The sequence below is a fragment of the Amblyomma maculatum genome, chromosome 5, assembly GCF_055883805.1.
Source record: "Amblyomma maculatum isolate TAMU_Amacu chromosome 5, ASM5588380v1, whole genome shotgun sequence".
Classification (NCBI taxonomy): Eukaryota; Metazoa; Arthropoda; class Arachnida; order Ixodida; family Ixodidae; genus Amblyomma; species Amblyomma maculatum.
This window is the reverse complement of record NC_139348.1, coordinates 54,563,726-54,635,814: the sequence shown is the minus strand read 5'-3', so window position 1 is coordinate 54,635,814 and position 72,089 is coordinate 54,563,726. Positions and strand designations below refer to the sequence as shown.

Here is a 72,089-nt window from a genome sequence, read left to right as displayed (position 1 = left end):
TCTTTTGGTGTTTAATTGAATCACTAGTCATGTATAAAAGACGTATCTCCGCTTGAAACAGGTGAGCCGAATGGAGTACACAGCCGTGCGAGGTGACGCGCTCAGCTACCGAACAAGCGAGGGCATTGAGACACGCTATAGCGCACCGAGTGCCAGTGCGCCCCCAGAGACGCATCTACTAGGAGTAAATTGAAAATGCTATGACCTTTTGTATCCGGTAGAGCACAGAGTGCAAACAGGAGCGGTCAATATTGGCATGCATACCGCGTACCGTTCCCATGTGCTCGTTCTGGATAAGGTGGTAATTATGCTTTGCTTCCGCTGTAGACGGTTACTCAAAAGCGTTTGAGAGGAGGGAGCATGACACAGCACACGTGTATTCATAAAAATACTTAGTCTGAATTCACATAACGATTAAAAACGAAAGGTTTGAGCAACATGCGGAAGTGAAAAATGAACTTGTACGCATACGTCCGGTGAACGTTATCGGGTACTGGAACGCCTATTAGTACGTGCTGAAAAGCCCGACCCGACACACGGTAGAGAGAAATATTGAAGTAAATAAACGAAACACAAACGTGCGTGTTTCGTGGTGCGCACCCACAGGACAAGCATTCTTGTATTTTTTTTCACTGCCTGCATGCCATGTCAATTGTAGAACGGTTTATTGTAGCCTAAGTTTTCAAAAACATTATTCGCTGAACTGAAAGCGCAACATCAATTTCTTCAATCGCTGTTTTTTTTTTTTTTTTTTTTTTTGGGGGGGGGGGGGGCACTGCTTTTGCATATGGTTATGAACGGTATAAAATCCGTTCTCAGCAGATCATCAGAAGTGCCGGAATTCGCTTTTCTTATTTTTATTTTGATCACTTACAACGCTCAGCTTCTATGGTCAACTTTGCAGAAATGCTGCCGTGGACCGTACTGCACTGCGTGGAAATAACAGTTTCGAATGCAGACAACATAACATAAGCAAAGCGACGCCGCTGAGAGAACAGCTGGGAGCATTTCAGTGCGATAATAAAAAGACAGCATAGCAGAGAAGCGCTTGCCTAGAAGTAAACAGAATTACCGGATTCCTTCGGCCCACATGCAGTGGCAGTGATGGGGCTGTGTGTGTGTGTGTGTGTGTGTGTGTGTGTATGTGTGTTTGGGAAGGGGGGAGGGGGGGTTGATGTATGCAAGGAAATCGAGCAGCAAAGTACGTAGCGAGTACAGCTTCTCGGACTTCAGTTGCAAGACTTTTGAGTCACTTCGATTCTTTTTGTGAAATAGCTGCTGTCATATTGACCATTTCCTATCACGCGCATGCTCAAGAAATTTTCAGCTCCCATACTTGCTCACCATTCGAGACGAGAGTGGAGAAGTTCGCTTCAAGAGCTTTTTACGAAATGTTTCCTTGATCATCGCGCTGACAAGTTGCTGGAGAATAATTAGGTGCACCGAAAGCCCATTCCAGGCTTTCAGAAATGTACATCGGATCTCTCCGCCTGTACTTCTCAAGACTGAATGCCTGGTCAGGTTTGCCAGTGTCCTTTTGTGCCAGAATAACATATAGCGCGAAAGTGCTCTAAGGTGGGCCCGCAGATATCTCACATGCCTGTGCGCACTCTAAATACTGGCTGGCAGGTTTTCGTGCCTCTGCAGCTGAAGGTAGGCAGGCGAAGGGAGACATGCCTTTGTCACACTGCCATGGGATGCATTGTTTGGAGTAGGGGTCGGGTGGAGTGAAAGGGGGACTTGAATGAGGAGAACCAGTCTGAAAAGGACGAAGAGAAGAGATGTACACCAGGATGACTGAGGTAGCCCATTGTCCACGGGCAAGGACTGAGGCCAATGACCTTCGCCAAGCCCACCGCCCCTTTGTAAATGAATTTTCGCCAAGGTGAGCTTGGGCAATACAGCCGGGCAAGCGGAATTTGTAGTGTGTTTTATTGACTAGTCTATCCACCTCAGGAGCAAAGTGATGCTCCGAAGCAAAATCTTCCCGAGGCAGTATAAGCAGATCAACAAAATTACTCATCATCATCATGACTATAAACAATACACAGTAAAAGTCTCTGATATCCTTCAGACATAATAATTTGCCATCTGCATCAAAACGAGGGTGCATAGCCCTCAGGACGGAGCGGCAGTTTGAGCCAGTTGGTAATACAAATGAAAACAGGACGTAATAGAAACACAGTGCTTGTCTTGTGTGCCTTTCATACCCTTGTTCCTTTTGAGCTAAAACTCTCTCTAAACATAATTCATCAAGCAGGCATGTTTAGCCGCATTCGTGCTACAAAATGTGTCAAAACGCGCTCTAAGAAATGTCATTGTTTTTGTGAGTTGACAAACTTCTAATAATTACGAGCTGATCTGCTTGTGTACGCGACTGCTCCCTCCAAAATCTGCCACCTGTGGCAGGCTGAGATAAAACTTATGTATATGCATGTAATGTTTCGTTTTTTCTTTCTTATTTTTTGCAGTTCGAAGGCAAAACATTCATAATTCAACCTTACAGAACCGCGCACCATGTACACGTACCGCGCAGTGGTCGCCGATAGCCTACATAATGTCCTTGTTTTCGGTAAAAGGAGCCCCGCAAACTGTAAATTTCTTGCTTGTTTTGGTACGGTATGTCCACACCACTAACCAGGCCTGCTTACTCTTTTTCAACTCTGTCCAGGAGACGGTCACAGGCGCTAAGGCTAACGCAGGCACGCCTCGGGGCGTTTTTCCGTGCTTTTGTTGTGCAAGGTTTTACTGAGTTCTATCAGAAAATCCTTTTCCGTTGTTTGAAAGAGTACTGAACAAGGGTAGAGGGTTAGCCTCAGTTCGCAAGAGCAGCCAATGTTTCCACAGGTAGACTCGTGCAAAAAATCATTGGTACTTTACACATTTTTTTTTTCATAAGGATAGGAGCAGTGCCTTTCCCAATGGTGCAAATCTTTTGTTAGTATAAGTATAGTATACAAGGGCCACATAAATATTTTCCATCATATCGCACCTTTCCATTTTTGGTATCCACTTGAGCTATCATGAATGTATGTCGACGACCTATCATCAACTCGCTCAAGCTTCCACTCTATCAAGAACAGTGAACAACAATAAAACGAGGTGACGATCAAGGTACTTTTCATTGATGTTACGCACATGCGGTCATGGCCGAATCGAGCGGCGGCGGTCCGCGTCGCTGCTCAAGGTCATCCCTGGTAAGGGAAGCTAGCACCCCGCAATCCTGCTATCTGCTGTAGTCAAGCTAAGAACAGGTGAACCCTTCCCCCTGCGCACGCGGGGAGAAGAATGGGGCTTTGAAAACCCACCCTCCAACAAAAGAAAGTTTCTCTACAAAGCAAAGGTTTGGTCGCTCGGCCAACTGGGGGCAAGGCCGGTAGGCACATTCTCAGTCCTGAAGCAGTGGCATAGCCTGGTGATGGGATTTGAACAAATACCACGATGGCCGCCGTGGGACCCCCGCCTTAACCCACGGCCGGTCACGAGAAAGAGCGCGCTCTCTCCCTCGAGACCGGCCGTGCTTAAGGCGGGGGTCCCACGGTGGCCATCTTGGAATTAGTTCAAATTCTGCCACCAGGCTACGCCACTGATTCAGGACTGAGAAAGTGCCTATCGGCCTTGCCCCCAGTTGGCCGAGGGCCCAACCATTGCTTTGTAGAGAAGCTTTCTTTTGTTGGAGGGTGGGTTTTCAAAGCCCCATTCTTCTCCCCGCCGTGCGCAGGGGGAAGCGTTCACCTGTTCTTAGCTTGACTACTGCGGATAGCAGGACTGCGGGGTGCTAGCTTGCCTTACCACGGCTGAACTTGAGCGGCGACGCAGACCGCCGCCGCTCGATTCGGCCATGACCGAATGTGCGTAACGTAAATGAAAAGTACCACCTCGTTTTGTTGTTCACTGTTCTGGATAGAGTGGAAGCTTGAGCGAGTTGATGATACATCGTCGATATATGTTCAGGATAGCTCAAGTGTATACCAAAAATGGAAAAGTGCGATATGATGGAAGATATTTATGTGGCCTTTGTATACTATACTTTGACTCACAAGAGATTTGCACCACTGCTAAAGGCAGGGGCTCCCTGGCCCATTCAAATGCGCACTGTAATAGGTAATTGTGCTCCGACGCACCCCTCGAATCGGCAAGGGCGACAGTGGGAGCACAATTGCCTATTGTAGGTGGTGTGGATAGTGGTTATTCAAACAAAAGGAAGGAAAAGAGTGCTGCGGGCCCCTTCAACTGCTATCTAAAATCTGAAGCGCCCAAGCTGCAGCCGGCGGGAAAGCAAAATGATGGGGAGAGGAAAGCGAGGGGAAGTGCAGAGGGGAGCTATAACAAGAAATTACAGGGGGAGCTTTGTACATTAGTTACAAAGTACAAAAAAAAAGGGAAACGCGTTTGGCTCGCTCGCGCGCAAGTGTCCAAGTGCTCTTGGTCCATGGCGCCCCGGCCTTTCCCAGTACTAAAAACATTTTGTGAGACGAAGTATACATCTTTGGTGGTTTCCTCATGAACTCTGGCTGAAATCGACACCTGTATTGTCTTTCCTTTGATACCCATCTTTTGAGCTGTTATCACTTTTGAAGTTATAGCATTTCTAGTAGGATATTCTTGCGAGCTCTCTGGTGCAGAACTACTTTTATCAAACGTTATTGCACATAATAAAATTGCAATAAAGTCGGTTTCAATCAACAGTGATCATTGTCTTTTTTCTTTTTTTTTAATTCGGGCTTTTCTAACCATAGAAACTGACGTTGGTAACCTAATGAGCTGAGAAAAGGGCGATGGCCAATTTCATTAATACCTTAGAGTGGAGAGTCGGCATTGTGAAATAGGTGTCAAATACCTACCAAAAGGGTAAGCACCACGCAGCTGCCGCAATGCATTCAGGCTAAATTTTTGGGGAAATGAATTGGAGAGGGGAAGGTAGCAGACAGTTATGAGGCAACGTCGCCAGTAGAAGTGGATTAGTTTCGCAAGCGCGATAGACCGCTCCTTCTCCACCCTTCCCTTTGAATCTCCTCTGTACTCTTCTTCGATGGTTAGATGTACGTCTTTGCTGCATTGTGAATCCAGTGTACTTTCTATATATTTATTTACTTATTTATTTATTCACTACCAGCATCACCTGCTTTCATAACAAGCATAGAACGGCAATCACTCGTGCTAACCACGGTAAAATGCATAACTGGCTGCCACTGAGGCATTCTTTGGAGTGAAAGGATTTGTTTCTGTCCTTGTATGTGCAACAAAAGAATAATGCAAGACGCCCTTCGGTTACTTACTGCCCCTAGAATTTGTCCGGACATGTACTTCCTCGCGCTGCCCTGATGTGGCCATTTGGCGTGCTGAACAGCTTTCTTTTGTATTTTTTTTTTTAGAGCCCAGCTCTTTGGCGCCCGTTCCTGCGTTTCGCGTCGCCGTTTGCGTTGTCCCTCGTAACCAGCTCCGCAGCCAGGGCAGCGCACGCTCCTGCCACCATTCGTCGCTGCGTGTCCCCCCCCCCCCCCCACCTTTTTCCTTTGTGGCGGCGACGGTGTTTTCCGGTGTAAGTGGATCGCGGTGCATACATCCTAAGCCGAAACGCAGAGCCACGTTGACTTGACTCGCTAGCGGCGTCAGCGGCATCAGTCAGTCGGTGCTATCTCTTCTCTGCGCAACGCTCCTACAGGTCCATACGCTGCATTACGCGAACTCCTGATCCACAAAGCTTCCTTCATGACAGTCAAGAACTGTTAGTGGAGTGTTTCTTGAAGAAATACGTGTGAAAAATAAAATAAAAAAGTTGTCTTTGCCTCAATCTATCGAAAAGCTGGAACAGCCAATGAGATATGCTCAAATTTCGCATTAGGAAGTAACGTAATCGTCGGTAATTTTTCTGTTGTAATAAAAGTAGAGAAAAAAAAAACGCGCGCGCTGATATATGTGGGTGTGCGTACTTTCCTTTTCATAACGCGCTGACCGCTTTCTTTTTTCCCTGGTGGGGGTGGGGGGGGGGAGGCATTTCCATTGAAACACACGAGGCTATATAGTGTTGACGGTAAGCTAACCGCTCCTCCCCCTCCCCCATTTTTGTTTTTATTTAGAATAGCAGCTTGGGCGTGTTGCTTATGCATCTTGAGGTGACAGCGCGGAACGTGGACGGGAGCACAAGGTCAGAAGACGACACAACGAATAGATTGATGTTTTAGATTGAGCTCCTTGTGCTATATACAGCAACATGAGCAGGTGGGCTGAAGGCGAATGCACCAGCGCTGGTAGTAAGCGTACATTGGTAATGGTACTCCAGCTACAATAACTACCGCGAGCTCTAGTTTCAAGTCAGTCTGCGCTCTTGTTGCGACATTTTTAGCTATAAGGTGCATTGAGAAAGCGGACTGCCATACTAGCAGCACTCGAGAGCGTGAGTGCAACATATTTCTGAAATATATTCAAAATATATGTAATGCCTCCCTGAAGGGTAATGTAAATAAAATAAATAAATAAACATATTCTGAGCAATAAGACGACCAGAAAAGTGCGACATCACGAGCAGTTATCTAAATATGCGCCGCTTTGCAACTAGCACATGTGTTTCTTGACAATGATTTGATAATTTGAAATTTGCCAGCCCCGGAATTCTTTTGACATGTCTGGGGATCGTACAATAAGATACCCTTTTTGGTTCATCTGCGGTTCCAATGAAGAAGAGGGGGGGGGGGGGGGGGGGGATCGCCCCATTTAGACAAGTACTGGCGAAGCTACACCGTTTGCAAACATTGTCCCCACGAATGTGTGAAGGGTTTGTTTCATCATTGATGGAAAAAAGAAAAACAGCCCGAGGAAACAGTACGGAAAATCGAAGAACTGACAAACATGGCTGTCAATCCTCACATTCCTTCTGTAGGTAAACCCTCGTAACTGCCATAAATAAAGCGGGTACTCCAAAGCACTTTCCATGCGCCGCGACGTCAACGCCGCCGTCACGGCAGGCGTCGCAAAAGGGGAATGCACCTGCATGTTCGTGGTGCTGGCTCGCTCACCCTCTCGCGCGGACTGAGAAAATTTGAAAACCGTGAAGAAAACTATTCTGTGAAGAAAAGAAGCAGGGGAGCTAAGTGGACTTCAGGACGAGAAAAACGGAGTAGGGGACAGCCGCGCGGTCCCAACCCCTCGCTAGTTTTCGACGCGTGTAGCACGCGCCAGATATCTGGCAAGGACAGATCACAGCATCAGAGCTCGCGATGCACGCAGGCGCTGCGCGCATGCGCAGACCGGCTTTGGCTGACGCGTGCGGCGACGTTAGCGCGGCAGTGCATGACGCATGTGTGTTTGGAGTCGGGGCTTATGTATTCCAGTAGTTCCCTTCACCCCACGCCACTTCTACCCCCAACATGACGCAATTTTGGATGTACTTTGGGGAAGTGGTATGCCTTTATACTTTCTTCAATAGCCACACTGAGAGAAAAAACTTGACGAATGCTAAGCAGCAGAGGCATCGGAATGTATTCATTTTCATGTTAGGCAAAACATTTTCCCAGTGCATGCCCAGATTATTTTGGTCAATTTTGGTCAATCTAGTCTGAATTTACTAGCTTTTGTAGGCTTACAAAAAGCGGCTATGAGCTTTAGGCGCACTGTCTCTCTGCAATGCTGTTTCTTGGGCTAGTTGGTGGAGTTTGCTCATTTTGACAAAGCGCAAAAAAGAGGCAGGGGTGGTCGAGAGACATGGGACAAAGCGCTTTGCCTGTCCCTCGTGCCTGTATATTTTTAGCCCTTGCCCAAAATGACCAGTCCCTGTCCTTCTCTCTTCCTCTATCATGAGATCAATCATGGTGGCAATTCGTTGACCTCACCCCAATGTTTTGTTGTTTCACTATGCCATGCAGCGTTTCAGCAGGATTAGAGTTGAACAATGGCAGAGCTGGTTCAGGGCCACTTGTTGCACCTAACCCTTATCCTCCTGCTTTTTTTGTCCACACAAGAACTCCTTAGAATGACTTTCCAATCAGTCGGCTGAAGTATGCTCGCGAACGCTCAAGATGCAAGTTGATAGACCCTTGAAGCAATTTCTCTAAACCAAGAAAATGGCAGATGCTGCGAATATTTATGCAGTTTCTTCTGCGGCGATGCTGTTTCAAGTCATTTTGTTTTTTGAACATTATGTTTCCATTCCCCCCCATTTATTTCCGATTTTATCATTGCAAAGGAGTGGAAATTTGTTTTCCTATCACTAAAAAAAAAAAAAAGTAGTCTGCAAGGCGTGGTCGCCATTTGTTATCTGTGCACAGCAAAAATGGGTGATGTTCGCTACACATGGGAACGAAGCTATAGCGATAACTCGACGCGGTCAACTGTGGGTTTCACCGCAAGGTCTCGACATATAGCTGTCTACATCGAATTGACGTGGTATTGTTATCAAAAATCATTTCGAAACGGATTGAACAGGTTCAGCCCAGTTCGTGAATGCACCTTCGTGCAAGACTCAGGCTCCTATCTCCTGAGGGAAGCAGCAACTGCTGCCTTGGTAGATATTGCCGCGTGTCTTCTGCGTGTTTGCTTGGAATTGCTTTCGCACTGCTAGCTGTGCTACTATGCTTATATTTCTGAATCTTTTTGAGTAAGACCACGTGGCTCCTTGATGCTAAGCAGTAAGGATTACAACTAGCGTTAGTCTTTCGTTTTATTTTCTTTTACTGCTTTGCATGTTTGTTATCGGAAATGCTTTCAGTAAAAAAAGAAAAATGCCGCTGGTGACCTCGACGTCAAAACTGCGCGCCGAATCAGACTGTCATGTGATTTCCGCTCCACACATCGTCGCATATTTCATTTCGGTGGTGTCAATCGATATTCAGCCATTCGGAGGCAAAAATTCTGAGCCTCCTCTACTTACTTTACTAAAACTAACTGACGTGTTCGAAGGTATGAAGAAAACGATGTCCATGTCAAAACCAAACGCGACGTTTATTTACTTTTTTTTTTCGGTACAAAACCGAAATGAGGTGCAAGAAACACCCAAAAAGCTTGGAATTTCACCGCGATGACTAATCGGGGATGACCATGTGCGCTCGTAAAGGGAGGCTGTCATTGTGCTAATAAATACGTTCGATTTTTTTCATTGCGGCAGTCTAAAAACAGTGGCGATGTGCGTGTGCCGCTGTGGATAACAGTACTCTCTTCTGCACGACCGCTGGATACAGACACGCGCTTCATTCCGTCAACCCACCACATGCACTAAATGTCCGCGAAAGCGTTTACGGTGCATTGCATAATAATAATAATAATAATAATAATAATAATAATAATAATAATAATAATAATAATAATAATAATAATAATAATAATAATAATAATAAGTAATAATAATAATATTGTTATTATTATTATCATCATCATCATCATCATCATCATCATTATTATTATATTATTATTATTATTATTATTATTATTATTATTATTATTATTATTATTATTATTATTATTATTATTATTATTATTATTATTATTATTATTATTATTATTATTATTATTATTATTATTATTATTATTATTATTATTATTATTAAAACAGACCCCTGGCCTTGAAACATGAATCCACGGCTTCGAGGCTTACTATTTTGAGCATAGCGTAGACGCACAGAGAAGTAGAGAGTGCCGGCTGCGCGCGCGCATTAGCCCTACTTGGCCCCACTAATGCCACTGCGTGTGCGCCGAAGGAATCCGGTAATTCGGTTTACATGTAGGCAAGCACTTTTCTCTTGTCACAGTGAAATGCGCCCAGCTGCCCTCTCGGTGTCACTTTGTTTATGTTACGCTGTCTGCAGTTGAAACTTCTCTCTTTCCACGCAGCGTCCCACCTTTGCGAAGATGTCCATACACGCTTCGTAAGTGACCAAATACAATTAGACAGACGTACAACGGCTGTTACGTTTCATTATCGTTTCATTACGGTGATTATCGGTGATGACGTCTGGTTTTTGATTATCTATGAGTACATGTTTGTAATGTTTATAAGCATGAAAAGCACTGAACCAAAACAGTGTACATTCTCACTTCAGCTAACGCTCGACATTCGGTTCAGCAGCGTCGAATTCCTTCGTTTCTTTTTTTTTTTTTTTCATCTGTACTCCGTATGCGACGTAGTCCTTTTGCAGTTGTATTTCTTGTAGCGGCTGCGAAGCTACATTCAAAACGGTGCTTTCCGAGAGGACAGCTGCACCTAAGCACACGTGTGCCACTGAAAGCTCTAGGGAACAGAGCACGCACCAACGGAGATGTGAAGGAGACAACCACTCGATACCGCCGGCCGAAACTATTTATTTTGGTCTACTGTCCTATTCCTTTTTCGACCAATATTTGGGAGTCGCATGACGCACATAGCATCTAAACGGTGGATCATACGCGTGGTATGCCAGCTGGCGTATCGTGATGTCACGTGCGAGCATTTTGCCAGCACACCATGCAGCATAACGTGGCGATATCCGTAGCACTCGCTGTCAAACACATAATGTCTACATTTTGCGAGAAATACCACTGGACCAACTGCGCGCACGGATGAAGAACCTCGTCCAAGCAACCTGCAATCTGTCAAGGCATGTCTTAATTTTGATAAATTTGCACTTTTGTCGCCAGCCGAAAAGCAAGCCCGATACATGTAAATTTACCGGAAGATTCTGCGCATTCTGTTTGGATTTTGCTAGCCGTGTCACTTGCTATCCGAGCCTGAAGCGCCTGGCGAAATACGAATGCGTGAGGGAAAAAGTACAGGGCCAGAAGCATATTCAGAAAAGCACAAAATAGCGCAAAGCCCCTCAGCGATTGGGCGTGAAGGTTAGCGGCTTAGCACTGCAGGCGAGCGTCCACTGTTCGCACACAATGCAGGGGTGCAAAGGGTGATGTGGTGACCATGTGCAGGTTCTTCGTGCGAGCGAATAGCCCCCGCATAAACCACAGTGTATGCGCGCAAAACATGTGCACGCACGTAGTGTGCGTGTCATGTCTTGTCACCTAAAAAAAACTTTCACTCCGCGGTCCTTCCCTAATGAACTGTTTGTGTTTCCACTTTGAGTAGATGCGTCTCCTTGTGCTAAGAACCAGCGGTGTCTCGCACCACGTTCTCAATCGAGTGGTGCCTCCAGGTATCCATTCATTCCTTTCACTCCACTGACACTCCCTGCTTTCCTCTATATCATGAATTGTAGCCTCTGCATCAGGTGAGAGAGTTGTCGAAATTCTTCCTCTATGGGATGTTTGAAACCGGATCTGCTGCAGAAAGAAGTTGTTTCGACAGGCAATGAATTTTTGAAAAGTGTGACACTCACCTCACAAACAGCAATGCAAATAGCAACAAGCAAAACACTTCACAGCACAAAAGTAGTATAGGTGGGTTGCTGAAACCTAGAAGTCAGCAGAGCAAAACCCCTTCACCATGGCAGCCAAACCTGTTTTGAGGGCAGAAGTTGGGTGCAGCGCAGAATACATCTATGTCCAGCCTGATGTCATGCGCGAGCGTGTTGAGCAGAATTCCTTCACTATTGAGAGCCTGGAGGAGGTAGGGGCAGGGGAGGTGTTATGAATGGCACTCACAAACGGAGGGGTTCTTAATCCCATAATTGCGACAAGAAGAGGGGTGCAGGAAATGTACGTGGCCATTATTACCACAATAGACGTCTCCTGCACTGCACCTGTTTTGTGCCCCCAAAACAGGTTTGGCCGCCATGGTGAAGGGGTTTTTGCACTGCAGAGAAGCTGACTTCTAGGTTTCTTTTCTAGCTTCAGTACTTTGAAGGATTGTAGTGTTCCTGTATATGCTCCCTGCGGGAGCATATACAGGAACACTAAAGGATTGTAGTCACGCGCCCTTCTCCTGGCAATTGAATGAACTCACACTTTTGCTGCTTTTACCTAGATGGCGCTAGCAGTAAAAAACCTTTAATGACCGAATACAGGTGCAAATACTAATTATCACCTTGGTTTGTGCTTCTTATTTTAACTTTATTTTACAGTAATACAATATTAAAAAAAAGCCAACTCAAACAAGGCTCACGTTGTTGAGTATGACGGCCTTCTCGATTGAATGTCGTGTACGAAAAATTGATTATATTTGAAGGCTCAGTATAATCGTGCTAATTGTATAAACCGCAATTTGCGATCATGGTTCACAAATAACGACTATTCTAGTTTCGCCATGCATGATTCCTAGGCTGTAGAATGAGCGGTTTTTCTGGTCAAGCTATGCGATGTGAGGCAGTATTACGGAAATCTTCAAATTGGAAAGGTAATTAGAAACGAACTAGCGAATAAATTTCGATGAAACTTCGTACACTCAACTATTATAATGTGCGCCCGAAGTGGTAAAAATTTTACTGCTGTGCACGTTGATAAAACGCAGATATTCGTGCCCAAAATAGCCATGCTTTACCATGTTTAAAAGGCTGCCGATCAAATACTGATTAAATTAAAACTAATTACGCTTCACGTTTCATAATATAAGTACCCATTCTATGTGTAGGCCAAAGGAAACTGTTCTAAGTGCAGCAGTTTCTTCAGCAAACTAATCCGAAGTAGGGTATATCAATGACGCTAGCGAATTTGTCATCTGCAACACCACCTCTCATGCAGTTGATAACGTTGACACACTAAAGCAGCGCACATCATTTGACAGAGAGTATATTAAGCTTTCGAATGATGCCTACATTGTGATGTTCGAAAAAGAACAACGCGCAGAATGCTCACGCAAACATTGCCTAAAATGGCACATTCGCGCTGCCGGAGTGGGACCCCCGCCTTAACCATGCTACTTGACAAGCTGTGTTCCGCCGAGGACCTTCTTTACGCTCTGCTTCCCTCCGTCTTCCGCACTCCTCCGTCCCCTCCCAACCCCTCAGCAGCAGAAGTAGAGGGGATGCGGCACGCCGGAAGTTCCGCTCGGACGAATGGACAGAAGCCGATGGGTGGATTTCGCGCAGTCTGCGCAAGGATCTGAGAGTGCTGGGATGCCTGTGCAGTGCGATGCTCGTCGAATTGGTGCCATTTGTTGCTCGACGTGCGCCGTGGACTCCGTCGCCGATACACGTGCGTTCGCTGTCGGAGCCGTAAAGTGATGACCTGGCGCAGCAGCTAATGCCTCCTACGGAACACAGAGGATTTCGCCGTGCTCCCGTGACTCTGCGGCATCTTCCTACGCTCTCCTCACGTGAGTGACGACACTTTTGGGCAGACTCATTTGTCCGTGCCAAGCGGTAATATCATTTCGAATGTTTTATTTTATAGCCCGAGAATTATTTTTCGCTCGTGCTATGCGAGCGCCCTTTCCATGTTGTTCTTTTTTCGTTTGTTTAGTACGTGTGCGGATTTGGCTTCTCGCAACAAGATCATAGGGCGAAAATCCAAATGGAGCCGTATATATGATCCTGAAAACAGCGTCAGCCAGAGATAAGCAGGTTGGAATTCACCCAAACCTTCTCCGCTTCGCTATAAGACGCAGCATGATATTTTTCTGAGGACACTCCTGAATTAATGATTGCTTACGCACGACGTATAAAACTGAGAGCTTGTCCACGCACTACGTTGTTGGCAGCACTGGCGTGCACTCGCGCGTTTACGGGATACAGTTTTCAGACATTGTTCCGCCAAAACAAGATTCCAGTGACGTTAGAAGACATCTAACATAGGAGGTCCTAACCTTTACGTCCCCTTTTTCATATTTTTTTGTCTTATCATCTTCGGAAGAGGCACGTTCACTTTGGGCCAGTGTGGCGATTTATTCGTACTCTGGCACGTGTTCCCTTTTTGCAAGGGTGTCTGTCGGGTCGTCTTAACCCTCATCCTCGCGACGTTCATCATGTTTTCCGTATATGATGTCCGTGCTTTCATTACAAGCACAGAAGAAGCGCCTATTAAGAATGGCTGCCGTAACACTGCTGACGGCGTGTTCACCTTCGCGTCATCTTTTTATTATTTTCGAGCGCTTACCTTGCGACAATGCGGGACAGTGTACTCCTAGCATTTTCTTGGCTATAGTAGCATTCCTAGATTCGAAAAAAACTGTCCACGTGGTGATTTTCTACATGCCTGTGCGAAAGCTTGCGTCAGGTATGTTTCCAGGGGCCGTATTACGGGCCGTTCTACAACTGAGAGCGCTATAAAACGCCCGCTCCTGTTGGTCGCAGTCGTCATCTTGAAAAGTTGCGTCACGGGATGCTGCGATTGCGTCGCGAAGGCGAAAGAACAGATGACGTTGCGCATCTAATTATGCCGTGGTTTTAGACTAGAGTGCGCGTGGTATAGAGCGCGATGAGGCGGCGATAAACGCTTTAGAGCGAAAATGGCGGCGTCGTCCGCAATGTAGTGGTGTGAGTGGTGGCTGCGGCGCTGAAGCGGCAACGAAGGTGCGAACAACGACGAAGGGCGGCGTGTGAGAATGTGTTCTACTTGTTCGGCGAGTTGTTTCGACGCCTATTTCGACTTGAAAATGCGAAAGCAGAATGGTGGTGCGACGAATGCACCGGTGAACTGTGATGAAGCTCGCAGTCGACCCCTCTGTCGGTGGGTCTGCCATGCGTGCTCCGATCTTTTTTTTTTTTGCCTCCGGAGGATTTCAAGTGTCTGAAGGTAATCGGCCTCTGATAACTGACGGTGATCAAGTGCGTTTATGAAATGGCTGAACTCAACTGCTGTAAAGTTGGCGCTGAAGGGTGGTTGGTCTCCGCAGTGCACCAAAAGCAAGAGGTGGGAGCGAAGGCGACATACAGTACACAACGAATGAAAACGAGCGAGGTTGGTAGTGTACGCTCAACCGCGTTGCTTTTCCCCGTGTTCGTTCTGACTGAACCATTTGTGTGTGAGACGTTCGTGTGGACAAGAAAGCTTATCTTGCCTGTGCTCCGCGGTCGATCTTTCTTTTGTTTCTGTTTCTTAAAGAAAAATAAACAAAGCCACGATTACACTGCCTTCGATATGATTTCTCCATGCATTTAGGACCATCACACAGTACCTTGACTTCAGACGATGTGCAAAAGTCGGCACTAGCCGTGGAATCAGCTGTTTTACTGAAAAGAGCCATATGCACGGTTTGTTTACCTCTGCCAGCGCGCCCTCGCTGCAACAAAAGCTACCCGCGAGAGCGTTTAAATGCAAAACTGTAGCTGCTTCTTGATTTTTTTGAATGGCGTTGAACTTAAAATGCGGCTTCTTGAAAAAATAAAGCTTTAGTTCATTTATTCACACGCTATATGCATATAAAGTTAGCAAACGGCTCCTTGACATGCGAATAAACCTCTTGCCGTGAAAATAAGCGGACCGGGGCGGCACCCTGGCGATCATTGGTTGACTCCAATTCTCGTCACGGCGTTGTCATTTTGACGTCACGCTCTAAAACTTTAAAGCGAGTCCCGTAATTCGGCCCCAGGTCACTTTTGTTCATGCTCATCTGACGCCCTTCATTTTATTCATTGGGCACGAAAGTCTTGTCTGTGCACCAAGCTAGAGTAAACTCTACACCAACCATTCCAACCGGTCACAACGCTACATTGTCGTCGCGAAGAGAGCTTTCGAATTTTTTCATTAACTGTAAACTAACATTCCTGAAGAAAGAGGAATGCGGATATGCGCTTGCACCTATGCTGCGTTCCACCCCTGACCATGGGGGTCATACTGAGGAAAGTATTGTTCGCACCTGGCGCTTAGGTACAACAGGAAAATGATTTGAGACAAGAGAAAGTGGAGATAAGGACGATGCTCCGCCAAGGGGAAAGGAGACGGAAGAGCGTTCTCGAGGGGGGAGGGGGTTGCTGTCAGCCGCCCAACCGGTGCGGTAGGCAGCCGCCTGCAGTCCAAGCTCAGAAATGCTGCTTACTTTCCCGGGGGTCGATTGTGGCGGCGTCTTCAAAAGACGAAGTCTGTCTATAGGGACCGGGCGCCCGTTGTATGGCGCCACCGTCAATGATGATGATGCTGATGATGCGTTGTGGCTGCACCCTTTGTATCGGGTGGGCTCAGTAATGTGCCCTAGCCGGGTGAAATAGAAAAACTGAGAAAGAGAGAGAGAAATGAGAAGGGATAGGGTAGAGCTGCTATGAACACCATCAGCGTCTAGCTATTGTCCACCACATACGAAGCCGGGCTTTCGTCGTCCGGATGGCGCCACTGTGCTGTCCGCGTTCGGCAGATTCAAAACCCAGAGCGCGCGGTAGCGTGGTGTCCTCTGCCGGTTGGGGCCATAGTTTCGCGCAACGGAGAATGATGTGCTCCGCCGTCTCGTCAGCGCTCCCACATGCTCTGCAAATCGCCGCCTGCGCTTCTGGGGAGGTGTCAAAGTGCGGAGTGTAAAGTGCCCATGCTTCGAACAGGAGCGTGCTACCGACGTTGTTGTCGTAGAGCGGCTCCATCGATATTGTTTCTTTGTGCTCTAGGTACAGCGTTAGTGTCGTCTTCTTCTGTGCTGAGGCATTCCACATGGTGTTCTCCGCTTGGCGTACTTGCGTCCGAACGGCAGTTTTGTACTCAGTGGCCTCCGCTGTACCGTTCGACCAGAAGCCGTATTTCCGGCGCAGGGACTGTACACGGGTACACCATCGCGTGCGGATGCCCTTTAGGTGTACATAGCGGAACACCTTCCGTGCCCAGCGGATGTCCTTCGTGGTGCGTAGGCGCGCCTCATAATGAGAATTTGCTGTGCGCTTCGCGGGCTTCAAAGGTCGACCATCCCATGTCGCCCTGGATCGCCTCAAAAGCAACTCGACCGTGACAGCCAAGCGCTATCCGGCCCACTTCGCGCTGTCCGCGCTCGAGCCAATCTCTTGTGGGGGCGGAGAGGCACACGATGGCGTTAGCAAAGGTCAGGCCTAGCACATGCACCCCCTTCCACAGGTCACGCACCAACACATATCGGTTGCAGCCCCACAGGCATTGTCGGCGTAGGATGCTAGTTACACGGGTGGATTTCAGCTTTAGGTGTTTTTCATGCGCTACGTATATGTCACCTTCCATGCACAGCTGTACTCCCAGGTACCAATATTGGGTTGCTTGCGGTATGTTGTCTCCGTCTCCGTTGGGCAGTAATTGCAACAATAGTCCTACACTTTACAGGCATCTTTAGCAAGTGCCAACAGGAAGGTACAGTCGTGAGCAAAAGTGGTATACAACACTCGGCCGGTGGCAGAGCTCGAGAAAACTGCATCCCAACTTTATCTAGCAACAACTATCTAAGATCGAGACAACAGTGGCGGTGCCTCATCTTATCCACATGCATGTGCCGATGTAGCTGTCCCTGCAACTGTCGCTAGATGACATTTCGATGCAGCTTTCCCGGGCTCTGTCACTGACTGAGTGTTGTATACCACTTGTGCTCATGACTACGTGCATAGTATGCATTCGAAATTTAAGTTAAAATTGCCTTATATTTCCTTAACAAGTTGAGCCATTTCTTTCTGCATTGTTCAGGTGTGGTTCCCCACAACTACGGTTCCTCGATGATTAGACTAAGAAACAGTAAAAATTTGCTGGTAGATGATGCAGGAAAGTACTGAAACTTCGTGCTTAGACTTTTCTGTTCAGTGGAAGCAGTAAAACTTCGCAGGTAGATGATGGCAACATGCAAACAAAGTGATTCTGAAAAAAACAACTTTCAGTATAGGCTGTGCTGCTTCATGGAATACATAACAAAAATGGATTTGCTGTCAACTACCTTTCATTGGGCCAAGTTTCTCACACCATGATTGCTGTGCATGCAGGCGGGAAATTTGCGATATACGGAAAGGCAAGAATACATGGACAACAGCAAAAGGCAAGGCAAAGGTTCAATGTATACAAAAAACATGCACATATCAAATTCATTCTTAGGCTACGCTACTTAACTAACAGGGCTGCAGTCATGCTACGCACACACGCGATTGCTTTCTTGAAGAACACTTAGAGCCGGGCTTGTTTGGAAGAATTTCTTTTCTCGGTAAATGCCGCCTCTATTTCAAAGCGCTTCACAATAAAACGCCTTCTTTGTTCCATTTAGACTACGGCAAGGGCAAAAACATGAATCCGATAAAGAACAGCTTCCGCTTTCGACATTAGGAGAAAGGTAAACCCAATAAAATAGTTTTAATGTTATACAGAACAAAAGCCCGCATGTTCAATCGCCACCTCTTGGCCAAGACAAACCCGTACGATTACTTCCCGCATTATTCACGTCCGACTAGTCGCTAGTACGTATAAAAATTAACCTAAAGGAATGACTTGCATTTGAAAGCTGACGATTCTCCGTGTTCCGGCGCGCGTGGTGAGCCGACGACATTACCCTGTGGGCGGCAGGCGGCACCGACGCCAGCATTGAGCAGCAGCTCTAGGAGGCTGTTACTGCCATCGAGCAACACCTTGACGGCACAGGCCTAGAGTCCTCACCCGAAAAATCCGAGCTGTTCGTCCTCACACCATTACAACCGGGACGGAAACGCGCTCCCCCTCGAGAGTGCGATCGTGACTGCATCGGGGCAGCGCATCCCCGAAGTTCCCAAGATCAGGGTCTTGGACCTGCTACTAAACAAGAACGGCGGCAACGACGAGACCACCAACAAGATTAACACCTAGGCAATGGACGCTGTCCGGCTCAAACACCGAGTCTCGACACGACGGGCAGGCATGCGTGAAGACAGCCTTCTGCGCCTCGTCCAGTCGTTCGTGATCAGTCACATCGCCTACGTTGCGGCCTACCTCAACTGGCAGGTCACTGACAGGACAAAGATAAACACGCTGATCAGACGGGTTTACAAGACGGCGCTGGGATTAATAGGGACCACGAGTACGGCTCGGCTCGTGCAGCTCGGCGTCCACAACAACTCAGAAGAAATAGTCGAGGCGCAGCTCACTGCTCAAATGGAGCGCCTCTCTACCACCAAGACAGGCCGCAGTATACTAACGTCCCTGGGTTACAATTCCCAAACTCCCAGTCGGCCATCGTGCGAGATCAGCGATGAGGCGTTGGCCCACATGCACGTGGACCCCATCCCGAAAAACATGCACCCCGAGTACAACCAAGAACGGCGGCAGGCGCTGCCAAAGTCTTCGTCGAGCAACACTCCCAGAACCCGCACACCCGGTTCGTGGACGCAGAGGAAAGCAAGCGAGAAGGATTAGTGGCAGTGGCCGTTGAGGCGGCTACCGGCATCAAGACAACAGCAGTGAGCGTGCGGTTCACGGACGCCCCAGACGCCGAGTAGGTTGCCATTGCTCTGGCGATCTCGGAGGCCGAGTGTCGCACCGTGCTCAGCGACTCGAGGAACGCTGTGCGCAACTTTGCCTAAAGGGCGAGTGTGCGCGCCGGCGGCCGCCATCAACAGTAAGCTCCAGCTCCAAGACCTCGGCAACACTATCCCCATCAAGTGGTTCCCGGCGCACGCGGGAGATTGTGCATCCTCACCGAATCACAACGAGACGGCCCATTCGGCGGCGCGAGCGCTTACCTTCCGTGCCTCCGAAGGGGACCGTTCCGAGTGGTGGTTCGAAACAAAAGACCGATGGACCAGTTACGAGGAAGTGACTAAATTTTACCGTCTAGCTCGACGGACAATGCCGTCGCCTCACACGGGACTTAGTCGGGAGGAGGCGGTCATCCTAAGGCAAATGCAAATCGGGTCACTTCTTGCCCCGGCAGTGCTTCTACACGAGTGATATGTGCTCTGTATGTTAATTGGGTCCGGCGGACCAATGGCACATCATGTGGGATTGTGCCATATTCCCGACCGAAGCTGCATCCAGGACATACCCGCCGGAATTTCAAAGTGCTGTGCAAAATACAGACAAGGACATTCAACTATGGGCCGTCCAGCAGGCCCGGGGTGCGCTCGAAAAGCACAAGCCTCACAACCCACCACAAACGGGCAAAATGAGGTAGTGCAGAGTAGGACATAACACCGGGTCGAAGCTTCGCCAGCGTCACGACGCTTTAACCTGTCGTTTGCCGGCTCCTTAATAAAGTTATACATACATACATACATACGTAGAACGAATGATAGCGGAAATGTTTTCGACTCACCAGTGCACCCGAGGGACGCTGCAACGCGGCGCCAAACGGCAGTCGTGCGTGGTGTGGACTTGTAGTACGTGTAACTCAAGTCCCACAGCACCCTTTCTTTTATTTCATCAGTGAGTCGTTCAGTGAATTTCTGAGAAGGCGCCATCGCTGCCATTGTCAGCTGCGCGTCGGCTGCTGCTCCGATGAAAGCGCGCCAAAAAAAAAAAAGGTTCTCGTGCCCAAAACGGATCGGAAGTTACGTGCCCCCAACGCCACCGCCCATTGGCTAGTCTCGCAAAGCACTTCCGGGCGACGCGCGAAATCTTCTACAAACTAGAACCTAAGCGACAGCGGCGGGCGGCAAAGCGGTTAGTGCTTAATGGTGCCTGTGTATACACCTGTGTTGAAGATGGGGTATATTTTAGAGTACCTGTGCTAAACGAGTTAGAGCGATGTTAAAGAGGATGGTGAGAGGACAGCCATGCGGTGTCGCAGTTGGTTATGTTGATGGTCGGGGATGTGCAGGAGTCGAGTGGGATGCCGGCCGCGCGTTCGGACAGGAAAGCGATCACTTAGTGCAAGAGGCATATTCTACATTTAAGAGTAGACAGAATGTGGTCGTGAGTTATGTTGTAAAGTGCCCTATTGTATAATAATACCAAGTATGGCTGGTGCGGCCTGCACGGCGAAGTCGTTGTTGAGGACAGTCTTTCTCAGGGGTAGAGATACGGGTGGAAGCCGAATTGAGTGTGAGGATAAAAGCCGGTAGATTCGTGTTAAGGTTTACATGTTCGTAGGGTTTGTCGAAACAGCTTGTCAGACAGATGGGTCGTCGTAAAGAGGCTTTCCGGGCGTTAGAATGAATTTGATCGTGGCGTGCTTCCACGATGCCGGTGAGGTTCCTTCCCTCCAATGTTGGTGTAGTATGCTCGTAGTATTTGCGAGAGTGACGTATCGTTGCGGTTTCGAAGGAGTTTACATGTAGTTATGTAATTTAGTCAGTCCCGGGTGCGGTGCTACGAGTGATGTGGGTGAGGGTGGCCCATACTTCTGCACTGGTTACGTCTTCATCTAGTCTCGGGTTAGTTGAGGTTGTTTCTTGTTGTGCCGTTCGGTACAAAACTAGCATTTGGACCACAGAATAAACAACTGAAGTCCCGTGCGCAAAAAGGAGCGAAGATGCAAATATCCTTACGATTTTATCCCAAAAGACATGGAGTGCCGATAGAGTATGTTTACTCCGACTATAGCGGTCGATAACCTTTAAAAGAACGGTTAACTACCTAGGGTTCGCGGCGCCGTTCAGGCGCTGGTCCCGCGAGGCCACTCGATGCCATGTATCCGGTTCTCCGTGGAGCGGGTAGAAACACGACTGCTCCCGGCGAGCGAAGAAAGAAGACTCCCCCTGTTTATTCGTTCCTCTCGGGTACATGATACGAACAGTAAACACGCCTGAATCCTGCTGGCTGCGGCACGCAGCACACATAGAGGGGTCCCAGCACAGAATGGATCTAATGTGTATAGTTAAGCCCGAAAATCCACTTTAACAGCTCTGGACCATGTATATCATTCCGGCTTAAGAATTTCTTTGGGCGCATGCAGAACATCGGTAATAGAGGGCGCATACGGGGAATGCTATGAACCATTTTTGAAATCACGAAAACGTTACTCAACATTGACATACGCATAAAAGGTATTTTCGCTCTCGGATCACGCATGCAAACCTATCTTTCAACACAAACGTATGATCCCTCCCTTCCGGAACAAGCCAAACCGTATACCGACGATAAGAACTAGGCTAAACCAGATAGGAAGATAACATGAAATTGATGTTCCTCTAAACCCGTGTTTTTGTACGAAAAGGACGTTGCTGCACGGATGAAAACATCTCTTCAATGTAATTTTACACTTGCGAAATACAATAACAGCTTCGCGTCGTCAGCAATAATCCAAAGCGAATGAATGGAAGTAAAAAATAATACACTCATTTCACAAATTTCTACGTAGATCACTCCAAAACACATCACCGCGGTATAGCAGCAGCCCTACGGAAAGATTCAGCCGGCTATGTCATCACCATTAACCCAAAAGGAAGTGTGTACCAGGCCAAGCTGTACGGTATGTTAAAGACGCTAGAAAAGATGAGTAATGAATACAATAAAAATACCGTAATTTATAAATTGTTGAAGTGCTATGACATCAATTAAATCAATGTTAAGAAACAAAACCCTTTCAGTGTATGTAATTCAAACAATTCATCAGCTTGCGATACGCGGTTCTACTGTGCACTTTTGCTGGGTTCCATGTCCTGTAGGGGGTGTAGCACGCTTCCCCGTGTGGCGGTTTCCGCGTGTCGGAGGCAATGGGTCATCTTCCCGCAGTACCGAAATCCCGTGAAGTAAGTGCCACGCGTGTGTTTCCCCGTGTGTCGGCTCCCCCTGCTCCAATCCCCTCTCACCCCACCCTTCTTGTCGGCAGTCGAAAAAGCCGGAAAGCAGGGGCGCCTTACCGCCCCCCACAGAAGTTAATGGTTTTTAGCGGGCGTCTTGGCGACGAGCTTGTGGGCGTTTCCTTCTTCTTCTTTCTTTTTGTGAAGGGCGCAACTGGGTTTTGCGGAAAGGAGGAAAATGGCCTTTTCTTCCCCATTCTTTCTTCGAGCGTTGCACAAATAATTTCTATGCTGAAGAAACAGCAAAGCCCTTGATTTTGACATTTTTTTCTATGTAGGAAACAGCAGCTGGTGATTGTTAACCGACAAAGTGCATTAAGTAGTGGCGGTCCATGGCGTGTGAACACTGTAACAGAAGATACGTGAACATGTCATACGGCTACTACAGGTGTCTAATAAGCCTCCCGGCGTGTCAAAGTTCAACATGCTTTTTTTTTTTTTTGAGAGAGTGCAACTGGATAAAAAACAAAATAGAAAAGCTCAAGGTTTTTGTCTAATCTTAGCGGCACTGCCCACTGTAATGAATAGAAGCTGTCTTGAAACCAATTAAGAGGTTTCTTTTTTGTTTCTAAAAGAGCCAAATGCACCTTGGGGGAAAGAAAGCAAAATGCAGTTTAATTTTTTTTTTATCCACAGCAACACATTGGAAGGCTATAAGTGACAGCTTTGAAGATCTTTGAGCAAACAAAAATTACAGCTGAACTTCACCTAATCCGGTGCCCAGATCTGGCTTTTTCAGGGAAAAACAAATGCGCTCTTAGTAGGGTCTTTCTATTTTTTTCCTTGCTTTTCTTCGCGCTTTAAAATTACAGACAACTCGCTTTGCGAACACTTTTGCTTGAGAACAAAACTGTGTATCTTAGGAAATGACAATTATATACGAATCGCATATTTGACGATTCACATTCCCTGAACATTGGATTAAAGCGCTTTTTGAAAAGTAGCTGCCGCTTTCTTGAGTGGCATGGACACCAGGCCATCATACAGCCGCAAGAATGGGCGCTCCCGGCTCTCCTCCGCGAGCGCTCTACGGCCGCGTGGCCGAAAACAAACTAACCAACACTAACAAAAAGCAAAAAAGAGTAGCACGCCCTCCTTACCCTCCCTCCCAACCCTCTCCAATGTTCCAAGGCGTGAGGAGGGGTGCGTCGTCAAGAGGGGTTGTCCGCAGTGGGAGAAGGAGAAAGGGATTCTAAACGCGCAGGGACTCGAAGGCGGGGGAGATAACGCATTTACAATACTGCATGGGAATAGTGACCTGGGTTTCGACACTTTCTTTTTCGTGCACACCCCCCTGTGGGTATTGTAGGAAACAAGCTTGCTGCTCCACAACAGGAAACGCCGCCGTGAGCGACGTGCGCAAAACGAAATTTCTCTATCAAGACTAAACAATCAAACTTGTGCTGACGTCCAAATTGCACCTCAAATCGAACCGCCAATGAGATAACAAACTGAATTTAGTCAGACACCAATAAAAGAACGGAATGATTGCCATCAAAAAATCGTTTTATGAGTGATACACCCGTGACTACGAATTGGGAGCACACATCTTGCACACAAGTACTTGCATTAGGAACACAGCCACCGCAATGTGACAACTGTAGTGGCCTACTTTCAGTGCCCATGTTCAGATTACGTGTCCATTTTAACAGTACATCGTCGCTGCCATTTTAGAAGCTTTTGCGAACATCATGCACCATTTCATCCTTCACTTTTATTACGAGATGTGCCATTCGACGGCGTCGTGTACTATTTGCATAACATCGGAATTTTAAAGAGTATATATTGTTTTCATCCTTCGATGTTACAATGATTTGCAACCTGGCACCGAGCAGGATCGCGTCGTAACCAAGCGCGGTAGGAGGAAACTCCTCGCTTTCTTGCTCGTGCCAAAAAAACCTGGGCCAGGGGACGCTGCGCCGCTCTGTGCGTCAGCGCCCTCCATGGAGACCCCGTCAAAACCTCCGCGCAGTGCGGCCGCGTCATCTGCTCACCGCCGCATAGAAAAGCATGCTGTCGTCTGCTCCACGCCTCTTTCCAGCACGTGTTTGCGCGCGCGCGCTCGCTTGTTTCCTCCTCCGGCCGCATTCTGGCCGCCGTCGCACTCGAACAAAGGGGGCAAGAAAAAAAAAACTGGAATGAAAAAGTGACAGCGCGCTTTTTCGCAAAACTCTTAAAGTGTTTTTCTCTCTTCTCGCTTTCGTGTTGAAACGATGAATGTCGGTTTTTTTTTTAGGTATCTCGTACCGCTCGTATCGCGCACCTCTGTTGGTAACTGGCGGTGCCGCAGCAGCCATCGCGGAACCAAGTCGGCCTCAAGAAACAGATATATGTCATTAATGCCATCACTCGGAGCTTATAAAGGGAGAACACATGCGTTAATCGTTCTATCCTCATACGCGATCCTGTTTCGGAAGCTCAAAACTGCGCATTCGCTAGAGGAGATAACTGAACTAGGGATTGCACAGCGTAGCTGTGGAATTGAGAAGACAAACTTGGAGAGATGTCCCCGCCTGCATGAAAAGTCGTCAGGCATTTCCTCGCTCTTCGTCTCGCGGAGAGAGGAAACTGCCGAAAAAATGGCATGCCTCGGCTTTTCGTCAGTGACCCAGGTCGTTAAGAAACCTCTCACCGTTAAAGGTAGATAAGTCATTGCTTTCGGATGGCAGCGCCACAGCAGCGAACTCCCCCTGGCCGCTGTGAGCAGGAACCAAAGGGTAAGGCGGCATGCTTGATGCCTTCGTAGGAATGCGTCCTAAACGCGCCGAAAGCAGGCACCAGGGCCGGCAGCATCGCCTAAAACGTCTGTCGCCAAAGAGTTGAATAGGCCCCTTTCAAGTGAACAGTCACAAATGGAAAGGAAGCTCCCCAACCAGCGCCCGGAGCACTCGTCGCTGTGTACACGCGTATAAATTCTCAACGAGAAGGCTGGACCCCTCATTCTCTGAACAACATGGAAGAGACATCAAGAGGTGCCGCCTCAAGTCCTTCAAAATACCTGTCGCTTGCCTCTGCCTTCGAGTACCGAATTTGCGCTCATGTTTTTTTCTTTTTTTTTGTCCGAGCCTGCCAACAAGCGCTCTTTGAAAACAATGTCCGCGGCGATCAATTAATCATAATTTCTCACTTTCGAAAGCACCGATAAAAAGCGTGCCTCCAGCCAGCCTCTATGTCAGCCGGGGCACAGAAAAAAGCAAAAATAAGGAAAACCACTGGCAAAGAGCGCCGGCTTTGCGCGCACAGACGCACGACCATCCCCCCTCGTCCTCACTCTCCTTCTCCCGCTCCGCGTGCACGTGCGGCTTCCTGTAGCACGCGCTCCCGAGCGAGCGGGCTGCGCAGGCTCCGCAGACAGGCGCGCGCAGCGCGGGCGCGGATGCGCGTAGGTTTTGTAGTTCCTCTCCGCTCCGCTGGAAACCGAGCGCTGGCGTCGGGGAGCAAACTCCAGCTTTGGTTCAATATTAGCTTCGATTCACATTTTACAATAAAACGAAGACAAGCTAGTTGGTACATATGTACTAAAAGGAATGTAATAGGAAGGGCACGAAGAATATCAACAGCTGGCTTCCTTTTCTAAGGAGACGGCCGCTATCTACCGCCGCTTCTGAACGGCCATCGATCGTGAGCAACTGGCCGGTGACCGCTGCTGGCAGTGAGCCGGAAGGCACGCGATGTAAAGGAAAACATACCTCTCCCCGTTTTCGTGCGCTTCTCTCTTTTTTGATTTCCTTCACCCCGTACGTGGTAGAGACACTCCTCGCTGTGATGCGGTTGCTGTGAGTGTCGCCGTACGTTATTGCTCGAGGTCAATAAAGTCAGCTACTAAACTTAGCTGAACTAAAGTCCGATAGAAACCTTTTGAGGCGGTTCGAACACAGCCCGAGGCCGGGGTTAGTGCGACAAAATTCATATTTTTGAAATAGGATGCAAATATAGAAAAACAGAAGTAGGAGTTGAGGCACTTTGACGAGCGTCCCTTCTGAAGCCCAGTTTGAGCGCGGTATCCTGCTGTATCTGCGGTAGCCAGGTATCTGGTACTCCTGCTGAATGCTACCCTGGTGTGCAATAGTTGTCGGAATTTCACTGAAGCTCGCTAGTAGCTACATTTTTCCCACTTAGTCACGTGGTTAGCTGCTTTACAGCGCGTCTATCGGCTGCTTTGTCAGCTCAGAAAAATGTGTTTATCCTTTCTGCTTTGTTTTTCTTCGGCGATTTATCTGCCCCTCTGCCAGCAAGCGTATGACTCTTCGATTGGGCCCACAGTTTCAGCATGCTTCAGGTTGTTGGCACTGAAGTCAGTAAGTAATGACACAAATTATCTAACTCAAATTATACGTGTTGGGTGGTGCAATGGTTAGGGCGCTCGGCTACTGTGCCCAAGGATGTGGGATCGAATCCAGGCCTCGGCGGTCGTTAGTGCGATGTTGCCGCAATTTCTTGAGCTCTCCGTTAGGGCATCGTCATAGACTGAGTCGCTTTTAAAAGTTGAATCTCACAAGCAAAACCAACCAAATTATTACAATAAAAAACACTGCCACCAAAAACTGTCACCTATGCGACATCTTACTCAATGTCGCACCCGAAAGAGTATCTGGGTTGACGATGATAATTCCAAGGCACTCGGTTTCCCTCAAACTACACGTAAACCAGTGGCTGCCTTAACAACTGGTTAACTTGTGACAGGTTAAGTCACTTGCTCCAGACAGTATGCAATCATATGCACACATTGTCTGCAAGCACGAACAGTTTCACTGAGCACGGGCAGTTTTATTCCACTTTTGCGTTCGCCGTCACTTTGAGTCAACGTAGGTCTCTACCAGTGCTGTTTGAATTTATTTCAATTTTCTGGCTTTATGATGTCTGCACAGGAGAATGTCTGCTATGCAATAGATTTCTATTCTTGCTCTCCTAGGCCTCTGAAGAGCAATATGCCGTGCAAAACATCCTTTCTACCTTTCCATATGAAGCAGGTAATGGACAGAAAGATTTCTGCGACCTGGCTTAGTACTGGCAATCTGCAGGCAAGTTTCGTCACAGATATGTCATTCTAAACTTCGCATGTGTGATGGTTCCCCCTTTTTGCCATCTTGCTGCAGGTTGCTGAAGATACCACTGGGTGTGTTCTGACGTGGTCATCTGCGCGCAAGAAATCATAATTCGTCTACTAATGAAAAATGAACGCATCTAAAAACAATAACACACAGGTAGCGCGCCGGTGTGGGTCGCAAAAGTCGCACGAATAATATAATCCACCACGCGTGCGCGCGTGTGTGTTATGCATAATTTTCGTGATTTTCACTAAAATAATACAAGCAGTGGGGCGTGTAAGAAACTGACTACAGGAATGCACGACATTTGAATCCGCCTTCTCTTTTCCCCCACGAGCCTTCTAGCCACCATGTATGAGCAGCGTGCCAGACCTTCAGGACATATCGCTGCAGGTTGGACTGCTTTAACTCGATTTTGGGATCCAGCGTGGAAGCTGCTATATATAGAGACTCTACGAATGCAGGACCAAATATGTCATGCATGTGTCAGAAGGTGCTTTGTTAGGCTCATAAAGGGCCTGTCCTCTTTAGTCTGGATGCTTTTGCAGGTTGAAAACGTGAAAGAAAGAAAAAAGAACATTAAAGGAGCATTATGCATGACAGCCGGGTGCAATTACTAAACGTCTTCGGAGACTATAATGGGTAGAAGAAGTGGCAGGTGTTTGGCATTCATCTGTGACGAGCGGGACAAGTGATGACGTCACGCCGCTTCCTTGAAGGACGTCAGTGGCTTCCCCCAGTGGTTTCAGATATTCCTGAGACACTTTTGGTTCCTTTCTGTAGGGCGAGGGCTCACAAACACATTTGTTTGTCTCGTCAATTCTGTGCTGCAGAATCTCTACAATTGCAGTGAATATCCTCAAGTTTGCTAAAAAGACATGTTGAAATAAGTGCACACCTATATTAGAACCACGGTCTGTATAAAAGTATTATTTTAACTTGCCTCTTACAGGCGCTCTGCAGCGTGAATGAACGAATTCCACCGTGTGACAGAGGACATCACCAGATTGTTTTTGCATTTTTTGTTCCGCGCGGCTGTCCAAAAGGACGACCGCTTACAAGTCTACTATGGTGGCAATGCCTTTCACGCCGTCCAAGGCATCACTGTAAAAACGTAATGCGGTATTTATATCGTGATTAGAAGTGTATGCGAAAACAGGACAGGTACTCCAATTTTGAAGCGGGCGCCGAAACCAGCATCAAACTCGCGATCGCTTTCGTCGCTAGAGCTTGCGTTGTCTTCCTCTTGGTACGCGGCTCTGTTTTTCTGCAAAACACTCTTCGATTCCGCTGTTTCATTGTGTAGAATGCGCACCTTGACAGCCTGGATTATATTAGCGGCGTTGTCAGCCATAACATAGCCAACCTTTCCTTGGTTCATAGCGGTAGCCTTTAACACTTGTCCAACTTTTTTCTCCATTTTCTCACCTGAATGCAATTGTAAAAGTAGCCAGAGCAGCCAACGTAGGTTGGAAGGTACATTTAATCATAGTGACGCGGCAAGGCTGCCTGGAGCTCGAGCGAGGAAGACGAAGAACGCCGGGCTCACTAGCCAGCTAAAACGACCAGTAATGCCGTCCGGCTGCGTGACGGTGTTACAAGAGTGATTAGAAATGCGGCATTAGTCCAAATCTTTCAAAGGGGACGTCCTCGGCGCTAACCGTGGGCGATCCGAGCAACAAGGAGCATCTGTAGTGTCGGGTGGCTGGGGCGAACGAGCGGGTACGGGGCGTTGTAAGGCTTCATTTGTGCGACGTGTACCACTTCGGAGGTTGGCCGTCGAGAGGAACGAACAGTCCCCTGGGGAAGAACTTCATAGTTCACCTCGCTCAGTTGGCGGACTACCTCATATGGGCCAAACTATCGCCGAAGAAGCTTTTCAGACCACCCTCTCATTCGGTTTGGGCTCCACACCCAAACTCGTTGCCCGAGCTCGTAACTTGCATTTCTGTGGCGTAGATTATACCGATGAGCGTCTTTTGCTTGCTGGCGCAGGACACACTGTCGAGCAAGTTGGCAGGTGGCCTCGGCAAGCACTACCAATTCATCAGAACCGATCACTGCGAGATTAGCACTATCAGGAAGCAGCATTGTGTCCAGCATAGTCATGGCTTCGCGGCCGTGGACTAAACGAAACGTAGTGAATGTTTCGTTTCTTGCAGCGCAGTATAATACGCGAAGGTGACATAGGGAGGTTTCGATGGTCCTCGTCGACATACATTGAAAGCATATCAGCGATTGTCTTATTAAGCCGTTCGGTGAGTCCATTTGTTTACGGGTGATAAGCTGTTGTTCTTCGGTGACTTGTGCCACTGAGGCGCATAACCTCCTGTATAAGTGCAGAGGTGAAAGCTGTTCTCCTGCCAGTTATAGCGAATGCGGGCGCACCGTGACGAAGCACAATGCTCTGCATGAAAAAGGTTGCTATTTCAGCATCTGTTCCACGCGGAAGAGCTTTAATTTCACAGTATCAGTTGAAAATAGTGTGACGGCTCTGGGACTTGTGCAGCCGCATGCAGGTTTACCAATCCCGAAAGTTGTGTTGCACATAAAAGTTCATTCACTGTATTAATTTTGTTTATAACGTTTAAAAGAATATTTATCAACTACTACAAACATACTTCGGGTACCACACAACCACTTTTATCAATTTATGCTAAAAATAGAAAGACGTGTATTATTTTTCTTTCATTTTTCTAAAAAAATTCTTATTCAACGAAGGCAGCCACCACGTCACACTCATAAAATCCTCTCATTCATGCTCTATGGGCCATACATGCACGAGCGCCGGCAACACATAGCATACGTGCTGAAGACGAAAGAAACATACTGTTTCCAAGACATCCCCGACATATCAGCCGCAATGCTGTTGATCGTGTAAACAAACGTAATACTCGTGCATGGCACAACCGCGGTCGAACCGACGGCCGAGATTACCGGCAACGCTGGGTTATTCAGCTGATTTCGAATCACTGCCTATGCAGGCCTGCGCGTACATAGGTAATTTTCCGAAAAGAAAGACTAGCATGGCACATACGCAAGACAGCGAGCGCACTTCATTCGTTCGTATTGTACTGAGTTCCGTATTCATCTGTTGTAGAACATTCTCCCACGCAAACTAGTAAACCGCGGGGTGGTCGATGTTTTCGATAAGTGATTTATCATCTGAACATGCGCTCATTATCAGGGCGAAGTGCGAAGCAATGGATCACTGAGCAGAGCAGAGGCAGCCATTGCGCCCATCACGATGAAAACAACGCAAGTTTCTGCTTCAGCCGACTGCCAGTTTTCTCTGATTCGAGAAAATGCATTCAATTCACATGTTAAATTACCTACTAAAAAAAAAGCCCGCGTCACAAGGATGTTTTTGCCAGCGTTTTAACAAGCAGGTACTGCAGGACACATATCCAGGACAGTAATACGAAACACAGTTGTACTACGTATTTTTTTCATGTTCTCGTTTTTCTTTTTTTTTTCACCCAGTTCAAACTCGGCTTCCATTGAAAGCGACATCGGCACATTCGCCAAAGCAAATGGTTCCGTTCGTTTGATATGCATGTAAGAGTTCGCGCGATTCATTTGCTGAAATCGAATCATAACTCGCTTTATACTCGGCACCCAGCCGGAAAAAACTACAGAAAATTTTCTGATGTTACGACAAAATTTCTGTGCGGTTTTTGACGGGAAACCTGTTGTGACAACAGAACGTTCTGTATTAACGTCAGAAATTTCTGTAGTTACAACAGAAAAGTGCTATAGAACTACAGACAACAGAAATATTCTACAAAAAAACTACAGAACTACAGAAAAGTACTACAGAACTACAGAAAAATCTGATGGTTACGAAAGAACTACACGATATTTTGTCGTATTTTTGACACAGTTCTGTAGCTTTTTTTTCGACTGGGATGTGCGTAGCCCTCGAGCCGATAGCACCATTTCGAAATAAACCACGTGGTGTGCCCTACAATTTCTGTTTTTATCTGCTTCACTGCTCTAGCGATCCGCAACAACACCTCTTTCATTTTTTATAAGAATAGAGGAGGCATTGTTCCCAAAAAGGCTATGTGAGCTCGTCCTATGTGTGCATGCTCATCACACTACTTGAAAGAAACTTACCTTATTTACTCGATCCTAAGCACCCGCCCCTCAATTATTTTTTCAGGCTTGAGTTGTTCAGCACCATGACAGAGAGAGCGAGAGCCAAACAATTTATTAGTCACAAGTAACCTCCTTGGTCACAAGGCGGCAGCCGACTAGTTTTCTTGCACTTCCGATATGGTCACCCATGTCCATCAATTCAATTTTCGCGTTCAAGGGGTCGCTTACTCCCTTCATACGCTATATCAACTGAGGAACACGTCAACTGTTTCCCTACCAGGAATAGGTAAGAGAAGGTAATTTCCCAGGCTAGGAATCACACTCCAAAATTTATACTTTCTCACGCGCGGTTGGTCATTAAACGCTGCACATCAATGAACGAAAAGCTGAGCAGAGATTTTACTTTGCATACTTTTTGCGTCTTCACGTAAAAAGAAAAAATAATGGTAGGAAAGGCAAGAGCACAAAGTAAGACCCTTAAGTAAATACCCCTCATGGGTCTTTAAGGTAATAAAATGAAATGAAATGCAAAGTAACTCCCCCACTTACTGAACGCCGCGACAAATCCGTGAGCGAAAACAAAGCGAGGTACCGTAGTGGACAGCGCCGGAATAATCGCGCAGCGAGAGCGTCCGTTTTATCAGCAATGAAACGAGGCAGCAGGACGGGTACGATGGCTTGGAGGAAAAAAGTGCCAAGACGGGAGAAGTAGCAGCTAGTATTCTCGCGAAACACGCACGCGCGCTTTCTCCGGTGCTCTCAATCACAATGTCCTGACTAGCGCTCACGTGCTGTGAATCACGAGTGTTAAGAGGAGAGAGATTCGTCGAATTGAGGCCGCTAGGTAGCCAACTGCACGCCGTGGCCCTTCGTAGGGCAGTATGTCTTAAAAACCCGCTGTGCATAACCGAGTTGTCTCGGTTGTGCAAAATCGGCTGTGATTTGTATCTGAAACATAATATCAGCATCCCATTTCGAAGTCGCCATGCATGAGGAGTAAGCATGTAAGAAATCACATGATCAATATATACTGTTCCGAGTTATCGCAATTTATCGGCCATTATCGCGTCTTATACAAATGTCTGAAGAATAGCACGGAGACTCGAAACAAAGGAAAAACAATATTAGCACGCGGCAAATCCAATAAAGATCACTCTGAGAAAAAGAACAAAAGGGGTAGTGAGGTTAGTCTTTTTGGGAGCCAACTGGTTTGTCACAAACATTAATCCTTTTGGGGACGAAATGCAAGGGGATAAACATTTAGTCTCCAAAGGATGAACTGTAGGAGGAGGAACGGTTGCTTCTTGCAGATGCTACCCAAGAGACTAATATTTGACCCTTTTTCGTTCTTTTTTTTTTGTTTTTACTGGCACACTTCGCACTGTTGACACTGGTGGCTCGGACAAAAAAAAAAGGCCACAGATAAAAAGTAAAAGCTAGAAAGTAACGAAGCACCTAAAATACATTAAAATAATCTGAAACGTGGAAAAAACAACAACTAGGGGACAAAAAAAAAGAAAAGTCTGCAATAGCGCTCCTCGAAATCGGTACCTCATACTTAGTAGCTTGCCACGCTAACCAATCGGTCATGCCGAGAATTTTGTTTCTTCAGCATGGTATTTATTACATGTCTTTAAATTAAGCATAGGGCTATATACATTATTTACAAAGTAATCAGCCTGTAGGCGAAAATTCCAATTGAAGCATACAGCACAGCACCACACAGCGTGAATACGACTTAGCACAACTTCACTAAAACGGTGGCAAGGAAAGACAACACATCAACAATGGCAGCCAGTCCGGTTGATAGTGACTATCTTCGTTCTTTCTCTAAGCTCGTGCACCATTTGGCCAAAATGAGTAACGGGGGAGACGAGAGGCTCAAAATTCCGATCCAACATACGCGTTTTCCAGAGGCTGTGCAGTCCAAGGAGGAAAATCATGTCATAGGGTTTGTTGTTATGTTCGATGGGAATCAAGTAGCGCACACTGTGGAAATTCAAAATAAAGTCTTTCTTCAATGTTCTTTGCAGAACGTCCCAAAATAATATTGCATCTTTGCAGGCAATGAAACAGTGTTCGATGGTTTTAGGTGTATCACATAACCAAGACTGAATGCAGGTGGCATGTCGCGGTGCGCCTGCGGGGGCGCGTCAAGGCGCGTGCTCGTGCGAGAGAAAGCGCACGGCGCACACCGTAAACGTAGCGAGCTGAGCCGGCAGCGTCCAGTGTGCGCCCGCGCAACAAAGCAGCGCGAGACGTCTGCACGTGCGCGGAAGCGAGCGAGCGAAAGGAGAAAACTTGGACAGGATGCCTAGGTGGTACCACCGCGTGTATCCCCAGTTTCTATTTTTCTGTCAGAGATGGCGCTCGCTGTCAGGAGCAGCAGCGCCACTCGACGGTGCTTTAGAAGCCTATTTCTTGCAGAGCGTGTAAACAAACGTAATACTCGTGCTTGACACAACCGCGGTCTAACCGACGGCCGAGATTACCGGCAACGCTGGGTCATTCAGCTGGTTTCGAATCACTGCCTATGCAGGCGTGCGCTTTCATAGGTAATTTTCCGAAAAGAAAGATTAGCATGGCACATACGCAAGACAGCGAGCGCACTTCATTCGTTCGTATTGTACTGAGTTCCGTTTTCATCTGTTGTAGAACATTCTCCCACGCAAACTAGTAAACCGCGTGGTGGTCGATGTTTTCGATAAGTGATTTATCACCTGAATATGCGCTCATTATCTGGGCGAAGTGCGACGCAATGGATCACTGAGCAGAGCAGAGGCGGCCATTGCGCCCATCACGTTGAAAACAAAGCAAGTTTCTACCTCAGCCGACTGCCAGTTTTCTCCGATTCGGGAAAATGCAGTCAAATCACATGTTAAATTACCTACCAAAAAAAAGCCCGCGTCACAAGGATGTCTTTGCCAGTGTTTTAACAAGCAGGTACTGCAGGACACATATCCAGGACAGTAATACGAAACACAGTTGTACTGCGTATATCTTTCATGTTCTCGTTTTTCTTTTTTTTTTCACCCAGTTCAAACTCGGCTCCCATTGAAAGCGACATCGGCACATTCGCCAAAACAAATGGTTCCGTTCGTTTGATATGCATTTAAGAGTTCGCGCGATTCATTTGCTGAAATCGAATCAAAATTCGCTATATACCAGGCATCTGCGTAGCCCTCGAGCCGACAGCACCATTTCGAAATCAAACCACGTGGTGTGCCGTACAATTTCTGTTTTTATCTGCTTCAGTGCTCTAGCGATCCGCACCAACACCTCTTTCATTTTTTGTAAGAATAGAGGAGGCATTGTTCCCAAAAAGGCTAGGTGAGCTCGTCCCATGTGTGCATGCTCATCACACTACTTGAAAAAGGTTTACCTTATTTACTTGATCCTAAGCACCCGCCCCCCAATTATATTTTCATGCTTGAGCTTTGTTCAGCACCATGACAGAGAGAGCGAGAGCAAAGCTATTTATTAGTCACAAGTAACCTCCTTGATCAAAAGGCGGAAGCCCATTAGTTCTCTTGCATTTCCTGATTGGCTGCTTTTTTTGTCCATCAGATCAATTCTCTCGTTCAAGGGGTCGCTTAATCCCTTCATACGCTGTACCAACTGCTTGAGGAACACGCCAACTGTTTCCCTACCTGGAATAGGTAAGAAAAGGTAATTTCCCAGGTTAGGAATCACACTTCAAAAATTTCTACTTTCTCACGCGCGGTTCGTGCGTCGTATTTATTTATTTCAAAATACTGCAGGCCAATATTTCGGCCCAGGCAGGAGTGAATATACAAGGCATTAAAACAACAAATAAAAATAAAAATCTAAACACGGGATTAGAGTAAACGAACAAGTCAACAAAATACAACACTGTATCATTAAAAAAAAAATGTAACTCTAGAGCTTTAATGAAATTACCGCCGAGCAGCAGTAAATGCATAATATGCATTACTGCAGTCATTAAACGCTGCACATCAATAAACCAAAAGCTGAGCAGAGTTTTTACTTTGCATACCTTTTGCGTCTTCACGTAAAAAGAAACAAGAATGGTAGGAAAGGGAAGAGCACAAAGTAAGACCCTTAAGTAAATACCCCTCAAGGGTCTTTAAGGGAATAAAATGAAATGAAAAGCAAACTAACTCCCCCACTTACTGAACGCCGCGACAAATCCGTGAGCGAAAACAAAGCGAGGTACCGTAGTGGACAGCGCCGGAATAATCGCGCAGCGCGAGCGTCTGTTTTATCAGTAATGAAACGAGGCCGCAGGACGGGTACGATGGCTTGGAGGAAAAAAATGCCAAGACGGGAGAAGTAGCAGCTAGTACTCTCGCGAAACACGCACGCGCGCTTTCTCCGGTGCTCTCAATCACAATGTCCTGACTAGCGCTCACGTGTTGTGAATCACGAGTGTTAAGAGGAGAGAGATTCGTCGAATTGAGGCCGCTAGGTAGCCAGCTGCACGCCGTGGCCCTTTGTAGGGCAGTATGTCTTAAAAACCCGCTGTGCATAACCGAGTTGTCTCGGGTGTGCAAAAGCGGCTGTGATTTGTATCTGAAACATAATATCTGCATCACATTTCGAAGTCGCCATGCATGACGAGTAAGCATGTAAGAAATCACATGATAAATATATTGTTACGTGGAAGATTTACAGTCCCAAAGCTGTCCGCACAACTAACGTTGATGAGGGCACCGATTTCACAACACTCAGCGTCGTCGTCTTCTCGGAGTCTGTTGCACTTCTTCATCCTCATCACGAACAGCGAATACAGCTAAGTAACACTACCCCCCCGCGGGAAAAGCACAGTCCCGGTGCGGTCTATGTTAGCGAAATAGAACGTTGATGATAGGGCTTCAGACGGGACACATGCACTATTTCGGAGGTTGGAGCTGTGGACGTGGACTTCGGAACCACAGATTCAACTTCGTAGGTGACGTCGGTCACGGGGAGCAAAACACGGTAAGGGCCAGTGTAACGGGGCAAAAGTTTTTCACACAAGCCCACTCGACGGCACGGGAGCCACAGCAAAACGAGAGATCCAGGAGTGTAGTGGACATCACGGTGGCGGCTGTCGTACCGGATCTTTTGAGAGTCTTGGGATGCAGAGAGCCTGGCATGAGCTAACCGGCGGGCATCATGAGCACGGGTGACGGCATCACTGGTGTAAGTACAGGTGGCGTCTGCCGCGGGTAGAGAGGTGTCGAAGGGTAGTAACGGGTGTCGGCCAAATAATAAATAAAATGGGGAGTATCCAGCGGTAGAATGGACAGATGAATTGTAGGCGAATGTGACAAAGGGGAGATGAACGTCCCAATCTCGATGGTCGTCAGACACATACATGGCCAGCATGTCTGTGAGGGTACGGTTTAGACGTTCCGTGAGGCCGTTGGTCTGGGGGTGATATGCGGTGGTGAATTTGTGGCGGACGGAGCACGAACGGAGAATTTCGTCAACCACTCGCGACAGGAAACAGCGGCCACGGTCAGTTAGTAGTTCGCGAGGAGCACCATGATGAAGAATTACGTTTTCTAGAAGGAAGTCAGCGACGTCTGTGGCGCAGCTGGTCGGGATGGCTCGGGTAATAGCGTACCGAGTAGCGTAATCGGTGGCGACGGCGATCCATTTGTTGCCCGAGGTGGAAACTGGAAAGGGGCCAAGGAGGTCAACGCCTATACGGGAAAATGGGTCAGTTGGTATGGGTATTGGCTGCATATGACCTGAAGGCAAAATTGTGGGCTTCTTCCGACGCTGACACAGTTCACACGCGGCAATGTACTGCTGGACAGAGCGGTAGAGCCCCGGCCAGTAGAAACGTCGGCGCAGGCTGTCGTATGTTCGAGAGACACCCAAGTGGCCAGCCGTGGGAGCATCATGGAACTGTTCAAGGAGGGTGGAACGCAGGTGTTGTGGAACGACGAGCAAAAGGTCTGTGCCATCTGGTCGCATATTACGTCGGTATAGGGTGTTCTGGTGGAGCACACATAAGGCGAGAGATGGGTCAGGGCGGTCGGAGGTAAGACGGAGGATAATGGAATGCAGAGAAGGATCTAAGTGCTGTTCCTTGGTAATGTTGGCAAAGGCGGAGACAGATAAGACATATGCATCATCGTCAGAGTCTGTAGGACTAGGGGAGTCGACGGGATGACGTGCAAACAGTCGGCATCTTGGTGAAGCCGGCCGGACTTGTAGACGACGGAAAAGGTGTATACTTGTAATCGTAGCGCCCAGCGCCCCAAACGGCCAGTAGGATCTTTGAGAGAGGAAAGCCAGCACAAGGCATGATGGTCTGTTATCACAGTAAAATGGCGGCCGAACAAATAAGGGCGGAATTTCGTAATAGCCCAGACAAGCGCCAGGCACTCTCGCTCTGTAATAGAATAATTTTGTTCGGGCGTTGACAGGAGGCGGCTGGCATACGCAATCACCCTTGTACGGCCGTGTTGTTGCTGAGCGAGAATAGCTCCTATTCCATGGCCACTTGCGTCGGTACGGAGTTCAGTATTGGCGAAAGGGTTGAAGTGGGCCAAGACTGGTGGAGTAGTAAGAGCAGCAATAAGCTTTGAGAAAGCTGCAACTTGTTCAGGCCCCCAATAGAATGAAACGTCTTTCTTGAGGAGCTGGGTGAGCGGACGAGCAAGGACTGCGAAGTTCGGGACGAATCGTCGGAAATAGGAACATAGGCCAATAAAGCTTCGGACATCGCTGGATGAACGCGGAGTGGGAAAATCTGTGACGGCATGTATCTTGTCAGGGTCAGGCTGAACACCGGAAGAATTAACCAAGTGACCAAGCACTTTGATTTCCCGATGGCCGAAACAGCATTTCTTTGAGTTGAGTTGAAGGCCGGCGCGGCGGAATAGCTCGAGAATGGTAGAAAGGCGAGAGAGGTGGCTGTCAAAAGTGGACGAGAAAACAATGACGTCGTCTAAGTAACAAAGACAAGTCGTCCACTTGAAGCCGCGCAGCAATGAGTACATCATCCGTTCGAAAGTTGCAGGGGCGTTACATAGGCCAAAAGGCATGACTTTAAATTGATAGAGGCCGTCAGGGGTGATGAACGCTGTCTTTTCACGGTCTCTCTCGTCGACAGAAATCTGCCAGTAGCCGGAACGAAGGTCGATGGATGAAAAGTAGCTGGCTCCGTGCAAACTATCAAGCGCGTCGTCGATGCGCGGAAGAGGATATACATCTTTTTTGGTTATCTTATTCAAATGACGGTAGTCAACGCAGAATCTCCAACTGTTATCCTTCTTCTTGACCAGCACGACAGGGGATGCCCAGGGGCTACTGGAAGGCTCGATTATGTCGTTCGTTAACATCTTTTCGACCTCCATTTGAATGACGCGTCGCTCGGCAAGCGAAACACGATAGGGCCGCCTGTGGATCGGACTGGCGTCCCCGGTGTCAATGCAGTGGGTTACAACTGTCGTTTGACCCAATGGGCGGGTGCCGAAGTCAAAAAGGTCACTGTAGGTAAACAAAAGCTTGTGTAAATCAGCGGCGAATTCAGGTTGCAGATCAGCTGATATCATGCTGTCAAGCGGATCAGGGCGCGATGTGGACGACGAGGGGGTGTTGGCAGGGACGGCAGTTGTATGATCTGTAGACAGAGCTGAAATGGCACAATCGGTCATCGGGGACAGCGAAGCTAATGAAATTCCCTCGGGCAGAACTTGAGTTGAAAAGCTGAAGTTGAGGACTGGGAGAGTGGTGCGGTTTTGGGAGATGTGCACAATTAGATGAGGAAGGATGACGTGCCGCTGCAGCATGACATCAGTAATAGGACAAGCGAGATAGTCGCCATCTGGGACGGGTGGGAATGGCGACATAGGGATGTAAACGGCAGTTTCTGGAGGAAGGCGGCTAAACTGTGCTGATCGAAGTCGGGGTGAGCAGGAGGGGTCTTCAGAGCAGAGCGGGAGGTCCAAGCGAAGTAGGCCACTAGAGCAGTCGATAAGGGCAGAGTGGGCTGTTAAGAAATCAATGCCAAGGATAACGTCGTGGGGGCATTCATGTAGGACGGTGAACAACACTGGGGCATGACGGTCAGCAATTGTAACTCGCGCCGTACACATGCCAACCACGGCAGCAGGGCTGCCATTGGCGACGCGAACTGTGGACGAGACGGCTGGCGTAAGGACTTTCTTGAGGCGACGACGAAATGAGGAGCTTAGAACGGACAGTTGGGCGCCTGTATCAATTAGAGCAGAAACGGGAACTCCATCCACAAGGACGTCGATACGGTTATTTTGTAGGGCAGGGGTCAACAGAGGCTTTTCAGTCCGGGTCATAAATGCAGCGTCACCTCCGGGAGCTGCATTGGCTAGTTTTCCGGTAAGTGGCCAGAGTAGGACGTTGGCGAACTGCGGCGAGGATGAGGAGAACGCGAACGTCGTGCTTGCGGGGATGGTGAACGGTTGGCAGGACGGACAGTGGAACCGGGGTCAGCAAGGGTCTGGTCGGGGCGAGGTGGGGAATAGCGAGGGGCATAGTCTCCGCGGCGGTCAACGTAGGTGTACTGACGAGATGGCGTGTACCAGCGACTACGGCAGTGGCGGGAAATGTGGCCAACGCGAGAACAAGTAAAACAGATGGGGCGATTGTCGTGGGTACGCCATTCATTTGGGTTGCGGTAACGATATCGGGGCGAGAAACCGGCGTTGGTTGAGGTGGCAGCAATTACTGGAGGGGCAGGTCCTGAATCCGTGGTGTCGGTGGTGCTGGTAGAAGGGAGGCCCATATTCGCAACCTCTTGGCGAACAACAGCCTTAATAAGTGATATGGTAGCCAGGGTGTTGTCGGGTGTATGCGACAGCGAGGCCGCGGGAGTCATTGCCTCAAGCTCTTGGCGGACAATGCGTGTCAAAGTGCTGTCGTTCGCAGGCGGTCGAGGAGTCGGGATATCGATACAGGAGGAGCTAGCAGCCGTGTTCGGCAGCCGGTCGAAACGGTGATATATGCGCCTCTGCTTCGCCTGCTCGAAACGTCGGCACACCTGCAGCACAGAGTCCACTGTGGAGCAATCCCTGCACAACAGGAGGTTGAAGGCATCGTCGGCAATGCCTTTTACTATATGGCCGACTTTATCCTCCTCAGGCATGCCTTGGTCGACTTTGCGGCATAGAGACAGGACGTCTTGGATGTAAGTGAGATATGACTCCGTAGACGTTTGGGCCCGAGAGGCGAGCGCTTTTTTCGCGGCAATGTGGCGGCCAATAGGCTTTCCGAATAAGTCGTGCAGCTTTTTTTTGCAAATATCCCAAGATGTTAGCTCGTCTTCGTGGGTTTCAAACCACACCCGCGCGGTCCCAGCCAAGTAAAATATTACATTCGCGAGCATGAGTGTGGCATCCCACCTGTTGTGCTTGCTCACGCGCTCGTATAGGGCTAGCCAGTCGTCCACGTCGACGTCGTCGGTCCCGCAGAAGGTTCCGGGGTCACGGGGGTGGGCCATTACAACAGCAGGGGCGGCGGCTGTAGAGGTAGAGGCGTCGGTAGTCATCGTGGTGGTTCCGATGTGGCGGCCGCTGCGGAGATCTAGCTTGTGACAGGGGATCGAATAGATTAACCTCCACCAAGAGATGTTACGTGGAAGATTTACAGTCCCAAAGCTGTCCGCACAACTAACGCTGATGAGGGCACCGATTTCACAACACTCAGCGTCGTCGTCTTCTCGGAGTCTGTTGCACTTCTTCATCCTCATCACGAACAGCGAATACAGCTAAGTAACAATATGCTGTTCCGAGTTACATAAAAATGGCGCAGTGCATCGCAATTTATCGGCCATTATCGCGTCTTATACAAATGTGTGAAGAATAGCACGGAGACTCGAAACCAAGGAAAAACAATATTAGCACGCGGCAAATCCAATAAAGATCACTCTGAGAAAAAAGAACTAAAAGGGGTAGTGAGGTTAGTCTTTTTGGGAGCCAACTGTTTTGCCACAAACATTAATTCTTTTGGGGACCAACTGCAAGGGGATAAACATTTAGTCTCCAAAGGATGAACTGTAGGAGGAGGAACGGTTGCTTCTTGCAGATGCTACCCAAGAGACTAATATTTGACCCTTTTTCGTTCTTTTTTTTTGTTTTTACTGGCACACTTCGCACTGTTGACACTGGTGGCTCGGACAAAAAAAAAAAGGGCACAGATAAAAAGTAAAAGCTATAAAGTAACGAAGCACCTAAAATACATTAAAATAATCTGAAACGTGGAAAAAACAACAACTAGGGGACAAAAAAAAAAAAGAAAGGTCTGCAACAGCGCTCCTCGAACTCGGTAGCTATTACTTAGTAGCTTGCTACGCTAACCAATCGGTCATGCCGAGAATTTTGTTTCTTCAGCATGGTATTTATTACATGTCTTTAAATTAAGCATAGAGCTATATACATTATTTACAAAGTAATCAGCCTGTAGGCGAAAATTCCAATTGAAGCATACAACACAGCATCACACAGCTAGAATACGACTTAGCACAACTTCACTAAAACGGTGGCAAGGGAAGACAACACATCAACAATGGCAGCCAGTTCGGTTGATAGTCACTATCTTCGTTCTTTCTCTAAGCTCGTGCACCATTTGGCCAAAATGTGTAACGGGGGAGACGAGAGGCTCAAAATTCCGATCCAACATACGCGTTTTCCAGAGGCTGTGCAGTCCAAGGAGGGAAATCATGTCATAGGGTTTGTGGTCATGTTCGATGGGCATCAAGTAACGCACACTGTGGGAATTCAAAATAAAGCCTTTTTTCAATGTTCTTTGCAGAACGTCCCAAAATAATATTGCATCTTTGCAGGCAATGAAACAGTGTTCGATGGTTTTAGGTGTATCACATAACCAACAATTAACAGAAGAAACGAAAATATTTTTTTGTGAAGGCACACTTTAACTGGAAAAACTTCGGCATGAAATTTAAAGAAAAACGGTTTACTAGAAGGCGAGACTGGCATTTTGCGCACCCTTTTTAAAACATCATGCCCCCATACAGTTAGAATAGAGTGAACGATATAAGGGAGGGGGGAAAACATAGATATCAATTCTTTGTGTACATGTTTCCTTGAACAGAGAATGAGTGCTCATAAGAGAAGCGAACTGCGAGAAAACGCACTGATTCGTAAACTTCTTTCATAAAACGAAATAATAATGGCCGATCGGTAAAATTGGAAGAGACCACTAAGTTTGGAAGAAGGTTCACAAAGTTAGTTTGCAGGGATGCTCTGGTAATTGGATGGTAGGAGTTGAGTTTCCCCTTCAGGTAGCGAGGTGAGGAAACACTTGACGATATCGATGTTGTTATAAATTGAAGATTCGGACTCGCAACAATCACGTTACTTGAGGGCACGACGGAAAGATTAACTATTTATTTACTCATAAATAAAACGAGGAGACGCAAGTGAGGAGAAAACTATTTACATGACTTACCCGTTGGTAGGACGAAATCAGCCCTGGTTTCATCCAGAGCGCTTACTTTTAAGCCATATGTCTCCGCCCTTAGCGGGGACAGCCACCAATAACCAATAAGGCAACTTTTCTCACCAATCAAAGACTTGGGAAAGGATATTAACTAACAACACTTGGGAAAGGAGAGGTCCCACGCAAACATATGAACGGCATCACCACATTCCAAACCTCTGCCTTCCCTTGTTTTCTTTTGCACACGTACATGCGGGACCAATGTTTGCCGTGTGAACAACAGCTTAAGTTCTTATAAAAAAAAACAGAAAGCTGTCACTGAGGGGTAAAACGCCATGTGGAAACTCCCAATTGAGCAAGGGCTTCTTCTGAACAACTGTGGCTCAATCACCCCCCAAGACCAGGCCGCCCGTCCAACGACTGGCGCCGACACCACACACCATGCATAGATGCATAGAGTTACACGACAGGGATGGAAATCGCATACCCACGGTCGATAAAATACGAATTCTAGGACTAATCATCCAAAGCAACGGGTCCAACTGGGCGATGCTTGAAAGCATCACGATCAAGATTGCAAACGCGATCCGGATGTTTCGGCGCATCATGAATAGGCACAGGGGACTGAGCGAGGACAACGCTATTCAAATGGTCCATGCTTTTGTACTCTGTCACATTATATACGTGGCTGCAATGCTCAACTGGAAAAAGGAACATCAGAGAAGGCTTGAGGTACACATACGCCGAGCTTTCAAGACAGCGTTGGGGCTCCCCGATAATGCCTCCACTGAACTACTCTTACAGCTAGGAGTGCACAATACCCTTGCCGAAATCATCGAGGCACAGCACACGGCACAGATTGCACGCCTATCAAGCACCAAAGCGGACAGAGAGATTCTCGTTAGGCTCGGCCTGAACACCATAGTAGAAAATGACAACGTCCAGCAGTTACCTAAAGTCGTGCGAGAAGCGATCAAAGTGTCCCCCTTCCCAAGAAACGTACACCCGATCCACAATCAAGGAAGAAGGCTCGCCCGCGCCAAAGCCCTCGCTGCGGACGCGGCACAGTTCCCCGACCAGACAGCTTTCGTGGATGCAGCGTACATACCGGGAAAGCATGCCTACTCGGTAGTAGTAGTCGACGGACACGGGCGTACGCGCAACTCACTCACACTTTACACCAAGAAGCCAGAGGTAGCTGAACAAGCAGCGATAGCACTAGCCCTAAAAGACTCGGACTTCACAACTGTATACAGCGACTCTAGAGCAGCCACTCGAGCTTTCGCCAAGGGCGGGATAGACAAGACGACGCTACGGATCTTAGGCGGAAGTAACATCACCGATCACTCCATCGTATGGTTCCCGGCACATATGGGCAGCTTAGGGGGCGGCCTGCGGAATCTCCATGAGATCGCACACGAGGCGGCGCGAGGACTCATCGACCGCGTCCCTCCGGTTTCCCCTGCTACTCCACATATCAATTATTCCAGATCAATTATTCACGTACAACGAGCTCACTAAGCACTTTTATCTAGGCAGACGAGCATTTCCCCTCCCGGATAAGAAATTAACCCGCAGCCAATCAGTCACGTTACGCCTGCTCCAAACGAACTCATACCCCAACCCCTGGCGCATGAAGCACATTGACCCAGACTACGACGGACAACATGTGTGTGAACGGTGCAGTGACCGTGTAGACTTAAACCATATGCTGTGTGGTTGTGCATCGAGCGACGCCTACGCCAAGAACAAGGAACGTTGGGACAAAGTTTTAAAAAGTGCTTCACTACATGATCAGCTTCGGGCTGTCCAGGAGGCCCGCGTGGCGGCGGAGAGCTTCGGGCTCTCTGTTCCGACGTGGGAGCTGCCCTCTACACCTGGCGCCTAGCCGAGTGTCCTCCAGGACCCCTACTGTGGGAAATAAAGTTTTGCCAAACCAAACCAATGACCCATTGCGCCTCATCGCGCGCTGGTCAGCGACCGCACACCTGCTACCCCAAAAAGGTTGTATGCACATGAGCAGAGGAAAAGACGCGTACAATAGAGCTGTCACCGCACCTTGGTCATGCATGTGTGGTTCCACCAATTTAGTAACCCTTCAACACGGGCAGGTGCACATCCTAAGAGGGCTCACCAGCTGCAAGGCAACTCAGATTTGAACTTTTTTTGTCGATAGATGGCAGCACTTAAGCACCACAAAAGGGAGGAAAGTCCTATTCTCCGTCCAGGTGTGTAAATTACACCGTGACACGAAAGTGTTACTTCTTCCGCGTACAAAAAGTAGAGCCGAGAACTTTCAGTTGATATGCGGCCAAACCTGGGGGACCGGAGTGGGGGCCAGAGAATGGTCCTTTTCTCCAGTAGCGCACAATTGTAGCGTTTTCCAGTTTGGGTCGCCAATGCCCCCTCCCATCTTTTGTGCGAAGGAAGAGAAGGAAAATGAGGAGGAAAGGCAGGGAGGTTAACTCGTAAAAGAAACCGGTTTACTACTCTTTACAGTGGTAGGGTGAGGATTCCTTGCAGGCAGTACTAAGCAGGGCTGGTTTCGACTAGGGAGAGAGAAAGGTGTGAATCATCTTTTGACAGAGTTGAAAAGGCGTGAAGGGAACCTTCCCCCATATTAGCCTTTGGTTACTGGAAAACAATCCATTGTGTTGAGGACACTAGTATTCAGCCCCCAGATAAAAGGAAAGAAAGGAACTCCTAGTGCACAAAATCTTGTCTGCTTCCCTTTCCAGCATTGCCTCGGTTACATAGCCACATAGAGGTGTCCGCGAGTGTATGACCGTTTACTTTGCCTAGTTGCCTGGCAGCGTTCACGTCGCCGAACACATATATCTTCCGCTCCTTCGTACCAACAAGACATGTGTGTTTCGTTCAATCCTTGATCCTGTGTAAAATGAAAGCAACGACAGGATGTGGGCGGACAGTTGGCGATATCCTGTACAAAGAAATCACATCTGAAGCCATAAGGTACGGAAAGGACCACGAGTGCTTAGCACTAAAGCAAATCGAGAAGGAATGCAACGTTGTGGTAAAAGAGTGCGGCCTGTTTGTTGACCAGGAAAACCCCTTTCTTGGCGCTTCCCCTGACGGACTCATTGGGGAGGACATCCCTGTCGAAGTCAAGTGTCCGTACTCAGCGAGGGACATTACTCCACTAGAAGGAGTTCGCGCCAAAAAAATAACCTGCTGTGTCGAAAACAAGGACGGAAGATTGCAGCTGAAGACTAACAGCAATTATTGGTACCAAGTACAAGGCCAGCTCAATATTGCTCGCCGTCAGAAGTGCTTGTTTGTAGTCTGGACCAAAAATGGCATGAGTATTGAGGTGATTTCCAGGCATGAATCGTTTTGGGAGGACGAGATGTTGCCAGGTCTCAAAAGTTTTATATGCACTGTTTGCTGCCAGAACTCGTGGACCCAAGAAGAAGCCGTGGCCTTCCAATTCGCGAACCTCATTACATTGTCGAAGCACAGATGACTCGCTCACTCAAGCGACCTTTGAGTGCAAAAACTAAAAATTAAGACAGCCTAGAAATCGTCTAGGACACCCTTCCTGACTACAGAGCATCTTTCCCCTTTTCTTTTGTCACTGTCACGATCATGTATTGGAACAGGTTTCTTGCTACTGGTTTATTTTGTTCAAATAAAAAAAATGCGATCTAAACAGAAGGAAAGAGGGGTGGTGGCCACGCCACCCGCGTATGATCTTTTGCACGCAAAATCGGGGCAGCAACCCTAAAAGGAAATCTTCCAACCAATTGCGACTGGTTTGCAAGCTGAAATTCCTTACCTCATATGATTTCCAAGGAAGGCTTAGTAGGCGCCCTACTTCGAGTTGCATTTTTTTTTGTCGCTGTGTATTTTGCAGCGTGGTGCAGGAGGTCCTGCTAGCTGCGGCGCATACCGAGCCGGCTCTAAATGGGAGAATAAAGGCAGTGGTCGAACGCTTGACTTAGCGAAACCGGTTCAGAAGTGGAACTAAATGATTTTGCCTGCCAGGCTACTCACCTTTGAGGTCATGTTATTTACACGACGGACCGGTTCGACCAGTTCTCATGAGGTCGGAGCTACAGTACAGCAGAGGCTAGACAAGAAAAGGAACGAAATGGTTATTTCACCCCTTGCCTTGGGGAGATGTCAGCGTGTATACACCTTTCCAACCTGATTGAAGCCATAGGTACCATAGGGCTCCCTGGATTGATTTTTCAGCTGGCGCTACCAACCGATCCGTGGGCAATGCAGCAGAGGTTAGGCAGGAAAAGGAACGAGACAGGATTTTGTCCCCTTGCTGTGGGGAGTGGATGTTCGCTTTTCATGCGGAGGTGTGAAGGGGGAGGTTGGAGAAAGGGTGCGAGGTGATTAGAGCTCAAGAGCCCACTTCCCACATCATGGGCCCAAAAGCCAACAAAGGGTCATCTCCTTTGCTTTCCTGTCGCGCCTCTTCTACATCCACAATGGATAGGTGCCAAGGATGTTTGCTCCTGCCTTCACTTGTATCCTACAATAGGTCGCCTGAACCACTGCACACCTTTGTTGGGGTGGGAACAATGCTGTTCACCCACATAAATGGCCCTGTAAGTCACTTATGCTTTGGTGCAAAAAATGTTATATCCTCGGGCAGCGGGGGAGGGGTTCTTCTTGACTGCACTTGGCATCTCACTTCACAGCCCAAGCAAGAAAAAAGGACAGAAAGAAGTCAAGTTGGTCAAAATTTCAAGAAAAACATGCGCGCACTAACACTGACAAGCAAGAGGTTGGTGGTAGAGTGTAGTATTGTCTAAACAGTTTGACACCAGATGGAGCCACGACGCAAATAGTTAAATTTGGCGCGAACTTCAATTCCCGCAGAAAATACATTCACAACTTTCAGAACCTGTAAAACGCTAACAATAGGTTCGATATGGATAAAAATTGCAGATTAACAATCAAGAAAGAAAAGGGGAGGAAATGTTGCGGAGGAAATTTTGATGTCTAGCCTAGTTTTTTTATGAGATGACAAGGAAGACCGACATATCTAAAAACGCAATTTTTAGGAATATTTGTCTATGATTTGAAATAAAATGAAGCCTTAAAAATAAAATCTGCCCGCAACATTTCCTCTATTCTCTAAAGACGAAAACGCTGCCACAAACCCCATGAAAATTTAACCGCAATTGGACACGCTAGAGCTTCTGCAAGTTACCATGTATTTTCTATGGACGTTGGCACTGGTGAGCCCTCTTAACCTATATACCTCGGGTCGTAAGCTCTGTGCGAGAAACCGATTGGCCCGAAACTTCACCGAACTTCACAGTAGGTACTACGGAAAAAAGAAACAAGAAACTGTCTGACATAGAGATGTGTCAAACCTAGTACGCCAGCAGAAAGAGGCCTGAATAAGTTATCGCGCGGTATCGGCTCAAAACTGGACTGCCATATGAACGTCTCAAACATTCGGTGAAAACTTTGGATGTAATTCCTTGCGCAATGGATTACCTGTAAAACATAACAAATTTTTGTAGCCAGAAACATGTTGCAAGCCTGTTCTTGGCCAAAAATGGATAGGCGGTGAGAAACAAAAGACTGAGCATAGCTTTGGAGAGAAAAGAGACATAAAAAACGACCATATAAGGCTGACGATGCCAAATTAGCCAGTCATGTAGGGAAACTGACAGAAGCACACCAAACAATAAGCAATGAGCATGATTTATGCGACCTTTTCGCTCTATCTGTAGCAAAAAGACTAAGAAGGCTATCGGCGGCAGAACAAATCCGCATCCTGGAACTGTTCCAGGACCTGTCCCAATAAAAAGTGGGCATATAGATACGCATTCCCGCATATGAGTGAATGAGTTTTGCTTGAACATTTAACTGACTTTTCATCTGATACACAGAATATGAAAAAAGCACGAATAGCTGCTTTGTTTCTGTGAAAAAAATCAATTATCTCTAGTGCAAAGGCAGCACTAATATGGCTAAAACCATTAGAAGTGTTTCAAGAAACATAAATGCATTAAAATCCCTACACAAGCTTGCAGGAACGCCATGATGCAAAACAACAGTCCATGAAAGTAACATGCTAAATACGTGTACACAGTTAAAACAGCCAGCCCCAGTGTGCCCTTAACAGATAACTTTAATGATGCTAAGAGCAATGCTAATTTCCAAGAATAATGGCCTCTTTTTTTTGTGATAGACATGGCATGAAAACAAAGAGCATACTTTCAATCGATAAATCCAAATTGGATAGCAATTCTCATCCTGCCCAACTTTTTCATGCGGGGCATTTATTGCTTTTTTTAAGCCATGCATGCATGCATGCAAACTTCATCAACCCAAAGCTTTTCTGGCCTGCTCAAAACTTTGGCCCTACTATGCTCATGGATTCCTGCTACTTCACTTCCTGTCAGCTTATTGCAATAGAAACACAATATACATGAATATTCAAGCACTTAAGCCTGACAGGAACTTGTTACCTGGTTTAGGGAAAATCCATAGCCTATCAGCTTTGCTTGCTGTACACGAAGCTATCGAAGATTTTTGTCACAGAGAAATAGGTACTGCACATAGGGAACCTGCACTGCATAGAAAGCACTGCAATTGTCCTGAAGCGTGACTCAAAAATGCTGCTGTTAGCAATTTGGTTCGCGACAAACGACCGAGCATGATCAGCAGCATTATAGATACGCATTTGACAGATAACGTCCTTGCCGAGACCTCTGGATCTAGTGCAGTTATCCGACACACGCCACGCAAAGCTTCGACAGAGCGTGCATTATTATCCTACAAGCTCGTGCAGGCGGCGTGAAAATGCCCCAAAATGCTAAAAAGTCGCCTCATAAGTATTTGCTCTTCTCGCTAGGATATGTGTTCCGGCGTGACGATCGACACAGCAAGCTTCATTGCACGTTGCTTATAGCAAAAAAAAAGAAAGATATGCGGGCTCTTTTCTCTACATTAGTACGCATAATTCGGCTGATCCTAAGGTGTTGAAGAGCCTCACGTGAAATGATATGTGCTTGGTGTGCAGTCTGCTGTGGATGCTCGAATTTCCACTAGAACCGCCAGCTTTTCCCCTTACTGGTGGCTCCAGTTGGTGTTGTCTGCTGTTAGCAATAATGCAACAAGAAATCATTGTAGTGAACAGATTTTGCTATAGGAAACAGGTAATACTTTGTAACCATAACAAAGTGGGCTCGACTGCACTACCACAACTGAGTTCCCAAATAGCAAAGCCTGTAAGTAGAAGGCACAAGTTAGAGTAGTACATCTTTATATGCTTAAGCATGTTACCTTTGTTAGCACGCATGAGGCTACTCGTTTGGCACTCGTTTCAATGCAGCATCCATCGAGACTCCTGGTTGTTGCCACTGCCAGGAGACTTCGCCAACAGCGCTGTAGAAGTAGGCAGCAAGCAAATCTTTGGCTGCAGCGGCATCAGAATGGTGGTTTCTGGCATGGGTTGGAGCAAGTGAGAAGTTCCGGGGCTTCGAACCACCCCCAAATGCCCCTTGGATGCGTTCCCAAATGCGTCCTCTCTGTCTGTGAACAAGTACGCTCGAGGATGTCTCACAGTTAGGAAGTTGTGCAATACACAAGCGGCTTTGACAACATAGTCAACATTCTCGAGGCGCCGTGGGATAGTCCGCAATAGTACTCGCCACCTTGCTGCAGTTATGCTGAAAGCATTTTCAGCACACCTTCTCAAAAAAAGAAGACCAATTCAGCCCATAGTACAGTGAAAAGCTTACCATGTTCAGCAAACATATATTTAAATACATGCAGACAGGCGTATACAGATACAGTCAAGGGAATATGATACTATAAAAATACATTTATTCGAACTTCTGGCTTCTAACCCACTGGCAAGAGCCAGCACCAGTGGTGCCAGCGTCCTGGTGCTATACCTTAAAAAAAGGCTGTTCTTTTGTAGTTTTTTGTTCTGCTGTTTCAACTTGGCTGGTGCAAGGGCATGCTCACTAATGTGAAGGTCTTGTTGGAAGCCTGTGGTTTCTTATGAAAGTCCAACTTTCCGACCTAAATGCTCGAAAGGAAGCTGTCTTCATTCTTTATCCAGGTGTGCAATGAGTTCAAACAATGCTTACCGAGACCACATTTTTCATTTTACATATGTCTAGGCTTCCAGTTTCAAACCTTCCAACCATTTCCAAAATGATACTAGGACAAGCGTGGCTCCAGCATGTGCACGCTGCTTTGCCAGCATTTTCTATCAGTGTCCGATTTCTAGCATCCCCAGCCAAAAGCAGTGTGAAAACCATACTGGCTTCACACTGGAAGATGCTGGAGGACGCTGGTTTTTACAATAATTATTCTAATTACTTTTGCACAGATGCTTGGGGACTAACCACGGATACTATTGAAAAATATCTAATTTCAAGTTTTGATAAAGTGAGAAATTTGCAAATTACACCTCTTTCTATAACCTGATTACAATTATGCTTCATAAAGTAAGATCAAACAATGCTAATTTATACCTTGCTCTGTTAATTCTGTAATTGAAGATCCGCTTCTGCTAATTTAGGCACCTTGACGGGTACGGCCGCATGAAATTAATGGGCAGCTGGAATGCCTCGTCACCGACGAAGGCATGCGGTGCAACTGTTCATGACTTGGGCAGTTTCCCAAACCTAGGGATGTAAGAATGCCATCATTAAGGTCGCGACCAAAGTCACATTTCTTAAAGTTCCACCATCACAGAGCCGGCCTTCTGCACCGACATCAACGAGGATGTACTTTTAGTGCTGTCAACAACTGCCATGAGCACCATTGAGTATGTGCCCTAAATTGGAAAGCATAGCACATATTGAACTAAAATCCTGGGCAAGTGACAGCATACAATACAATATAAATGTAATATTTCAAAGGCCAAATTCAACTGCATTAAATAGTATAGCAATCCATGCATCTAAAGCTCTATACTAATGAACAAAACTTTTGTGTCAATCGTGTGAAATGCACTGTCGAAGCAACTGTAGCTTTCGAGGTGAGGCATAAGTCACAATGAGGTATAAGCTACCTTGATAAAAACCTGCTGTAATAATTTACATTGTGGCATGATGACATAAGCAGACATGCTAAGACTCGATGTGAAGAATTTTTGCACATGTCGAAATGCACCTTACCAAGCGCATGTCACAAAGGCGGGTGTCCCACTCTGGCAGCGCGAATGTGCCATCTAAGGCAATGCTTGCGTGAGCATTCTGCGCGCTGTTCTTTTTCGAACATCACAATGGTAGGCAACATTCGGAAGCTTAATATGCGCTCTGTCAAATGATGTGCGCTGCTTTAGTGTGCCAACGTTGTCAACTGTATGAGAGATGGTATTGCAGATGACAAATTCGCTATCGTCGTTGATATACCCTACTTCGGATTAATTTGCTGAAGAAACTGCTGCACTTAGAACAGTTTCCTTTGGCCTACACATAGAATGGGTATTTATCTCAGCTTTTATGAAGCAAAATTCTTTTAATTTAATCAGTATTTGATCGGCAGCCTTTTAAATATGGTAAACTTTGGCTATTTTGAGCACGAATATCTGTGCTTTATCAACGTGCACAGCAGTAAAATGTTTGCCACTTCGGGCGCACATTATAATAGTTCAGTGTACGAAGTTTCATCGAAATTTATTCGCTAGTTCGTTTTTTATTACCTTTCCAATTTGAAGATTTCCGTAATACTGCCTTACATCGCATACCTTGACCAGAAAAACCACTCATTCTACAGCCTAGGAATCATGCATGGCGAAACTAGAATAGTAGTTATTGGTCCATATAAGCGTGAATTGCGCTTTATACAATTAGCACGATTATACTGAGCCTTCAAATATAATCAATTTTTCCTATACGACATTCAGTCGAGAAGGCCGTCATACTCAACAACATGAGCCTTGTTTGAGTTGACTTTTTTTATATATTGTATTACTGTAAAATAAAGTTAAAATAAGAAGCACAAACCATGGTGATAATTAGTATTTGCACCTGTATTCGGTCATTAAAGGTTTTTTACTGCTAGCGCCTTCTAGGTAAAAGCAACAAAAGTGTGAGTTCATTCAATTGCCAGGAGAGGCGCGCGTGACTACACTCCTTCAAAGTATTGAAGCCAGTCATCTATCCGCGGCATAACTACTTTTGTGCTGTGAAGCGTTTTTCATTTGCGTTTTGCTTGTTGACATTTGCATTGTTGTTTGTGAGGTGAGTGTTAGTGCGAGGTGCGGTGAGTATTGTCGCCTGGCTTGAATCACTACGACGGCAGTATTATTGTAAAGCCATGAGTGGGAGTCGCCAACCGGCTTGCAGAACATCGCGGAAGCAACGGGCGCACCTCAGATCTGAGCGCTAGAGCCGTATGAGGTAAGCCTGCTTTTTCATTCTTCGTCCCATTTTGTAGTGTTGTTATCTTCATGCACGTACCGTAATTACTCGCATGCTTTACTTACTCGCATAATGAACCCACTCGCATAATGAACCCGCAGTTTCGCTCCGTCCGCTTTGCTTTTATTGTAGATTATTCTAGATTTTGCTTTTATTCTAGATTGCAAGGCAGCATATGTTCAGTATCTTATGTTGTGTTTTTTATTCCAAACGAGCTGAATTGCGTTTGACACGAGGTCCTCTTTTTACATGCCCATTATTTTCTTGTTTTCTCTCCCATCCTTTGAGAGTGGCCAGCTTGTTGCATACGCCTTGGAAATCATATTCATCTAATAGCACTATAATTTGCTCACCATGCCTTTTTTGTTATCGCTGCATATTCATTAGGATTCACCTGTTTGCAGTCAAGTTCTCTCATGGCAAACTGATGACACATTGAAGCAAGCATTGCATCATTGCCCCCCACATTCCTTTGTTTCACCATGCATGGTGTGCTTTCTTGTAATGTGGCAGCACAGAATACTAGTCTATCACCTCACCTTTACAGTGGAAGATTGGATTTTTTCATACGCCAATGGCTCTTGAGTTGTACATTTTATGCATCTGCAACATTACTGCCCACGCTCATTTCAGCATCAGACGGATTTTCATGTCTTACTTAGTCTGTTTACGTTGTCGGGTCACTTCGCCTACATAATGTAACGTGAATGATTGAGAAGTACGGAGAGCAGATAAATGTATTTGTGTGCACTAGCTTTTTTTCCACTTTCTAATACAAAAATCTCGCACGTGATGTACCTGTGTCCACTTATTTCCTTGCTGGCGACCATCATGCAATGCGCAGTGGTGTCTCTTCAAGGTCGTGTTTACGAATTCAGCAGATGTTGCAATTAATGGCTTCCCCAAGTTATGTGCTATGTTTTGCTTATAGAAACAAACATTGCCGGAAGTGAATGGAGCATTCTGTTGCTGCCTCTACCGAAATATTTCATGTGAGGAGTAAGTCATTTCAGTTATGTTGTAGTAATACTAAACTCGAACCCTGATGTATGCATAACACAGGAAGAAAACAATTCACAGCTAGGTAGGAAAGGGAAGCATGTATGCCTTTGTCTCCCTGCTGATGTATGTAATGTTCGCACAAGGGGTGCAGTGGGATGAAGAGGGAGCTGAATGAGCTAGTCTGTTCTCCTTCCTGCCTAGCCCTATCATTACAGGCACAATAGAGAGATTTAGCTTGCCCAAGATGTACAAACCTAGACATGTTGGCGAGACGGCCGCTATTGTCCCCACCCCTGTGGACGAGCGAGCGCGAGCAGGAGTGGTCCGGAAAACCGGTATACGTGTACACACATCTCCTGCAAGCTACATTTCTGATGTCCGCGAGTATTGGCGAATCTAGCCCAGCGAAACATACCCATCGGCCTATCGTAAAGGATTTTTTTTTCATCTGTACTCCTTGTGCGACGTCGTCCTTTTGCAGTCGAGTTTCTTGTAGCGGCTGAGAAGCTATATTCAAAACGGTGCTCTTCGAACAGGCGCACGTGTGCCACTGCAAGCTCTAGGGAACCTAGCACGCACCAACAAAGATGTGAACGAGACAACCGCTGGATACCGCCGGCCGAAACTAACTATTTCCTGTGGTCCACTGGCGTATTCATTTTTCGACCAATATTTAAGAGTCGAATGACGCACATTACATCTAAACGATGGATCATATGTGTGATGTCCCGTGGGAGCCTTTGCCAGCCCACCATGCAGCATAACGTGGCGACATCCGTAGCACTCACTGTCAAACACATAATCTCTATATTTTGCGAGAAATGCCACTGGCTACCAGCGCGCACGGCTGAAGAACCTCACTTTATCAGCCAGAATGCAGGGCAGTGTTCTACTGTTTTACTGTACGCATCTGAGATGAGCTCGCCTGAAAGAGGTAGGTGGACTGGGAACATGTCGTCCAAGTAACCTGCAATCTGTCAAGGCATGTCTTCATTTTGATAAATTTGCACATTTGTCGCCAGCCGAAAAGCACGCCCGAGACATGTAAATTTACCCGAAGATTCTGCGTATTCGGTTCTTTTTTTGCTAGCCATGCCACTTGCTATCCGAGCCTGAAGCGCCAAGTGAAATATGAATTCGTGAGGGAGAAAGTACAGGGCCAGAAGTATATTCAGAAAAGCACAAAATGGTGCGAAGCCCCTCAGCGATTGCACGTGAAGGTTGGCCGCTTAGCACTGCAAGTGATCGTCCACTGTTAGCACACAATGCAGGGGCGCAAATGGTATGCCATGACCATGTTCAGGACCTTTGTGCGAGCGAATAGCCCCGGCATAAACGACAGTGCACCTGGGCGCAAAACACGTGCACGCATAAGCAGTGCTTGCACGAGCGTGCGTGTCATGTATTGTCACCTAAAAAAAAAACGCTCAGAGCACTAAACACAGCAACCCTGGATGCCAGCAAGAGGGAGGAGGATGATTGAACGCATTCCTTAGTAACGCACGCGGGGCGGCACTACGCGGGACTGTCTGGCAAGGAGCAGTCGGGGCATGGAGGTCTTCTGCTCGAAATACAATCAAAGGCTCACCATCGTTCGCTCACGGGTGCACGCACTACTCCGTGGCCATAAGAACTTTGTCAGATTTTTCGGGGTTACACCAAGCGCCTTATAGACTACGAGCACTGCACTGCAATGAGAAGACCAACTTGGAACACTGCAAATATTGTCACACGATATTCAGAGCTTAGCGTAGCCTAACAGTCGATCACACAGGATGACATTAATAAAGCATTGTAAAACAAATACCAACTAAATTTATTCAGGAAAAGAAGTACAGGAATCACGACGTCATGAACTATGGCAATAGATAGCATCTGTTGCTTGATTCGCTATGTACTACGTCGACGCGTCGGCCCGTGCCAATCCATGTGCAAGAGCAAAATACTGTCTACGAGCCGCATCCCCTCCCGCTGCCGACGACCCCCCCCCCCCTTCCCCCGCCGACCGTCCTATCGCATATCCCTGTCGCGCTGGGATTGCCGGGAATACCCACTGTGATGTACAGTGTCCACATGCGCTGTGAGAAAGCGCTTGGAAAGAGCCTAGAAAATAGCCGAATGTTCAGTCGCCTCTCAAAGCGCCCTTTCTGTATTTTTATCCATTCATCGGCTCATCGACAGAAGAGGCACACACAGACACAAGCAAAGCGCTGCACTGGCAACTATATTGATCTCAACCCGCACATGTTACACCAGCTAGCTCAACGATCTACTCTATTATTATAGAATGAGAGTACCAGGTGCTTCTTGCACAGAGATTCTGATACAGGGCTTTGGACATTCGAGGATTGTGGCACCGGGAAATCGTTACGGAGATTTGCGAAGGTGATATAACAACGTGGGGTGTTGTGGACGGGTGTCTTCCATATGGGGCATTCGTGGTACAACAACCAGTATTTGTGTTCTAATTTCTAAACAGTGGTTTCATAGAGGTCCTTTTATTGAGACTGCAACACACGGCGAAAACGTGGGAAAAAAGGCGCATGGAATTGTGCGTAGAGATTATGAGCGCTGCTCCTGATATCTGCCCCAGAATTGCCCATGCCGTCGTGATAAAAGGGTTCTCGCTCTGCAAACTATACAGACTACCACTTTCGAATTTTTGCAGACGGCCCAATGAGCAAGTAAATATAACCGCCAAAGATACTTTTCTTTTGGTGTTTGATTGAATCACTAGTCATGTATAAAAGACGTATCTCCGCTTGAACCAGGTGATCCGAATGTAGTACACAGCCGTGCGAGGTGACGCGCTCAGCTACCGAACAAGAGAGGGCATTGAGACACGCTATAGCGCACCGAGTGCCAGTGCGTCCCCAAAGACGCATCTACTTGGAGTAAATTGAAAATGCTATGACCTTTTGTATCCCGTAGAGCACAGAGTGCAAACAGCAGCGGTCAATATTGGAATGCATACCGCGTACCGTTCTCACGTGCTCGTTCTGGATAAGGTGGTAATTATGCTTTGCTTCCGCTGTAGACGGTTGCTCAAAAGCGTTTGGAGAGGAGGGAGCATGACACAGAACACGTGTATTCATAAAAATTCTTAGTCTGAGTTCGCATAACGATTAAAAACGAAAGGTTTGAGCAACATGCAGAAGTGAAAAATGAACTTGTACGCATACGTCCGGTGAACGTTATCGGGTACTGGAACGCCTATTAGTACGCGCGGAAAAGTCCGGCCCGACACACGGTAGAGAGAAATATCGAAGTAAATAAACGAAACACAAACGTGCCTGTTTCGTGGTGCGCAACCACAGGACAAGCATTCTTGTAATTTTTTTCACTGCCTGCATGCCAAGTCAGTTGTAGAACGGTTTACTGTAGCTTAAATTTTCGAAAACATTATTCGCTGAAGAAGCTGTAGTAAAGCGCAACATCAAATTCTTCAATCTCTGTTTTTTTTTGGGGGGGGGGGGCACTACTTTTGCATATGGTTATGAACGGTATAAAATCCGTTCTCAGCAGATCATCAGAAGTGCCGGAATTTTATTTTCTTATTTTTATTTTAATTACTTACAACCCTCAGCTGCTGCTGCTGCTGCTGCTGCTGCTGCTGCTGCTGCTGCTGCTGCTGCTGCTGCTGCTGCTGCTGCTGCTGCTGCTGCTGCTGCTGCTGCTGCTGCTGCTGCTGCTGCTGCTGCTGCTGCTGCTGCTGCTGCTGCTGCTGCTGCTGCTGCTGCTGCTGCTGCTGCTGCTGCTGCTGCTGCTGCTGCTGCTGCTGCTGCTGCTGCTGCTGCTGCTGCTGCTGCTGCTGCTGCTGCTGCTGCTGCTGCTGCTGCTGCTGCTGCTGCTGCTGCTGCTGCTGCTGCTGCTGCTGCTGCTGCTGCTGCTGCTGCTGCTGCTGCTGCTGCTGCTGCTGCTGCTGCTGCTGCTGCTGCTGCTGCTGCTGCTGCTGCTGCTGCTGCTGCTGCTGCTGCTGCTGCTGCTGCTGCTGCTGCTGCTGCTGCTGCTGCTGCTGCTGCTGCTGCTGCTGCTGCTGCTGCTGCTGCTGCTGCTGCTGCTGCTGCTGCTGCTGCTGCTGCTGCTGCTGCTGCTGCTGCTGCTGCTGCTGCTGCTGCTGCTGCTGCTGCTGCTGCTGCTGCTGCTGCTGCTGCTGCTGCTGCTGCTGCTGCTGCTGCTGCTGCTGCTGCTGCTGCTGCTGCTGCTGCTGCTGCTGCTGCTGCTGCTGCTGCTGCTGCTGCTGCTGCTGCTGCTGCTGCTGCTGCTGCTGCTGCTGCTGCTGCTGCTGCTGCTGCTGCTGCTGCTGCTGCTGCTGCTGCTGCTGCTGCTGCTGCTGCTGCTGCTGCTGCTGCTGCTGCTGCTGCTGCTGCTGCTGCTGCTGCTGCTGCTGCTGCTGCTGCTGCTGCTGCTGCTGCTGCTGCTGCTGCTGCTGCTGCTGCTGCTGCTGCTGCTGCTGCTGCTGCTGCTGCTGCTGCTGCTGCTGCTGCTGCTGCTGCTGCTGCTGCTGCTGCTGCTGCTGCTGCTGCTGCTGCTGCTGCTGCTGCTGCTGCTGCTGCTGCTGCTGCTGCTGCTGCTGCTGCTGCTGCTGCTGCTGCTGCTGCTGCTGCTGCTGCTGCTGCTGCTGCTGCTGCTGCTGCTGCTGCTGCTGCTGCTGCTGCTGCTGCTGCTGCTGCTGCTGCTGCTGCTGCTGCTGCTGCTGCTGCTGCTGCTGCTGCTGCTGCTGCTGCTGCTGCTGCTGCTGCTGCTGCTGCTGCTGCTGCTGCTGCTGCTGCTGCTGCTGCTGCTGCTGCTGCTGCTGCTGCTGCTGCTGCTGCTGCTGCTGCTGCTGCTGCTGCTGCTGCTGCTGCTGCTGCTGCTGCTGCTGCTGCTGCTGCTGCTGCTGCTGCTGCTGCTGCTGCTGCTGCTGCTGCTGCTGCTGCTGCTGCTGCTGCTGCTGCTGCTGCTGCTGCTGCTGCTGCTGCTGCTGCTGCTGCTGCTGCTGCTGCTGCTGCTGCTGCTGCTGCTGCTGCTGCTGCTGCTGCTGCTGCTGCTGCTGCTGCTGCTGCTGCTGCTGCTGCTGCTGCTGCTGCTGCTGCTGCTGCTGCTGCTGCTGCTGCTGCTGCTGCTGCTGCTGCTGCTGCTGCTGCTGCTGCTGCTGCTGCTGCTGCTGCTGCTGCTGCTGCTGCTGCTGCTGCTGCTGCTGCTGCTGCTGCTGCTGCTGCTGCTGCTGCTGCTGCTGCTGCTGCTGCTGCTGCTGCTGCTGCTGCTGCTGCTGCTGCTGCTGCTGCTGCTGCTGCTGCTGCTGCTGCTGCTGCTGCTGCTGCTGCTGCTGCTGCTGCTGCTGCTGCTGCTGCTGCTGCTGCTGCTGCTGCTGCTGCTGCTGCTGCTGCTGCTGCTGCTGCTGCTGCTGCTGCTGCTGCTGCTGCTGCTGCTGCTGCTGCTGCTGCTGCTGCTGCTGCTGCTGCTGCTGCTGCTGCTGCTGCTGCTGCTGCTGCTGCTGCTGCTGCTGCTGCTGCTGCTGCTGCTAAACGAGCTGCCAGAGCAGAGGCCCAGCGCCGTCGCCGCCAGAATCCAGAGGTGCGTGCCGCCGAAGCAGAAGCTTACCGTCGCCGCCGTCGAGATGATCCAGGAGTACACGTCGCCGAAGCAGAGACTAAGCGCCGCCGCCGAGAAGACCCTGCCGTTCGCGCCGCCGAAGCGGAAGCGCATCGCCGCCATCGAGAGCAACCAGCAGTAAGCGAGGCTGAAGCAGAAGCTCATCGCCGCCGTCGAGAAGACTCTACCGTTCGCGCGGCCGAGGCCGAGGCTCATCCGCCATCGAGATCAACCAGCAGTAAGCGAGGCTGAAGCAGAAGCTCATCGCTGCCGTCCAGAATACCCTGCCGTTTGCACCGCCGAAGCGGAGGCTCATCGCCGCCGTCGAGAGCAACCTGCAGTAAGCGAGGCTGAAGCAGAAGCTAATCGCCGTCGCCGAGAAGACTCTACCGTTCGCGCGGCCGAGGCCGAGGCCAAACGCAAACAAAGGCTCGCAAAGTCAGGGTGCAACAAATGCTTTCCGGCGACAGTTTAGAGACAATCCGTTTGGAAGTGTGTGTTCAGTGTGTGATCGGCTCTGGTTCCAAAATGACGTGAAACCGCTTCCGGATACCTGCCGTGAGAATCTCCAGTGTGCGTTTCCCAACTCGGACTTGTGTCAATTCAGACTGTGTTCTTCATGCATGCAATCTGTGCGGAAAGGTGACATTCCTCATTTTTCGACAACAAACGGTTACAAATATCCCTCGAGGCCAGCGCACCTTCCACAACTTAATGCGGTGAGTGTAAGACTCGTATCTCCGCGAATCCCATTCATGCAAGTGCGACGACTGATGCACGGCGGAGGCCAATATGGCATTAAGGGTCCAGTTGTGAACGTTTGCGTTGACGTGGACGAGATGGTTACATTGTTGCCCCGTGCCATCAAACAAGACCGCACTCTCAATGTGCATCTGAAGCGGCGTATTCTCGCGAAGACGACGTACTTTGCGGGGGCAGTGAGAAAATGTGATTTGCTGCCGTGGCTCAAGGTGCTTTGCGATAGCACCCTATACAAGCACTACAACATCAAGTGCGACTTTGCCCGTTTGGGTGATATCACTTGAAGTGGACAAGCAGGACGAAATTGAGTCGCTCCCGGAATGCGCGGACCTCAACGATCCCATCTAGGCGGCCACAGCCATGACGTTGGCTCAGCACACCTTGATATGGGATGAAGACAAGTTTCTCGTCATTGCTCCCGGTGAGGGAAAGAAGCCCCTGAGCATCATTTACGACGAACATGCGGAGGAGCTCTCATTCCCACAGATTTACCTCGGTGAACCACGCCGAGTAGACGCCAGTGCCAAACCAACCGTCTTCACCCACGCCATGAGCGAGATCCGCAGGTCTGATCGTCGAGGTGCCACCCCACAACACGTACTGTACATGGCCATGAAAGTGTTTGGGCACCGAGTAGCCAGCGACATGTCTGTGGCCTTCCGCAACGTCAGAGCGGTGGAAACCCTAACGAAACAACAGCTACTCGACAAGGACTTCATTCAGGAAGCGGTAGAACATGACATGGCTTTTATGCATGGCATACCCAATACCGTGCAGTACTGGGCCAGGCGCAAGAAAGACCTCTTTGCCATGATCCGCCAACTGGGTAAGCCTACGGCGTTCCTCACACTGTCTGCCTCGGAATTGCACTGGCCCGAGCTGTTAGTGTTGCTTCAGCGACTTCGTTTACAATCTGATGAGACTGCAGTTGCCGTAGAGGAAATGAACAGCATTTATCGTGCCCAGTCAGTAAATGACGATCCCGTAGTCTGTGCCATCTACTTCGACCGCCTGGTGCGCATCATTCTAAACATACTCCAGAATACCCGGATATCCCCCTTCAGACCATACGTAGTGGTCGACTACTTTAAACTCATCGAATTTCAGCATCGCGGGTCGGCACACGCGCACATTCTTCTCTGCCTTGATAATACCCCCGATGAGGAACTCTCCAAGCACATGCCCCGAACTCTGGAAATGGCCACTACTCTGCTTTCGCTGGGCACCACGTACTTGAAGCGGGAGCGCACGCAGGTGCACCAACACACCCACACCTGCTACAAGCGCAACAGCACCAAGTGCCGCTTTAACGTCCCTTTCATGCCCATTGATGAACCCATGGTCGTAGTGCCTTTCCCGAGTGTGGAGAGTGAGGCGCAGAAGAAACACATCGAGATGCTCCAAATCAAGTACCAAGCCATGCACCAGGCTTTGGAAACGACCATCTATGATTCACTACAGCAGTTCTGGGAACATCACGGCATCACGGACAGGGAGCAGTACATTTCGGTTCTCCGAGCAGGTACACCTCGTCCCACCGTCATGCTACCCCGTACCGTGCAGCAAAAGCGGGTTAATTACTTTAACCCATGGGTGGCTAGATTCAAACTTGGATCTTCAGATCGTGCTCGACAGGTACGCGTTAGAGTATGTAAATAAGGCCAATCGAGGTATGTCCAATCTGAACCGTGCGGTGCAAGAAATTGTCAAAGGGGGACATGGATTACACGCAGGTACTGAGACACTTGGGCGTGAAGATGCTCAATGCGATCGAGCTCTCAGCACAGGAGGCCGCCTGATGTTTGCTCAAGCAGGACATGTCGCAGGCCAGTCGCAAAATTGTCTTTGTAAACACTGCCTGGCCTGAGGAAAGGACGCGCATCCGGAAGTCTAACGCTCAAGTGGAGGAGGAACGCTTGGACGAATCTAGCACGGACGTTTGGAAAAGGACTATGATCGAGCGCTACGAAGACCGCGCGCCTGAATTGGAAGCCGTCACTCTGGCAGAGTTCGCTACAGACTACAACATCTACACCTGCAAGAAGAGAGTTCACCGAGTGATACTTCGCTACCGCGGTTACTCCATCGACGATACAGTTAACTTCAAGAGAGAACATGTCCTTCTCTTGTTTCCGTTTTGTAAGGAGGTGGACATCTTAGACCAAAATTGGTTCGAGCGGCTATACGAGGAAAACACTGACGTCATTCGGGAGCACAAATCACGCTACCAGAGTGATGTAAATACTGAAGACCTCCGTGCTGTATGTAATTCCCTGATACGACCCAATAACGAGGAACGGGAGATGGCTTCTGAGATTTCCGACGTGACCGTGCACCCGGCAGCCATGGAGAACGACGACTCTGATCTCCTAGACATTGGCGCAGTCGAGTCCAATGCCCCGTTTAAACAATGCCCCGTCGTGTGCACGCGCCGAGACGTCATGAGCAGAGATCGGTACCTGGACACCATGCGGAAGACAAATGATGAGCAGTACGAGATCGTCCGAGAAGTCCTACACCGATTGACAACTCCGGACTCTCCACCACTGCAAATATTCTTCACGGGAGTGACTGGATGCGGCAAAACATTTGTACTGCGCCTGATCATGGACCTCTACAACAGGTGCTGTAACCCTGCTGGCCCATACAATCTAAACGCATATGTGGCTTGCGCTACAACAGGAAAGGCGGCGGTGGCACTAGGCGGAGTAACTGTGCACGCAGCGTTCAAGCTTAGCCTCAAGACAGACAGCGGACTCAGGGACAACGAGTTGAACACCTCCCGCTATGCTTTCAGGAATGTCAGTTGCGTGATTATCGACGAAGTTAGCATGATGTCTGCTGATATACTTCACAGAATCGACTCGCGGCTCCGCTCCATCACCTGCAAATATCTGCAGCCCTTAGGAGGGTTGGACGTCATTCTCTGTGGGGACCTGCGTCAGCTTCCCCCCGTTCGTGCAGCTGAGGTGTTCAAGCGCGTCAAAACAGACGACGTGTTTAACACAGAAATCGCGTGGCACCATCTCGCCTACTTCGCACTCATTAAAGTGGTACGACAAAACAATCTCAGGTTCTCCACGTTGCTTACCAAAATTGGAGATGGTGTCGAATTAGACCCCGAGGAAATCGAACTTATCGAGAGTCGGTTCGTTCCACAGCAGGAAGCAGAAGCTTCTTGCCCCGATGGCATACGCTTGTTCTACTCCAACAAGGAATCTGATTACTACAACACAACAAAGGCCATAGTAGCACAGGATAATGCTGTACCATGCACGGCACAGGATACAATCGTTGGGTGTAGGTCTATGCAAGAGCAAACAGAGGCCATGCGTAAGGTCGAAACGTTACCCAAGGCCGAAATAGGAAATTTGCCAGCAAATATAATGCTCTGCGTTGGCAAGCCTTACATGATCACCCTCAACGTGGATGTTTCCGATGGCCTTGTTAATGGATCGGTGGGAACACTGAAATGCATCGAAAACGACACCCATGGGAAACCGCTACGCATATGGTTGCAGTTCGGGGAGCTTGGCTCCAAACTTGCGATCGGAACCGTAGCGGCCGCAATATTCCACCAGTTACGCAAGCTCAACAGAAACATTCAACCCAACTGGATACCGATTGAAAGGCGTACCGTCACCTGCGTTATCGACAAGAAGACGAAGGTATCGGTAAGAAGATGCCAGCTTCCCGTTGTGCAGGCGAGCGCCATTACTATTCATAAATCCCAGGGTGGCACATATGATGAAGTCGTGTACTCCTACGCCAAGAATCATCCACAGAAGTTGGTATACATGGCCCTGAGTCGCGCTACAGACATCAACGGACTCTACCTGACCAATGCTGACAACGACTTCACATTCTACCACGGAAAAGCCAATCCGGACAGAAAGCTAGCCGATGAATTTCGTCGGTTGCAGTCCCACAAACTTGACACCCTTACCGCCAAGTGCCTCGCCATGACTGAACAGCCGCATTACTTATTGATCTCCGCTCTTAACGTACGCTCTCTTGCCGCACATGCCAAGGACGTACACCACGATCACATTCTGCGCCATTCTTCTGTACTGTGCTTTGCTGAAACCTGGATGGATCCCGAAGAGCCTCTCGAAATCATAGATTTCCTATACTGCTGTGGTGCTCGCAGAGACCACAACAGAGCGGCGAGAGTCGCTATCTACTTGCGCACAGGTCTCTCTGCAATACCAGTCGAAATGTTTGGCACGTCGCATAAAGTTGGCGAACTGTGCGCCGCAAAGTTGCCCAACGGCTTGCTGGTAGTAGCTGCCTACTTCGCCCCTACGGCACTCACGAAAGACGTCGTGCACTTCCTGCAACTCGCATTAACCGTCCATCGATTCACACCGATGTTAGTGTTGGGGACTTTAATGTTGACATAAAGACAAACAGGAATTTCTTCACACTTATGCGGGAGAACATCCCGTTCCTCTCGCTCGTAACGCGTCCCATGGCTGTGACAACCTCGCGAGGCACTTCTATAGATCTCGTCTTTGAGAATCAAGCATTGGTGTACCAAGTCGAACATATATCAGTCTATTTCTCCGACCACAAAGCTTCCTTCATGACTGTCAAGAACTGTTAGTGGAGTCTTTGTTAAAGGAATACGTGTGAAAAATAAAAAAATTCTGTGATAGCGCATACATGTGTTGCTCGATTTCTTTGTCTCAATCTATCGAAAAGGCGAAACAGCTTATTTGCTGCGCTCAAATTTCGCATTAGGAAGTACCGTAATCATCAGTAATTTTTTTTTCTTTTATGGAGCTTACTCGAATGGATTTGAAATCAGAAAACACAGTGGGTAATTAATACAAAATAAATTTATCCATAAATATGTGCTGCCCGTGCAATATGCAAAACAAAGGTTAAACGCTTGCACAATATTTTAGACTGTCCTAATACTCAGTGAACGAAATGTATGCAAGGACTGAAGCGCTTAAAAGGTCAGCTAATGAATTTGAAACATCAAACAAAACTTGAGCATACACGCCAACGATCACCATGTGGTTTAAAGTAGTTTGCCCGCGGTATATTTCAGTTCCGGTGAAAATGATCAGTGAGTAAAATATTTTTGTTTTGACAGTAATGGTTGTGCTTGGGACAGTACTTTGATAGTAGTTGACAGTTATAACAGTAATTTCTGTTGGCGCGGCATCCTAACTTGCTCAGAACATTCTTTTCAAAGAATTTTGTGCTTGTCAAAATTCTCATTTTTGTGTGAACTGTCGGAAAGTGAAACGGTGAGAGGGGAGCGGCGCTGCCCTGTCTGAATAAATGGTGGCGGGGGGGGGGGCTGCTGCCCTCCTCTGCCTCCACGGCTCCGGAGTTCCTGCTGGTTGGCGAAGCGCCGGCTCGCTCGGCATCAGCGGATCACGCTGCGTGCATCCCAAGCTGGAATGCAGAGCAAGGTTGACTTGACTCGCTAGCGGTGTCAGCGGCATCAGTCAGTCGCTGCTATCTCTTCGCCGCGCAACGTTCCTAGGGGCCCACGCGCTGCCTTCTGCGACCTCCCGATAACTTAATTTCTCTCTTCATTTCTCCGAACGCGAGGCTTTCTTCATCACAGTCCATCACAGTGGAGTGTTTCTTCAATGAATATCAGTAAAAAATAAAATTTAAATTTTTAATTGTACATACATATCTTGCTCGAAATCTTTTCCTCAATCTATCGAAAAAGTGAAACAGCTGCTGAGCTGCGCTCAAATTCCGCATTAGGAAGTACAGTAATCGTCGGCAATCTTTTTGTATTTAACGGGCTTTATTTAGAGATAAAAAAAAACATATATGATGCTTTCTTTATCTGAAATAAATAGAATGGGGGTTTCTTAAGGTGCTTTCCAACTTCACAAATCACATTTATTTTCTGAAGTCAATATTTAATCATTGAGAAAAACCTTAATATCTAAATGATAAATCGAAGAACAAAACTTTGAAACTAGTGCGCAAGACGTATGGCAGCTCTATGGAACTGGTTTCCCTGGCCTGCCTCAAATGATTTATTTTAAACCCTTGGCTAAAATTACTTTGGACAGCCTGTACATCTGCATGTTCTTTAGTCTTTGCAGCAGCGGTTGTTGATTGAAAATGTTGCCCTCAAGGGTAGGTTAAGGCAGAAGTCCACTGGTGGCAAAGGCTGAGACCAAAAGTGGTTTAGTGCGACTGCAGTACAGGAAGGTCAAACACTAACTAGTAAAACTACAAATTAAAAAGCTATACACAATCATAAGAATAATAAACGTTTTGACACATTGTTTTATAAAGCAATTAGGCTTTCAATAAATGCAATTCTTTTCTTTTTTTGTGCATGACTCTTAATGTTTCATCGGCATTGGTGCCACTGCAGGCTTTTTTAGGTGCAGGATGCCACGAACGAGTTTCTAATCGCTGTTGTCCTGCGCTGTCTGCGATGGTGCTCCCGGAAATGGTACAAAGTTAGCTCGCTTGCCTCAATAGTGTGGTTGCAAAGTTATCGTCTTGCATGCAAGTTGCTTCGCTGTCATTACTATGTGGTAGGATGCTTCCTAGTTTTGTAAATGCGTCGTCTTCTCTTTCTACGCGTGGCCAGCGCTAAATCCTGTTGAGCGATTATGGCCTGCTTTTCTTCCCTTTCAGAGCGCTTGACGGTTCTAGAACTGAGGTCGGGGCATGCAAACGACTGATGCGCCGTGAATGGACTTTACCGTCGGTGTCGCACTACACTGTTTCCCGCGAAACCTTCGCACGCGAGCTCTCGTCTGAACATTGGTTACATATATGTTGGCCGGTGCTGGCTGTGTTGTAGCTTTTGTTGGTATGCTTGATCATCGCATTCGTGAAATCGATGTAATAAATCACGAATACGTACGAACCATACTTTTTGGACGCTATATTGCGCTTCACGCGGTTACACCAGCACTTTACAGGTCGTGCTATAACAAGTGCTCTGAGCTTATCCTTTTCCCAGAGGTGCAGGTTCGCTCCCTTTCAGTGCCACCTTCTTTACCAGCTTTTAATAAAAGCCGCCCTTAAAGATACTAGGGTTGGGTTTATTTTGCGACCAGTAGCTGAGTGCAGGACCTACTGAAAATCTCCCATATGAATTTTGAACATACGATATTATTGGATATGGGGGATATGTGGTATGCTGACATATGGGGAGTACGAGTGATATGTGCAATATGTGCGATATGGGCGATATGGGTGATATGTGCAATATGGGCATTATGGGCGATGGGCGATACAGGCATTTTGTGCAATACGGGCATTATGGGTGATTTGAGCAGGATAGGTGATTTGGAATCCATGGCCATATAATTCCTTTTCAGGTGTTCTACATTATCCAATAAGAGAATGTTGGTAATAACTGCCATATCGGCATTATTTATTTGTCTTCCAATATACATGATTCAGCGGTGCCAGCGGTGGCGTAGCGGTAGAACATCCGCCTCGCGTGCAAGAGGACCGGGGTTCAAATCCCGGTGCCCCGCAATTCTCCACCGGATGAAAAAAGAAAAAAAAAATCCGTGTGTCGATGGAATTGTATACACAGGTTTGGGGTGCGACCTGATGCCGGTGAACACCTCCGGCAACGCACTCCCTCACCAGAACAGGAGTTGGCCACCCTGGTGCAGTAATCGGCCACAACCTCCTATGATAAGCTCCATAAAACCCCGGCCCTCAGTCACCAGCGGCTGCGGAACAACTGACCACGGCGGCGGTCAGACCTGTGACGCAGCAGGGGGTGCTAAGAAAGCCTGGCTCCGCTGGACAGGCCGCCATTGGAAATTGACCCTGGCAACGTTTAATGCTAGAACCCTAGCTGGTGAAGCTAGTTTAGCAGTGCTGTTAGAGGAACTGGAGGGCATGCAATGGGATGTCATAGGGCTTAGTGAGGTTAGGAGGCCGAATGAGGCATATACTGTCCTGAAGGATGGGCATGTACTGTGTTATCGAGGTTTATCAGAAAGGCGACAACTAGGAGTAGGTTTCCTTGTCAATAAGTATATAGCTGGCAATATAGATGAATTCTATAGTATTAATGAGAGGGTTGCGGGCATCGTAATTAGGCTTAATAAGCGGTATAAACTGAAGGTTGTACAGGCCTATGCACCTACATGTAGTTATGATGACCAGACAGTTGAAAGCTTCTATGAAGATGTAGAATTGGCAATGCGAAAAGTAAAGACGCAGTATACTGTACTAATGGGCGACTTCAATGCCAAGGTAGGGAAAAAACAGGCAGGAGACAAGGCAGTAGGTGACTATGGCATTGGTTCTAGGAATAGTAGGGGGGAGTTACTAGTTGAGTTTGCAGAGCGCAATAACTTACGAATCATGAATACCTTCTTCAGCAAACGGAAGAACCGGAAATGGACATGGAAAAGTCCTAACGGAGAGACTAAAAATGAAATCGACTTCATAATGTGTTCAACCCCCGCCATTGTGCAGGATGTAGAGGTAATCGGGAAAGTGCGATGCAGTGACCACAGGATGGTGAGGTCCCGAATTAGCCTAAATCTGAAGAAGGAACGCAATAGATTAGTAAGAAAGAAACCCATCAACGAATTAGCGGTGAGGGGGAGGGCAGAAGAGTTCAGGATCTCGCTACAGAATAGGTATTCAGCTCTAACTGAGGATGGCGACATTACCCTAGAGGCAAGGAACAATAATTTCAGAGATATCATTACTGAGTGCGCGGTAGAAGTAGGCGGTAGGATAGTTAGAGAGGATACCGGTAAGCTGTCTAAGGAGACTAAAGATTTGATTAAGAAACGCCAGAGTATGAAAGCTTCCAATCCAACAGACCAGATTGAATTAGCCGAGATATCAAAGCTAATCAATAAGCGCAAGGTGGCCGATATAAGGAAGTATAACATGGAGAAAATTGAGCATGCTGTAAAAAACGGGGGAAGCCTTAAAGCGGTAAAGAAGAAATAAGGCATAGGCAAAAACCAGATGTATGCGATAAGGGACAGGGCGGGCAACGTCATCACTAATATGGACAAGATAGTCAAAGTAGCCGAGGAGTTTTACACAGATCTCTACAGTAGCCAAAGTAGTCAGGACCGTAATGAGATTGGCGGTAGGGAAAAACAGTCAGACGTTCCACCAGTGACGAAGGACGAGGTCAAGAAAGCACTAGAAACTATGAAAAGGGGGAAATCAGCTGGAGAGGATCAGATAACTACAGATTTGCTGAAGGACGGGGGGGATATCGTGCTAGAAAAACTGGCCACTCTGTATACGCAGTGCCTGGCGTCATCGACGGTACCGGAACCATGGAAGAATGCAAACATTATCCTCATTCACAAGAAAGGCGACTCTAAGGACCTTAAAAATTACAGACCAATCAGCTTACTGTCTGTTACGTATAAGGTATTTACTAAGGTAATCGCTAATAGAATCAGGACAACCTTAGACTGCAATCAAGCAAAGGATCAAGCAGGGTTTCGGAAACGGTACTCTACTATCGACCATATCCATACCATCAATCAGGTGATAGCAAAATGCTCGGAATATAACCAGCCCTTATACATAGCATTCATTGATTACGAAAAAGCATTTGACTCAGTTGAAAGCTCAGCGGTGATGCAGGCATTGCGAAATCAGGGGGTAGACGAGCCGTACGTGAAAGTTCTTGAAGATATATATAGTGGCTGCACAGCAACCATAGTTCTGCATAAAGAAAGTAACAAAATTCCCATAAAGAAAGGTGTTAGGCAAGGAGACACAATCTCCCCAGTACTATTCACAGCTTGTTTAGAGGAAGTATTCAGAGACTTGGAATGGGAGCAGTTAGGGCTAAGGGTGGATGGAGAATACCTCAGTAATCTGCGATTTGCTGATGACATTGCCTTGCTCAGCAACTCGGGGGTTGAACTGCAAATAATGATTGATGACCTAGACAGAAAAAGTAGAAAGGTAGGCTTGAGAATCAATATGCAGAAGACTAAGGTAATGTTCAACAGCCTCGGGAAAGAACAGCAGTTTACGTTAGGTAGCGAAATACTGGAAGTAGTAGGCGAATATGTGTACTTAGGACAGGTAGTAACCGCAGATCCGGACCATGAAAAGGAAATAACAAGAAGAATAAGATTGGGATGGAGCGCATTTGGCGAGCACTCGCAGATTATGACTAGCAGCTTACCGGTATCGCTCAAGAGGAAAGTATACAACAGTTGCATCTTGCCTGTACTCACCTATGGGGCTGAAACGTGGAGGCTAACCAAGAGAGTTCTGCTTAAGTTGAGGACAACCCAGAGGGTTATGGAACGAAAAATGGTAGGGGTAACGTTAAGAGATAGAAAGCGTGGAGAGTGGGTCAGAGAAATAACTCAAGTTACCGACATTCTAGTGGAAATTAAGGAGAAGAAATGGGCATGGGCAGGACATGTAGTGCGAAGAGAGGATAACCGATGGTCGCTGAGGGTAACAAACTGGATTCCAAGGGAAGGAAAGCGTAGTAGGGGGCGGCAGAAAGTTAGGTGGGCGGATGAGATTAAGAAGTTCGCAGGGGTCAAGTGATGCAGCTAGCGCAAAACCGGGTTAAGTGGAGAAATATGGGAGAGGCCTTCGCCCTGCAGTGGGTATAATCAGGCTGATGATGATGATGATGATACATGATTCGATTTTTCATCTGTTCATGTCTTTTAGCATTTCTGCAATATATCTATTCATTTTCTGAATGCGCTTGCTTGGAGGCAGCTGATCACTTGCATTCCTGCTAATATATGCAGCAAATCCATCTGCAAAGCAAACAAATGAGTTGTTGAAATCCGTCAAGAAACACCAAAACAATATGAAGGAATTCTTATTCTCCACAAATGTGAAGGATGTTGTGCTGCTTAAAACAACATGAAAATGACTGGAAAAAAGATAGTTAGGTCAATGTTCAAACACTTACTTGTTACAGCTGCCAACTTGTGTGGGGTCAGGGCTTTTTTCGGAGGCTGAATGGAGTCCGCGTTCAGAAAGCGGCGACATGGGGCCCCTGTCACACTCCTATTTTTGAGCTCTAACACAGGCAAAGCGCCTTCACTGTTTCTTTGCAAAACAGAGAATCCTTGGGCCGTGTCAGGAGCCACTGCCATCTCTCTACTGGGATGTACACTCCCTTGCCGAGGTGAACCTGCATGGAACAGAGAAAAGCATTACCCTCTGCATTCATGCAAAGATAAATATGTAGCAAAAAAAAAGATAAAATCTACACTTTACAGTGCCCTTAAGAAAAAGGCAAGTTTCCTTAATATTTCTTGGGAGGATATTTATCAGTCATCAGGCAGTTGAGCTAACAATTACTATAAATATTTTTCCAAGGTATACATGTTATGACAAACTGATTAGGCCTCTTATTGCTCACCAATTTACCATGTTTTGAAAAACGATGA

General features: G+C 47.7%; 3 pseudogenes; all 3 read left to right on the top strand.

Moving 5' to 3' along the window:
* The first annotated feature begins 14,042 nt into the window (after positions 1–14,042).
* Positions 14,043–46,557, top strand: LOC146188334 (uncharacterized; annotated as a pseudogene).
* Positions 46,558–59,802: 13,245 nt separating this feature from the next.
* On the top strand, positions 59,803–60,655 carry LOC146188333 (uncharacterized; annotated as a pseudogene).
* Positions 60,656–64,088: 3,433 nt separating this feature from the next.
* Positions 64,089–65,354, top strand: LOC146188332 (uncharacterized; annotated as a pseudogene).
* Positions 65,355–72,089: the final 6,735 nt, after the last annotated feature.